General features: G+C 34.9%; 3 protein-coding genes across 3 annotated transcripts; 1 reads left to right on the top strand and 2 right to left on the bottom strand.

The window, feature by feature from the left end:
• Positions 1–31,652: 31,652 nt before the first annotated feature.
• On the top strand, positions 31,653–40,250 carry LOC114259440 (THO complex subunit 4D). Its single transcript, XM_028199457.2, has 7 exons — positions 31,653–31,885; positions 33,256–33,497; positions 34,662–34,805; positions 34,894–34,962; positions 37,867–38,051; positions 38,777–38,824; positions 39,909–40,250. Exons 2-7 carry the CDS (start codon positions 33,297–33,299, stop codon positions 40,075–40,077), a joined length of 816 nt encoding a protein of 271 aa, XP_028055258.2. The 5' UTR covers positions 31,653–31,885; positions 33,256–33,296; the 3' UTR covers positions 40,078–40,250.
• A 3,470-nt stretch (positions 40,251–43,720) lies between these two features.
• On the bottom strand, positions 43,721–49,344 carry LOC114259439 (uncharacterized). The gene is made up of 5 exons (XM_082887828.1): positions 48,307–49,344; positions 48,101–48,159; positions 47,691–47,819; positions 46,196–46,331; positions 43,721–44,586 (listed from the first exon to the last, which is right to left on the bottom strand). The coding sequence occupies exons 1-5, from the start codon at positions 48,982–48,984 to the stop codon at positions 44,299–44,301; spliced, it is 1,290 nt and encodes a 429-aa protein (XP_082743954.1). The 5' UTR covers positions 48,985–49,344; the 3' UTR covers positions 43,721–44,298.
• Positions 49,345–52,804: 3,460 nt separating this feature from the next.
• LOC114259469 (uncharacterized) lies at positions 52,805–61,194 on the bottom strand. Its single transcript, XM_082887826.1, has 5 exons — positions 60,155–61,194; positions 59,820–59,878; positions 59,550–59,678; positions 58,409–58,544; positions 52,805–53,463 (listed from the first exon to the last, which is right to left on the bottom strand). Exons 1-5 carry the CDS (start codon positions 60,851–60,853, stop codon positions 53,107–53,109), a joined length of 1,380 nt encoding a protein of 459 aa, XP_082743952.1. The 5' UTR covers positions 60,854–61,194; the 3' UTR covers positions 52,805–53,106.
• Positions 61,195–71,459: the final 10,265 nt, after the last annotated feature.

Genomic DNA, 71,459 nt, shown 5'->3' with positions numbered 1-71,459 from the left:
AGGAATACGTTTAGGTGGGAGAAGTGGGTATACAATATTGTAGAGTTGTCTTTATTTGGTGGGTAAGTGTTCCTTTAAAGATTGTCCTTTAGTGTAATTTTACTTTAAGGTATAATTATAATAAAAAAATTGGGAATTGGAGGTTCCAAAGAAATTAGGTATGTGCTAATAGCAGCCATCCAACTAATATTACTACACTAATGCACAAACAAACACAATTAATCTTATATTTTCAATCTAATACTACCATACTAATAATTTCCTCAGTCAATCCCATCATAATAATAATCTCATCCAACTTAGTCTGGCAAATAAATAGAGCCCTAGGATTTGAGTGACATAATTTTGAATCCGGTGCCAATTTGAGAAGAAATTCAAAATTCAAGATTCAAGATTTGAGTCTTACTTGTGCAAAGACACCAACAACCTAAGCAATATGAAACCCAAGTCATATACTCGTAATGAAGGACGTGACCTTGCCCATGAGAGTAGTGAAATTATACGCAAGGCTAGCAAATTGAGTGTTAAACTAGCTGTTGCTTGTGAAGTATAGAAGGAGATCAAATTTGAACTCCCAACAATGGATATTTTGTAATTCAACAATTATCGTTCATTCTTTTAATTGATTGAACCAGACAAAACAAGAAACAATGAAACCCTTCTTGCCATTAGATAGTGCCCCTAAATCTCATAATAAGTACCTAAAGATTCATAGTGAACCCTCGATGGGAGCCTCTCTTGAATAAATAACACGTTGATATAGTCGTCATTGGAGCCGCAAAGGGCTATCTAAATTGATTTGTTTCCATTGTACAAAACATTACCATTTCTTTTGTTACTTACAAATTACAAAGACTACCGCAATGTCATATCGGTTCTTCAGAGTGTTTAGTTTGTATTTTGAGATGAATTTTCAAAAAAAAAAAAATTAGAGAGAGAGTTTAGAAATTTTTTTAATTTGTTTGGTCATATATTTTGAAAATAGTTTTGGAGTTTGGAGTTTGGAATGATTTAATATTTTGTTGTAATTGAGTAAATATGTGTGAGAGAAAAAGTGATTGAAAAGGAGAGAGGAGTGAGAAAAAGTGCTTGATTAATGTATAGGAGAGAGAATGTGATTTGGAAAAAAAAAAATTCAAAAAATTTGAACCAAATAAAATTTTGAAATTTTTTCTCAAAAATGATATCTTGAGATATAAACCAAATTATTTGTTTTGGTTTGATATTATTAATAATTTTACAAAAAAAAAAATGTTAATAGAGTATAATTTTAACAAATTATCTTAAAAACAAAATTGTGGGCAAATTCAAGTAATTTGAGCCTAACTTTGATCAAGTTTGAGCAAACAATAGTGGGTTGCAAATCAAACTCGGACAACTCTTAATATAACGTTAACTGAACCTAGAAAACCTCTTAACCTTTTTGAACTCACTCGAGTGACAATCATAAATGTACTCGAGTTTTTGCATAGCACGGGTTGTGTTTTGAATTTCAAATGTTTTAAAAAATATTATTGTTAACGGAAATGAGCCGTAGCTCGAGAGGGTCGAGCTCGAAACGGCTCGAAAATGGAAGAAGAGGGGAGAAAGAGAGGGAAGAGGAGGAGAGAGGGAGAAAGAGAGAGGAGAGGGTCGCGCAGCACCACCGCCGTTGCCTTGCCGCCGATCGTCGCAGCTTCAGACCGTCGCCGCCGTCGTCGCAGCACCTTTGCTCCTCGCCGATCGTCGCAGGTGGAAGCTCCGCCACCGCCTCGCCCCACCTCCTCCTCCAGCAGATTTTTAGGCCCCCTCCCCTCCCTCCTCCTCCTCCTCCTCCTCCTCCTCCTCCCTTCTCTTCTCCCTTCTTCTCCTTCTCTTCTTCTCCCTTCTTCATCTCCTTCTTCTTCTGCAACAAAAAGACGAAAAAAAAAAAAAAAAAAAAAATTGACACCAAAACGACGTCGTTTTGGTGTCGAGCCGGGTTCGAGCCACGGGTTTCGAGCTACGTAGCACTACCGTATTGTTAATACATATGTATAAAATTTATTAAAAGCATATAAAAATATGTTAAATGTCTATTGAATACAATATTAATAAAAAAATATTATAGAAAAAAATTACACATGGAAATGTAGAAGTACTCATAAGTTAAAAATTAGTACAAAATATTTATTTTCAACAATATCAACAAATAAAATTTAGGCAACACTTTAAAGGAGAGTTAATGGAAAGTTCATTTTGAGAAACTTATTTAGTCATAAATCATAAGGAAATACTTAAAATCCGATAGGTCTTATATGTTTGAAATTGTAATATAAAACACCTTATTTTGAAATTAGATGTTTTTTCATGACAATTTTACCCTTGTTTTAGTTATTATGCTTGCATGGCAATTTATTTATTTATTTTTATGTTTCAAAACATTAAAAATTCCATAACTTTCAAAGTACACATGTTTTTTTTGTTATTTTTATATTTTTGAAAATTACTCAGGGAAATCTACCAAATAATATCTCAATTGAATATAAAATTATGTAAAATAAAAAAAAGTAAAAAATTCACTCTTTTTTTTTTTTGGATTTGAAAGTTTGAAAATTGTCCATTTCTAAAATTTCACATTTTTGATAAATATTTTATCATGAGTACTCTCTCCATTATATATATTAGTATGAATTTTCTAATAAGAGTGAAAATTGTAAATATGAATATTTATATTTTTAATTAATAAAATATTACAAATTTTTAAAAAGTACGTCTGTGAATACTCCTTCTTTTTAAAAAAATTATATTATGTAAAATGAAAAGGTAAAAATTAGTGTAAATATTTTGGATTTAGTTTTTTGTACTTTTTTTTAAATTTATTTATGAAAAGTGTGAATATTTATATTTTTAGAGCTCGTATGGGAAGTTAGCTATTTTACTTGACTTTTTGACTATTTTGGCCTAACTAAAAAAATTATATTTGGGAAGATAATTGATTTTTTTTGTAGTTGATTTGATGGTTACGAGAGGAAAAAAAAAGTGAAATGATTATTATTTAAATGTGACATTTTAGCATTTTTTAGGCTAAAATTCACAAAAAAATAAAATAGACTAAAATAACCAATAAGACAAATTGTCACATCTAATCCATAATCATTTCACTTTTTCTCTCACAAACATCATATCCAACTATAAAAAAAATTCAATCATCTTCCCAAATACAAAAACTTTAACTTACTAAAATAGCCAAAAACTAAAATATCCTACAAAAATAACAACTTCCCAAACACCCACTTTATTAAACCAAAACCTACTTCCCAAATATTCACACTTATAACTTTCACATTTATCAAACATTCACACTACTTTATTCAAACTTACACTAATTCACACCATTATATATATATATATATATACATATAATGTGTGTAGAGAGAAAATGAGTCCAAACGAGTAAAAGTTGTAAAAAATGTGAAAGTTCATAATTTTTAATTAAATGATTTTTGTATATTCAAAATAAATAAATAAAAGTACATATTTACACTTTTTACTGGATATTTAATTTTTAGATAAAAAGGTTGAATATTCACAATTTTTTATTGAATATGACTTAAAGATGTAATAGTGTTTAAAAATATGAAATTTTATATTTACAGTTTTTATATCATAATTGAAATGTGAATATTTTCACTTACAACTTTATATTTCTCAAAATTTATATTTTTTATTTGTGAAAAATGTGAAAATTAAATCATTTAATTACAAATAATCTTGGATGCTTCTTCAATGTTGACTCATTTAAATAACATTTTCAAATTTATTTGATATCCCTAAATTAGTGTCTTGCTCTCCAAATCCCTAAATTAATAATTTCTTATCTAAATTATCTCTTAATTTTATTTCATTTATAATTTTTGAATTTTTGAATCTGTTTCAGTAAATATTTTTATGTTTAATTGTATCAATTTATATAACTAGTAGCAATAAAGTGATTTTATATGATATAGGACTTGATGGGATATAAAAATTGGGAAAATTCTATTTCCACGCTATTTACTTTTAGTGCACATCCTTCCTAGTTCACACACTTAAAAAATTATAATTTTCTCACTCTAGACATAAACAAACACAATTATTCCAAGTATACACTTTTATGATGAAAAATCAAAAGTGTACATACGCCCTCACTCAATCATAGAGTTATCCATTCGTAGGAGAAATTCGATCAGACTTCTATTGACCTCCATTGTTGGAACTTCATTTTGTTGGAAAATTTATTTTAAACTTCCATTGACTGTCGTTGTTAAAAGCACCTCCATTATTTAAAAGTAAAATTTTATGATGATTCAATGAAATATACTAATAGCTCATATATTTGTATAGATTTATGTTGATCTTTACATAGATATTGTTGGATGACTTTAATGCAATATTAAAGTGGGTGTCAATCCTCTTTTGAGGTGGATTAAAGTGGATTTAGATTCTTTGTAATGAGATCTTATACCACAAAAAAAATGACAAAAAACCATTAAGATTTGAATGAAAAATTGATTCATTAAGTTGGCCTCATCAAAGAGGTGTTGGGAAAGGTGTGTAACCTTCTATCCCATATTGATTATAAAGGAGAGCATTGATGGGTATTTAAATTCCATTTTTTGCCTAAGGGTGTGAGCCCTTTGGGCATCCAAATTTTCCGAATGAAGCGAGTTATGGATGCTTCAAGGATGGGTTTGGGCCAAAACTATGGTCCTAGTTGTTTATGTAAAAATTGCCACACACGCCGCCCACCCGCCTGCCCGCTCAAGCTGGGTCTGTGGATCTTGGGACTTGGAACTGAGGCTTAAGGCTTGAGAGAATGGGTTAGGTTTGGGCTAGGCCGAGTTGGTGGTCCACCAACCTAATCTTTTTGGGCCAAGCCAGGTTGGTCGCTGTAGATATACACACGTATATATATGAAGTATATTATGATGGATTAAATCCATCAGTTTGCAGATTTATTTCTTGGCAGTTTTGCAAAAATTAAATCCTACATTTATTGTAGGAGAGCTCTTCCTCTCTCCCTCCATGTGTATAAAAGGAGGCCTTTCTCCTTCAGTTTTCCTACACAGAAAAATTCTTTGTGTTCCAAAGTTTCTCCAGTTTTATATTCTTCCTAGTGTAAGAGAGTGCTACCTTAGTTTTGTTCGCTAAGTTACTCAGTCGGTGCCCTGTTGTAACTGGTCCAACCGTCATATTTTGGGAGACAGACGTCGAACAACCTCCAACACCCAACTAGTGAGGCGACGAACCTGTTTTAAGGAAACTGTCTAGTGCAGGTTGCGGTTTGCTTTCTTTTGCTATTTTATTTGATTATGTATTTTTGTTCAATCTACTTATAATTTTTAGCATGTTTTTTGTTGTGAAATTAAAATTGTTAAATATGAATCTATTTGTTTTAGTTACTCACACAACTTTTATAACAATCTTAAAACAGATTTTCTGTTTTCCATCAAATTGAACAAATAGATTCTTGTATAATTTCAATTACTTTTATTCTCTAATTACCGAACCACCTATAGCATTTTTGAAAGCCCACATCCTAGTGACTTTTGGAATATTCTTGTACATTTCTTTAGTTAAAGATATATTTGCATGCTACTGTTTTGTTCATTGGAAAATAAAAGGCCACTATTTGTTATATATATAGAGTGCATGATTAGGAATTTTACCATCATAAGCCCACTGTTTGTTTATAGAAGTCATGATCATGTTTTGACTTTTGTTCATTAGTTTTATTTGTTAAAAACAAAACAGCAAGCTATTGTTTCTGTTGGTGATAATTACAAATAAAACATTAGAAAATAATAAAAATTACAATAATTATTAAAAGGGCTGAGACGCGGGAAATTCGCTCTCTTTAAAGAGATTCAAGCCCTCTGCGGTTAGGCAAAGTCTCACATCAGTGCAGTAGAAAAAACCTTGACTTGTCCCCCCAGGATACAACAGCCCGACTAAGTCGTATGGTTCACCAATACTGCACAATTGGTTGAATCCAAAGCTTTATCACACACACCTTTTTTATTTGCCTGACAATCTTACTCAAGACATAACAACACAATCACAACTTCTTCTCTCGTATGTTCCAAGATAGGAGATAAGCTCAATATATATAGAAAGGAAACTTAATAGGCAAGGTTCTTGGTAGATAAGATAACAAGAGACTTGACCAAGACCTTGGAAGCTTATCTAGGAAGACTTGGAATGGATAAGTCTTGGGAAGACTAGGAGAAGACTTGAATGGATAAGTCTTGACAAACCTTGTCTTGGAAGATTTAAATGGATAGGAATGGGGAGACTAGGAAGACTTGAAAGGATAAGACATGAAGGAAACCAATAACACATTATAATATTAAAATACCTGTTAACAGTTTCAATGATACATGCAATGGGATTTAAATTAAGAAAAAAAAAAAAAAGAGGAAGAAAGATCAGTACTTGATGCTCATGCGGTGTACTGCATGGTAACAACTTTATGCTACTGATGATTAGAAATTCATATGTAGATTAACTTAGGCACTGTTATGTTCTAATTTTTAGTTTTAATTTGTGTACATTTGGCATGCTATTTGGTTCTAGTATAATTTTAATTTTATGGATATGATTCTTAGTTTCCTACCATGTTGTGGATGTTTTTTATTTTATAATTTTATAATGTATTGTGCATGCTCATGAGTGTCTCAAATTGTAATTAACGATACCATGCTAATTATTTTCTAGTTTTCTAATATGATCAACATGTTCAATATCTACTACATTCTAGTTTAACCCACATGTTTATTATTTCTTAAATTTTTAAGATAATTTGCATGTTCTTTAATTTTCTAGATTTAAGTCAAATTACAAGCTTATTATTTTTTAGAGTTCTAGAATTATTTGCATGAGTTTATTTCTAAATATTTAGTTTAATAGAATTATTTACATGTTAATTACTATAGAACTATTTACATGTTAATTACTCTAAAATTATTTGCATGTTAATTGCTATAATTATTTACATGTTTATTGTATAGTAATTGCATATAACTCTTGCCAATTAATTTTAATTTAATTTTGAGAGTTATAAGGTTTTGTAACTTGTGTAGGATTTTAAGTCATTAGTTAATTTTGCTATTAAATTAATTTAGTGCTTTTACAATTTCTTTCAATTGTTTACTTTGTATTTTGTTGTGTTTTTCTGCTAACTTTCTTTACATGTTGAACAGGAATACCTAAGCGTGGAAAGGCTTTTGGACTAAATAGAATCCTTATGGATAAGCTATTTTATTTAGATAATTGAAGCAATTTTTTACTTGAGCTTTCGTTGTGATTATTTACCAATATGTAGAAGCAGGTTTGATTTGCTTGTAATTGTCCTGGCAATGTTTTAATTGCTTGTAATTTGTTTAGCAATTTGTATTTTCTTGTAAGTTGTGGAAATTGGTTTGTTTTAACCTAGTTTATCCCCGTAGAAAACTTAATTCTAAACATTGTTTCTCATGGACTAGGAGTCAACATGCTCTTGAAAGTTTTGTCTAAGCTTAACTGGATTTTAAGTGGGATCGATATGACCCCTCCAATCTTCCTAGAAACATTCCTGACCATGTTCGATTCTACGGAAGTGGTGAGACTAGTTTTGAATTAAATTTCCAACTTTGAGATTTTTTAGTATTAAGTTTAATTTCTAGAAATGCAGAATAATGAAATTCTGTTGTATTTTTCAGAAATGGAAACTGTTACCGATGCTGCTGCTGCTATTAATGTTAGTGGGGATCAGAACCCCACGGTAACTGGCTTGCCAACCCCTACTGCTGTGACCTCTGTGGTCAACCCGGTTGTTGTGACCTCTACGGTCAACCTTGTTGATGCTCTTGTTGTTCCGGGAGGCCCGCTCAACCATCATAAGCGCCTGGAGAAGTTCACATGAGTGAATTTCAAGAGGTGGCAACAGATGTAGTTCTACCTGATTACTCTAAGCCTTGCGAGGCTTTTGAGTGAGGATCCACCAACCGTGAAAGAGAATGAGCAAGACAAGCAGAAACTCATGGCTTTAGATGCTTGGAATTAGCATACTTCCTTTGCCGGAGCTATGTTTTGAATGGCTTGGCAGATCCACTATTCAACGTGTTTATGCCAAGAAGTCAGCAAAGGAGCTGTAGGATGCTTTGGACAAGAAGTACAAGACTGAGGATGTTGGGGCAAAGAAATTTGTTGTTGGCCGATTTTTGGACTTCAAAATGATGGACTCAAAAAACCGTCATTGGTCAAGTCCAAGATTTCCAAGTAATTTTGCACGAGATTCATGTACAAGGAATGTTTCTGAGTGAATCGTTCCAAGCAGCTGCTTTGATTGAAAAGCTATCTAACGGTTGGAAAGACTTCAAGAACTACTTGAAGCACAAGCGAAAAAAGATGACAGTTGAAGAGCTCATTGTTAAGCTCTGTATTGAGGAAGACAACAGGAAGAAAGGGGAGAGTACCTCCACTGTGAAAGCAAACGTGGTTGAGCATGGCCAGTCCTTGGTGGTGAAGAAGAAGCTACCGACAAGCAAAAGCTCGAAGTTGGGGGCTAGAGGTGATGTCTCTAAGAGACCAATCTACAAGCCACAGAAACCTACTTTTAGGTTCAATGGAAAGTGCTTCAACTGAGGAAGCGATGGGCATCAGGCAATTGATTGCCGCAAGAAGAAGAAACCCTACATGAAAAACCCTCCACAAAATAAAAGCTAGTCTCACATGGCTGAGATGGAGGATCTATCAAAAGATGTGGACGACATGCATCTATCAGCTGTCGTCTTTGAAGTGAACATGGGAGGGTCCAACGCGAAGGAATGTTAGGTGGACACTGGTCGCCACAACTGTGCTGAAAAGAAAATGTTCACAACTTTTGAACTAGTTTCAAACGGTGAGAAGTTATTCATGGGAAATTCTGCAATCTCAACTGTTAAGGGTAAAAGCAAGGTGGTCCTAAAGATAACTTCAAGAAAAGAGCTGACCCTGAACGATGTCCTATATGTGCTGAACATTCGTAAGAACCTTGTCTCGGGGTCGCCCTTAAGTAAGCATGGCTTCCGCATGGTGTTTGAGTTTGATAAGATCATGTTGACGAAGGGCGGAGTCTATACAGGGAAGGGTTATATGTCGGGCAGTATGTTTAAACTCAATGTAATGACTATTACCTAAAATTAATGATAAAGCTTCTTCTTCTACTTATATGTTTGAGTCCCCTTTTTTATGGCATGATAGACTGGGTCATGTAAATTTTGACTCTTTACGTAGATTAATCAAATTAGATCACATGCCATCTGTAGCTCGACTTTTTCGCGCCCTCTTTTGGAAGTCGAAATAAGCCCTACAATATCGAACTCTCGCGATTCTGAATCTGATCTCACAAGTGCAATGTGAAATAGATAATCACCAAAGAGTCCAAATTCGGCACTTTTTTTGGAAAATCGATTTTGAATCAAATTGCCAAAAATGAACTGTTTTGCCAGATACAGAGTCGACACCTAAATATTTTGTTTTGGAAAAATTTAGGAAACCCATGACTCGTACCAAAGGCCACGTGTCCGTTATCACCAAGATTGTCTCGGCTCGGGAACTTAAGCACTATAGGGGAAGGTCATGAATGAATTTGAGCACCCCCGCTCGCCCAATCAAAAATCGGCCTCTACTAATCAAGATATAAATCTTATATACATTATATGCTCTTGTTCCGGTTTATTATGCTAGCATTACTATGTGATACGCACATACAAGTATAGACTAACTTTGCAAGAATTGGAACATTTGGTTCATGTTTGTTTTGAAAAATCGTTTCGAAATATATACCACTTGAAAAAAGTGATTGCATATAAACATTACTCAAATTATTCAAATTCAAGCAACTAGCTTTCATCCACAAGCATTCAAATAGTTATAGCACTTAAGCAATTAACCTCATGGCAATCATGCTAAACATGGCAACATCAACACTCATGCGATTATGCTAAAGTGAGTAAAGGCTCACCTAGTACTCTAAGCCAAAAGAGAAATGAGTTAGAAAAATGCATGATTCCTAACCATGCAATATGACTAATGCAACACATACAATATGCAATCTAAATTGGCTCGGCTACTAATATGGCATATGAACCAATAAAATATCATGCAGTCTAAGCACGTATTCAAAGAAGTATTAAACTAACAATGCAGTTAGAATGATGAACCGAGTCTCAGTGCATGCAATACAAGTGAATACAAAACAAGTGAATGCAAACATGAAGTATGCTAAACAAAACACGATGTCCATAAACTAACCATCATAAGCTAGTAAATAAAAGGGAGAAAGACGTGGAGTTGGAAGGCATACACATTATTACATTGCGCTCTCACAAAGGAGAGTCCGAATGAACTAACTAGCTATCTAGCTAAGCTAAGCTAATTAATTAATTATTACAAAATAAACTGAATAAACTAGCTAAGTTAGTTAACTATTTATTACAATAACATATGAATTAATTAACTATTCTAGTTAATTAATGATTACAATATCACAACTAGATAACTACTTTAACTAATTATATAATTACAACACAAGTGTAATTAAAAGAAGTAAGTAAGCTAAACAATTAAGTACTAAGCTAACTACTCTGCCTCGGGAAGCGAGGGATGTTCATGCGCATGCTCGGTTTCCACCCGAAAAGGCCACTGTTTTGCTTTCGGAGAGCCTCTGTTGCATAAAGAACACATACACTGTTGCCCACTTCCAAAATAACTCTGCTTTGACTTAAAAACACACTGCTGAATTTTGCATCAGTGGCTGGCCGGCTAGTGATGAGGGCTTGCCGGCCACCAGTGATAGCCGGCTGGTCATCAATGGTGGTCTGCTGGCCACTACTGGCCAGTTCACCCTGCTATAACAGAGAACAAACAAAGCATGTACAGGGTATTCTCAAGGATTTGTTTGCACAATTCACCCCTCCTTTTCATGAACAAATCAAAGGAATAATAAACTTGGTTCACAAACCAACAACTCAAGCAATTTCATTGCATGATGGCTTATGAACCAAAGTGTGCAATTTCAATAAATGCAATGAAATGAGACTCTAACCTCCTCCCTCTCATGAATTGATCAAGGAAAGTGATGACCTTGGATACTTAAACCATTTCATCACTAATGAGTATGAAACGTCTTAAGCTTCCATGTGTTCAATTAACGTCCGATTGAACACAAACAAATTATTATCTTGCACTTTTTTTAGCCTCAATTTTATTACATCATTTTAGATTACCAACCATTCTTTAATGAATTAAGTCTAAAAGGTGAGTTTAAGTCCTCTAATGGAAAGATAGCTCAAACCAAGAGTTGTCTTGGGTATGAAAGAGACGTCATATCATTGGTAATAAACCCCCTAAGGGATTAAACCATTAAGCATGACACCTCAATCTCATGCTTTAAACAAACAAGTTGTTTGAACCACTTTCAAAGCAAAACAAAAGCCAAGAAAGGAGGAAGGTTGCAGAGATGATTAAGTGTGATCACAAGTATGGAAAGCCATAAATAAATGCGATCAACTCAAAGGAGATATTGTCTAAGGCCTAGAACACCAAACTTATGAAGACAATTACACTATAAGCATTCAAAACAAAGCTCAAATGCAACTATTAGCCCAAAACAGTGCTAAAATAGTCTAAAATAAGTCCTAAAACATGCTGAAATTAAGTTTAAAAAAACTAGATTAATAAGCTAAAACATAGCACAAGCTAGGCTAGTAAGCAAGACACAAGGGGGGGAGGCTAGCCCCTCCAAATTTGGACTTTAAAACATGATTTTAGCTGCTAAAATAACTCTGAAAAACAGTGTTAAAAATCTCAAAAAGAGATAGTGCAAAGATGGGAAATACAAGGGTAAAGGTCTTGGAAGCTGGGTAGAAGGAATGGTGAGCCACCCCTCCACCTTTATTGACCTTAAACCACAAGTTTCAGCCCAAAATTTTAGAATTTAGACAGTCCAAAAACAGTACAAAAATGTGCTGGAATGAAGACAAAAGTAGCTAAAATAATAAGCTAAAACATGAAGTAATTTAAGTAAGTAAACAAGCCAAAGGAGGGATGGCTAACCCCTCCATTTTTGGGATTTCAAAACCACTTTTTTAGCCTCTGAAAATCTCTAAAAATCAATGATAAAAATCTCAAAAGGAGTTGATGAAGAAATGGGAAACACAAGTGTAAAGGCTTAGAGAACAAGATTCAAAGAAGGGTTGTTAACCCTTGTACCTTTAATAGCCTTAAGCCACAAGCTTTAGCCTATAAAAACAGTTAAAAAATACTTCAAAATCAACAAGAAAAGATAGAAAAGAAGTGGTGTAGAGATGATACAAAAGTAAGAAAAGGTATACCTCTTGAAAATGAATGCTTCTTTGAGTTATAAACCACTAATTTCACACTCTCAAGTGTTTCAATAGCTCAAATTCAAGCTCAAATCACCTCAGCAAGAAGCTCCCTAGGTTTGGTTTAGAGTGTTTGGGTAAAGGCTATGCAAATTGCAAGAGAGAGAGAGAGAGAATTGTAGAGAGAGAGGATTTTTCTAAAATTATTTCTTCACTCCTAAATGTTTGTAACCTTGAAAGTAAGAAGATGGGTCCTCTATATATAGAAAAACAGCCCCTTAGTCAAAAATATCTATAAAGGGATAGCTGGAGCTTTGTGGAAACAGCTGGCAAAAATGTCTAGATTTTACATTAGTGGCCGGCTGGCCAGAAGTGTGAATTGTCGGCCACCAATGGTAGCCGGCCGGCCATCTCCAGGCCCGACTTCAAATGGGCATATCTCCTTCATCCAGACTCCGTTTTAGGTCATTCTTGAGTCTAAATTGAATCCTCAAAAATCTATTTTCCAATGGTGGCAGCCTCACATCTAAATTCTAAGTGTGCAAAGAGATATGCCTATTTTAGTGAAGGTTGCTCAGTTTTGTCTTAATCAGATTGATGTCTAATTTCAAACAGCCATATCTCCCTCATCCGGACTCGGCTTTAGGAGATCTTTAGGTCTAAAATGAAGCCCCGGAAGTCCACTTTCCAATGGTGGTGGCCTCATAACTAAATTATAAGTGTAGAAAGAGATAGACCTGATTTAGTGAAGGTTGCTCAGTTCTCTCTTAACGGTTTAATGCCTAACTTCTCTCCCAACTAGGTTTCTTCCTTCTCCTCCAATTTTAATCAACTCCAAACCTATAAACAAGAGGTTTAAAAGATTTTTCAAAGAGTTCACCTCTCTTCCATTTATTTCCACTTTGTCCTTGCTCAGTTTACCGAAAAGTGCAACATTTAACGAAATGCGAGCCTCGGAACATCATAAAAATATTTTCAAAAATATTTTGAAAGAGAGGGTTTTAAGGTCTAAAATAGTTTTGGTCAAAAACAGTTTTGGTCAAAATGGGGGGTAAGGTTAGGGTTTGAAGCTCTTTTTGCTAAAGAAATCGAATGTTTGCACAATGTAACTTTCATCGTCGAGTAATCAATCAGTGGCACCCAAGTCTTAAGGGTGGTCAAAAATGGATTGTTTGCACCATCTTTCAAGATTAATCTAAATTGCAAGTGTGAAACTTGTGTAGAAGCAAAATTGACAAAGACTCATTTTCATTATATTGAAAGAAGTACCAAGCCTATAGCGATCCAAGCTTAGACCGACCCATTTATTGCCTTTGAATCCAAGAACCACATCCATAGTGGTCGTCCTTCCCTCTTCTCTTGTTGGATTTTGGCTTAAGGGTTAACACCATCCTTGGTGGTGTTGACACTGCCTTTGTTCTTGTGTTTTGTTCGGTTCCTAAGGTTGACACCAGCCTTGGTGGTGTCGACACCACCTTCTTGTTGTACCCTTAGGGTGGCTACTGAAATATAAGGTCGACACCTCGAGTTCTTAGGGTCGTTCCTCCCCTTGTTATTTTGTTCTGGGTTACATTCTGAAAAATAAGATTGACACCACTGTCTCCTAGGGTCGACCCTCGTCTGTTACAAAACATTAGTGTCTCAACTTTTCTTCCTGAGGGTCGACACCACTGTCATGAGGGTCGACCTCTGTGAATCTTTTTCCAAATTTTGTTCGGTTTGGGCCCTACTCTTTGGAGATTTTTGACTTGTTCTTTTCATTTGACCTTGGAGATATTATTCTATTAATACCTAGCCACTATAAATAGGTTCCAAAACACCTTCATCTTATGATTTTCCTTCTCTTTTCCTCTCAAACCATGATTTCTCTCTTCTCTCTCTAAACTTAACTTTTTCCTACTTAGATCCCAAGATCTACTCACTTGGAGGTGTCCTTTCACCTTGGTCCTTTGAGATAGATTGTAGATCGTGTCAAGGGCTTCTTTTTTGTCCGAGTTGTTTGTGATTTCATTGACATTGAGTTTTTCCCGAGTTCTTCTCTTCCACCTTTACACTTAAGGTAGGGATTCTCCGCACTTCCTTATGAATTTTAACTTAGTTATTTGTTTTTATAAAACCACTTTGTGAAAGAAATGGATTTTTGAACAATCTCAGTTTTGGTTCGAAAACAAGAGTGGGGTTTTCAAATGGTTTATCGAAAATGATTGTGGATGGATGTTTATTGTTGAGGTATGATGAAATGAAGGGTTTTTACCTTGGGAAATGGTTTTATAAAGGAAAGAGAGTTTTTTCCCTAGAAATCTCAAATGTTGATTTTTCATTGATAAATGGAATTAATATTGAAATGGTAACATTAAGTTGTTATGGATGAGGATAGTGGAGTTGGATATGTATTATCACCCACATCTTGAAATTTAGAAAGTTTATCTTTATTGAAATTATCTATTTGTTTGGAGATATCTGTTTTGGGCTATCAGTGGAGGATAGTTATGATTGTTATAGAAATTGCATGGGAATTAGGAAATTGAAAACTAATTTCTCATCCATTTGCATTGAACATTGTTGTATATTTATTTCGTAGAAATGTATATTGTTTTGAGAAAATGGGTGAATCTGGGAAGAGTTATTGTTACATCAAATAAGTTGGCATGTGTGTCCAGGGTGAAAGTCCTGAAAACCCCATGTATACATTGGGTGCTAATCCCACAGACGAAATATTCGTAACATGGCAATAGTAGTACTTATATAGCCTACGTTTACATGGGTGCCGGTTTACGGTTTTCCGCGGATAAAATTTCTGTGAAATGTGATACTTGTTTTAGAGATTCCCAGAGATATGATTCACTGTCCTGTTTTCTATCGAAAAGAGAACGTTTTATGAATTGTGATATAAACCTGTCATTGCATGGTTTAAAAGAGATATAAAATGTTTTATCATTAACATTGCATATGCATTTCACCCTTATATCTTTGTTAAGATTCATATATTGTGTTGGATTATTTCTACTGGGCTTTGGCTCGCCCTATGTAGGAAAACCATTTTCAGGTGCTGATGATATGTCTCCGTTAAGGCAATAGCTTGGGAGGACTTGGAAGCAAGAGCTTCATTTTGTGTATTTTTGTTGTATTTATTTGTATAAGCCTAGGGTTTAAGTGTATTGGATTTTCTATCCATTTTGTTGTAACCAAGTACTATCTTGGAAATTTATAAGCCTTTATTTTTGCTTGATGTTCATTCAATTGTGTAACATATGCTATAGATTCAGGAATAGGCTTATGAATGTATATCTGTATATGTTACTCTATTGTAAGCTTAATTGAGAATTAATGGAAAATAATTGCCTTCTTATTGTTGTCATTTGTTAATATTGTAGTTGGGTTATTTTGTTTATTTTGGGGCATTTCAAAGCCTTTAGATTTAGTGCATAGTGATGTGTGTGACTTGAAGGTTGTACAATCATGTGATGGCAACAAGTACTTCATCACTTTTGTTGATAATTGCACTAAATACTGTTATGTGTATTTGCTTAAAAGCAAAGATAAGGCAATTGATAAATTTATTCTTTTCAAGAATAAAGTTGAGAATCAACTACGCCATAAGATCAAGGCTTTAAAAAGTGATCGTGGTGGTGAGTATAAATCCCTGTTTGCTGAGACTTGTGCTCAATTTGGGATTATCCACCAAACTACAACATCTTATTCCCCTTAGTCAAATGGTGTTGCTAAACGGAAAAAATATGACGTTAAAAGAAATAATGAATGCGATGTTACTAAGTTCTGGGTTGCCACAAAACTTGTGGGGGGAAGCAATTCTCTTTGTGAATTACATTTGTAATAGAATACCTCGAAAGAATGTAAACAGGACTTCATATGAGTTGTGGAAATGCCACAAGCCTTCATATAAATACCTACGAATATGGGGGTGTCTTGCGAAAGTGGCAATGCCTACACCCAAACGGGTTCGGATAGGCCTGAAGTCAGTGGATTATATATTCATTGGCTATGCACATAATAGCAGTACATATCGATTTCTTGTATATAGGTCTGTTGTTCTAGATATACACAAGAATACTATCACGGAATCAAGAAATGCATCTTTCTTTAAAGATGTATTTTCTTGTCGTCTCCAAGAAGGGGTTTTGAGTTCCATGAAAGAGATTGAAGGTGGCAATGATCACATAGATGATCAAGTAGGTGATCAAGTCGATGATTAAGCCGAGGAAGTAGATGAGCCAAAAAGGAGTAAAAAGGCTAGGACCACAAAGTCCTTTAGTCCGGACTTCTTGACTTAAATGGTAGAGGGAGAATCTCGAACTTTCTATGAAGCTATGACTTCACCTAAGAGTCCCTTGTGGAAAGAAGCAATTAAGAGTGAGATTGAATCCATTTTACAAAACCATACTTGGGAATTGGTAGATCTACCCCCAGGAAGTAAGGCCTTGGGAAGTAAGTAGATTTTTAAAAGAAAGATGAAAGCGAATGGATCAATTGATAAGTATAAAGCTAGGCTAGTTATCAAAGGATACATGCAGCGAAAAGGCCTAGATTACTTTGATACGTATTCACCTGTGACAAGATTTACATCCATTCGCATGGTGATTTCGGTAACAGCTTTACGTGGTCTGGAGATACATTAGATGGATATAAAGACAGCTTTCTTAAATAGAGATTTAGATGAAGAAATTTACATTGAGCAACCCGAGGGATTTTTAGCTCTAGAACAAAATAAGAAAGTCTGTAAGCTTGTCAAATTATTGTATGGTTTGAAACAAGCTCCTAAACAATGGCTTAAGAAGTTTGACAATGCTATGTTGTCAAATGGGTTAAAGATCAATGAGTGTGATAAATGCATATATGTCAAAGACACTGACAGAGGTTATGTCATTTTGTGTCTATACGTTGATGACATACTCATTGTTGATAGTAATGATAAGATGATTAGAACTACCAAGAGATTGTTAAACTCTAGGTTTGACATGAAAGATATGAGCCTTGCAAATGTAATTCTGGGTGTTAAGATTACTAGAACATCTAATGGTATTGTACTTTCTCAATCTCACTATGTTGAGAAAATACTTGAGAAATTTGGTAAATTAGATACAAGTGTGTTTAGGACACCAGTAGACTCGAGTCTACACTTGACCAAGAATAATGGTGAGAGTGTTTCTCAACTAGAATATTCTCGGGTCATTGGGAGTTTGATGTATTTGATTAGTTGTACAAGGTCAAATATAGCCTACTCTATTAGCAGGCTTAGTAGATACACGAGCAATCCTGATACCACTCACTAGAAGGGTATCGTTCGGGTGTTAAGATATCTCCATTTTACCGAGGATTATAGACTGCATTACACCAGATATCCAGCAATAATAGAAGGCTATAGCGATGTGAATTAGATATCTGATGTTCGAAATCCACTAGTGGTTATGCATTCACCCTTGGAGGGGCAACCGTGTCTTTGAGATCTTCCAAGCAGACGCGTATCTCATGATCAACGATGGAATCAGAGTTTATAGTGTTGGATAAAGCAATAGAAGTGGGAGAATGGCTTCACCATTTCATTGAAGATATTCCACGTTGGTCAAAACCTTGCCAGCCATCTGTATTCATTGTGACAGCCAATCGATTATTGGATGGGCACAGAGTAATATGTATAATGGAAAGTCTATACATATCCGTTGTAAACATAATTCCATACGACAACTACTCTCTAACGGAGTTGTCACTTTAGACTATCTGAAGTCTAAAGACAACATTGCATATCCATTAACCAAAGGGTTAAATTGATTGTTAGTAGAGAAGTCGTCAGAAGGAATGGGTTTAAGGCCTTTAGTGTAAGGTGTTACCGGAATGGAAACCCAACCTAGTTGACTGGAGATCCCAAAATCTAGGTTCAATGGGACAAACTAATTGCGTGTAACAGTGGTATGTCACTGAGGAGGTTAAACCTCTAGTCATTCCTTTTATCAGTGATACCTGCAAGTGTAGAGTTTAAGTTGAGCTTTTAATGACTCTAGTGTGTTGAGTTATTGAGTTGAGTATAACTGGATACTCAAGTAGAGTCACCTATGTGAGTGTGAAGTGGGGTCGCTTTCATAAGAATTGACAAGGCCGGATTCTTTAAACCACTCACTGAACCAAGCGAGTGTTCTAGGGCCAAACCGGACATAACTCTGAGAATAGAATGATGGTTGGAGTAATACCCGTGTGAGGTATGTTGTCTTGGTTTACATAAACGGCAGAATAGTTCTAGACTTCGTGTTTACTGAGCAGCCAGTAAATTCGATAGACTTTATTATGAGGGGTTCAAAGCAAAAAACTACCTTTTCTGATACAGGAGTTATTCTGTTGCACTCTCTCTCTAAGTCCTTATTATCAAGCGTTGTCCATTTGTTGTTATTCGGTCAATTTTTATTCATGCGGGGGATTGTTAGAAAATAATGATTTTTTGGTGACTTTAAAGCAATATTAAAGTGGGTGTCAATCCTCTTTTGAGGTGAATTAAAGTAGGTTTAGATTCTTTGTAATAAGATCTTTACACCACAAAAAGAATAACCAAAAACCATTAAGATTTGAATGAGAAATTGACTCGTTAAGTTGGTATCATGAAAGAGGTGTTAGGAAAGGTGTGTAACCTTCTATCCCATATTGATTATAGAGGAGAGTATTGATGGGTATTTAAATCTCATTTTTTGCCTAAGGGTGTGAGCCCTTTGGGACATCCAAATTTTCCGAAGGAAGGGAGTTATGAATGCTTCAAGGATAGGCTTGGGCCAAAACTATGGTACAAGTTGTTTATGCAAAAATTGCCACACTGCCGCCCGCCCACCCAGACCGGACTAGGCAATGTCCGGGTCTGGGTCCATGGGTCGTAAGTCATGGATCTTGAGACTTAGGACTTAGGGCTTGAGGCTTGAGGGAATGGGTTAGGTTTGGGCTGGGCTGAGTTGGTAGTCCACAAACCTAATCTTTTTGGGCCAAGCGAGGTTAGAGCTGCAGATATACACACATGTATATATATGAAGTATATAACTCCTCTATATTATGATGGCCATCAGTTTGCAGATTTATTTCTTGGCACTTTTGCAAAAATTAAATCTTGCATTTGTTGCAGGAGAGCTCTTTCTCTCTCCCTCCATATGTATAAAATGAGGCCCTTCTCCTGCAGTTTTCTTACCTAGAAAAAATCTTTGTGTTCCAAAGTTTCTTCAATTTTATATTCTTCCTAGTGTAAGAGAGTGCTGCCTTAGTTTTGTTCACCGAAGCTACTCAGTCGGTGCCTTATTATAGCTAGTCCAACCATTATATTCTGAGAGACAATCGTTGAACAACGTCCAACACCCAACTGGTAAGGCGACAAATCTATTTTAAGGAAATTGTCTAGTGCAGGTTGCGGTTTGCTTGCTTTTGATTTTATTTGATTATGTATTTTTGTTCAATCTACTTGTAATTTTTAGCATTTTTCTTGTTGTGAAATTCAAATTGTTAAACATGAATCTATTTGTTTTAGTTAATCACACAATTTTTACAACAAATTTGTGTACAGATAATTTTTTTTTTAGATGGTTATGTTTATGTAAATGCAATCTTGTAATATTTACTTTATTAATACAAATTAAGGAACATGTGTGATCATAGTTATGGTTATTCAGTTTTTTATATATATAATTTTTGAAACATTTTTGGTTGTTTGGTAATAGTGTGAAGGCTTCGATATAACATATATTGATTTTTCATATGAGAACCCATGGTTCAGAAGTAGTAAATCGAACTACGTCATTTAGTTCGACATTGATTTACTGAATAAAATAGTGTTAAAAAAATGATTTTAAACATAAAAGCTCACGTTTTCGTTGTCAACTTTGTCGTGAACAATGTCCTTATTAAAATATGAGTTTTTATCTTTCAAATCTTCCATAACAATGCCAAAGAATTCAAATAATAAATTAACGTGAGGTTTGAGTAAGAATAAATTTAAAAGATGAAGACTTTGGTAAGATATAGACTTTGAAAAGTTGGGTGAGAAACAATGGAGAATAAAACTAGATCAATTATTTAGGAATAACCTAATTTAGTAATTTTTTACCTTTTATAAAAAGATATACAATGTGGTAGAGAGTTAATATGACCCAAATAAGAGGTGATGTGACCCAATAGAATAAAAAGACAAAAAAAATATACTTTTTTAGTGTACTAAGATTTTTTAATTCTAAAGATGTGTACTAAGAAAAATTAAATTTGAGGTGGGATGTGTATACTTATGTCTATATTAGTAAATTTATTTAAAGTGCTGCTATTAGCACCTGTCAAAATTCTTTGGACCCCCCATTTTATAATTTTTTTTATTACAAGTATACCCTAAAGTAAAATTATATTAAAAGACATTATTAAATAGAACACCCACCTATCAATAAGAACTAATACTCTATAATATTGGACACCTACCCCCACCCCCACCTCCAACTCCAACTATACGTATTCCATGTTTGTAAACCCTAAACCTATTACTTTTCATAACCAACTAACATAAACCCTAAATCTATTATTTTTCATAATCATTTTAAATCTTGAATGTATCATCTTCATTACCATCATCAATGCTATTGAACTTGAAAGTTTTGCTTCAAGTATAACGTATACTTCATCATCTTATAAGTTTATCTGTCTTGCATTAACATTCTCGGTCGTTTTCGGTCGTTCTTGTTTCGTTCGAGCTGTTCGGTACTGGTTTGCTGACTGTTAGAATTATGTTTGGTAATACAGTACTGAACATAATCCTTTCGTTCAATACATAGGTTCCAAACATTAATGCAGATAGTCAGTTATGTAATTTTCTTTGTTAAACTAACTTAGAATGGAAAAAAGTGAATTGGAATGGATTTAAGTTATGTATTTTGAATGAATTTAATTCATGTTATTTTAAGTTGTGAATTGGAATGGATTCAAGTTACACAGTGATGAACAAATTTTGTTCGGACATACAGTGCTGACAGGATCATTATTGTTCGACAAAACAGTTCTGAACAAAATACATTTTTTCGGCTACACAGTGGTGAACAACTTGTTTTGGGCTACATTCAGAATTCTGATGGCGATTCAGACAATTATTCTGTTTTTCCTCATCTTGCAAACGGTTATACAAATCCCGTAGAATTGGAGTATCTTCGATTGATCTCAGCGATAACGAAGATACAAAAAGCAACGAAGAAGATGATGATGAGAGGATGAGAAAGGTTACTGATTCGGCGATAGGGAGAACGTTCAGAGAAGATGAGAGTCGTCGAAATGCTCTGTTGACGGCCGAGATGGCAACGAGAGTGATGGAGGGTTGGGGTCCAAGAATTCTATACTGGACCAAAGCTCCAAACTCTGAAGATTGAGTGAGTCAGGGAAGCAGAGGGATGAAAAATTAGGTGGGTGTGCATTTCATTGTGAAAATATTATGAATATGGGTAGATTTGGTAATAAGTGGGGTGTCCAAAAAAATATTATTAAAATTTTGAGTTTAGGGTTGGGGTCCAAAGATATGGGGGTCCAAAGAATTTTGATAGGTGCTAATAGCAGTACTCTTTATTTAATGATAAAATTGTAATATAAAACTTATTCATTAAATATATATACATAGAGTAAATAGTGTGTGAAAATAGAACCTCTCTAAGAATTGTCATAAGACTAAATGGGACATAAGTTTTTCACATGAGATTTTCTAATAAATGCCTCAATAAAGTATTACTTAAATATCACCGTTCTCACATTTTTAATTGCAAAAGTACTATTAATGTTGGCATAATTCAACCTAGCAATTATATTATCTTCAATAAATAAAAGTGCTAATTTGTTCAATCTTTTTTGTAACATAATTATTCGAAAATAAGATTTAAACATATTTTTTTTTAAGACCATAAAGAAAATCTTCATTACAAAATCAATAAAATATCAGATCAATTTAGAATAACAGTAACAGAATGTCTCAAAAAGAGATCAAAATCATATCCAAATCGCCACCAAACTCATCCAAAACTCCATTACTCAACAACCTTTAACTTGGAATATGTAGACCCCACATCTACTAGTCAAAATAGAACATTGAGGTTGAGGTGGTCACCTAACTTAAAAATAAATGGGTTATTCAACATCGACTTTTGAATTGTGAGAAGATCTAAAGCCGGATCTTAAAGTTTTAGACTTGAGGATGGAGAAGGAAAGGTAGTGATGATCAGATTGGTGATGCGAATATCATATCAAATTCGTAGGAGGATAGGAGAGAGGGAGAGAAGAGAGAGATCGGAGAAGTAGGGAAACCACCACCAATTCCTTGTTCCCTTGGAGAAAAATCTAAAGAAAAGGAAAGAGAATTTTTTTAAGATTTAATCAACTTTAACTTCGAAAAGCTTGATTCTCAAAATTAGTTGTAACTTGTATAATCAACCATAGTATTCTATACACAATCTATGCATTTAAAAAATAACCATTAATTAATTTCAAATAACACCTCATTAATTGAATTTTTTTTTTATTTATCAATAAAGAACCATTAATTAATTTTCAAAAATTCATCATATTAACCATTTATTATTTTTAAATGGTCATTAAATTTTGTTGAGGCTTATTAAATTCAAATAAGGTTTTTAAATTTTTTTATTTTTTATAGACTAATATAATAACTAATATTTTTTAAGGTTTTTTTTTTTTATCAGGTTTTGGGGCTCAAAGATTTGCCTTGAGTCCACCATAATTTAACGATAATTTAAGTGGTTATAATTATTATACAAAAAAATTATGAATAATACTTATCTAACTAAAATTTTGTCTATTAATTTATTCCATCTAACTAAAATTTTGTCTATTAATTTATTCCATTTCTCACATAAAATATGGGACCTATTTGATATGATAATACAAGTCTCACATCCATTCTATAAAAAAGAGTAAAACAATTAATAAAATTAAAAAAAATAATTTGGTATATAACCTTACCACAAAATTATATAAGTTTTTACGAATTTACATAAGTGATATAAAAAAATTGTATAAGTTGAATATAAATTCGCTTAAGTTCACTTTTATGAATAAACTTACTTAACTTTTTATTCAACTTACGCATTTTTATAAGATCACTTATATGTAAATTTTTTTTAAAACTTATATAATTTTATAATAAAATTACATATGACGTATATTACACATCAAAATATTACCCAAAAAATTTTAGCCTCTCTGACATTACTAAAAAATTGTTACAAACAATCTTAATTGCATTGACTAGGTAAGTTCGAGGGTAGACATTAAAAACAAGGATAAATTACATTGACACCAAGTCGATTACTTTGAATTATCACTATTATTCTTTTTATTCTTAGAAATATCACTGCCCTTCCCTCTATTGCAAAATTTTTTAACACTTTAATTGTTTTGCTAGTCAACTGTTAGTTAACTAAAGAGAATGCGTTAAGATCCTCTAGAGTAATGCCCCTATAATGATCTCCTACAGTGATCCATGGATGGCCGACACATGTTCCACTCACTAAACCAAGGGCTGAGATTTAAACTTACCAAAACGACGTCGTTTTAGTGAGTAATTTGTAAAAAAACAAAACAAAAAAAGAGTGAGATAGAGACAAGAAGAGAGAGAGAGAGAGAGAAGAGGATCCCCAATCTCTGCCATGGCTAGGTTTTCAAATTTCTGAGTTTTACTTCCCTCACCCCTTCTTCTTTTTTCTCATCGTCTTCATTCTCTCTTCAGTTTTTTTTTCTTTTCTCTGATTTGTGCTTGTGTTGGCTTTGTACATGCTTGAATATATATATATATATATATATATCCTATTTAGGAGTTGATTTTGGGGTTATGAATATTTCTTTTTTAAAAAAACACAGAAACATGAAAGGGAAGAGGGATCATGATCAGTTCTATTTTATCGGTGATCGTCACCTACGTTCTTCACCAGCGAGCACCGGCCTCCATCCTCCACCAACATCTGATTTAGATTCACGCATACAATGTTTAGATATTTATCTGATGTAATTAACAGAGTGGTCATATAAGGATTTGAGAAAAGTATATTTTTTTTATAATTTTTGCACTTGATAATGATGCAAATCCCCTCTTTCTTCTTCGTTAAAAACTACAAAGCAATCCTACTTCTTTGATTAAACCCACTTCTCTCTCTAACTTTTAAACCCACGAGACAAACCCACATTAAACCCACTTCTGTGATTTAAAAAAAAAAAATTTGATAAAATCTTTTGTATATTTGTTTGTTTTGATTTATATATATATATATATATATATGTCATCTCTATGTTTTGTCTAGATCTAGAAGGAAAAGAAAGAAAGAAAGGAAGAGGAAAAAGAAGGAAGGGGAGGTGCGGCAGGAGAGGACTGCCGAAAGAGGAGAACAACTAGGGGGAGGGTCGTCGGAGGGATTGAGAGTTGCTGAAGCGCTAGTGAGGAAGGTGGCCAACGATGGGGCTATTTGTTTGGTTATGTTCAATTTCTTGAATCTGAAAACCCAGCCATGGAAGAGATTGGGGATCATCTTCTCTTTCTCTTCTTGTCTCTCTCTCACTCTGTTTTTGTTTTTTTTTTTTTTTTTCAAATTACTCACCAAAATGATATTATTTTGGTGAGTTTGAATCTCAGTCCTTGGTTTTGTAAATAGGACACGAGTCAACCATCCATGGATCACTATAGGAGATCATTGTAGGGGCATTACTTTAGAGGATCTTAACGCGAAAAGAATATGATGATGACATGAAATGCCAACTGTGCCCTGACAACTTTATCTCTCATTTCCTTATCTTCTGCCTTCTACTTCACCAACTTTTCTCACAGTCTAACCATTGTTGAACAACATGAATCTTTTCATTTTGATTTTTAACAACGAATTCATTCTGATTTTCAACAAATAAAACAATACCCAATTCAATTGATTTTCAAAATCTTATACACACACATATTGTAGCTTATTTTTTGTAATCCTTTCAGATACGATTAGCCCTACAATTTGGATTCCCATGGTTCTAAATCTGATTTCATAAGTGCAATGTGAAATAGATAAACACAAATGAGTCCAAATTCGACAAATCTTTTGGAAAATCGAGTTTGAATCAAAATGTCAAAAATAGACTGTTTTGCCAGTCCACTAATGAAGAAAAGTGTCAAACAAGAAGTTGTTTTAGGCATGAGAGAGATGTAATACCCTGGTAATGAACCTCCGAAAAGATTAAACCATTTAGTATAGATGGTCTCTTTCTCATGCTTAAACAACACTCAGTTGAAACAACTCTCAAAGAAAGAGAAAAATCAAGAAATGAGGGAGGTTGCAAAGATGATTAGAACCAGTGTGAGAAAAAAATATGAAAAGCATAAATAAAAGCTATCAATTCAAATAAGTTGGTGTCTAAGGCCTAAATCGCCAAACTTATGAGGACTACAACACTATAAGCATACTATACAAAGCAAGAATGAAGTAAACACACTAAAATAGTCCTAAAACTCACCAAAAACAGTGCTGAAATTTACATGGAAAAGCTAGAAAAGTAAGCTACAATAATGGAGAAATGAAGCTAGTAAGCAAGCCTAAGGAGGGGTGGCTAACCCCTCCACTTTTTGAACCTCAAAACCATTTTTTTAGTCTCTAGAAAACTTTGAAAAATAGTAGGAAAAAGTTTTAAAATAGATGGGAAACACAAGGGCAAAAGCTTGGAAAATAAGGTTTAAGTAAGGGTGGTTAACCCCTCTACCTTTGATAGCTTTAAGTCACAAGTTTCAGCTCATAAAAATAGTTGAAAAACAGTCCAGAAACAACAAATAAAGATAGGAAAGAAGTGGTGTAAAAGAGCTAGGGGGTTATACCTCTTGAAGAGAAGTAACACTTTGAGTTTCAAACCAACAAATTCCCACCCTCAAGAGCTGAAATTCAAGCTCAGTAATCTCAGCAAAGAGCCCTCAAAATTTGGTTTAGGGAGTCTAGGTAAGGTGTATATAGGTTGCAAGATAGAGAGAAATATTTTTCAAGAATTTTGCTTCACAAAATTTTTCTAACCCCATTTTAAAAGGGGTGGTCAAGTATTTATAGAAAAATATGTTACTATCTCGAAAATATCAGTATAGAGACATTGGTGCAATGCATGCACCCGTGGAAACAACTGGCACAGTTGGCAGCAAAATATCTATTCTATCGGAACAACTGGCCAACCAACCACTAGGGGGAGGACCGACCACTCATTTTTGTCCAGCCAGCCACTAGTTGGCCTGCAGGCCTCTGATTGGTTAGGCTTAAAAAAATACTGTTTTGGTCCAAAAGTAGTGCAAGGTTTGTAAGCTTCTGAGACTCAAAACTAAAGCTTCCTACTGAGGAAATCGAGCGTTTGCACAGCGTATAAATTCATCATTGGATGAGTAATCTGAGGCGCCCAAGTCTTATGGGCAGTCAAAAATAGGGTGTTTGCACACACACACACACACACACACACACACACATATATATGAGAAATTTTGATTTTAACGAATTAAACAAAACTCAATTCAATACATATATAAAGGAACTTCTTATTTACAAGCCATGGGAAAAAAATCAATTCAATTAATTTCAACGGAAGGAAAAATTATACTTATGGTAACAATTATTTTTCTATATATATATATATTCAAATTGGACATATTTGAAGTTTTGATTTATAGCGGAGAGTAAAAACCCAATTCAATGGACTTCCAAATCTCATATGCATAAACGTTATATATATACACACACATACACACACACATACACATAAATGGACAAATAAGACTTGCCCATATACATTCACAAGTGCTATAGAGTTGTTAGTGGAGGGCTGCAGATTCAACATAAGTTAAATTTTCATGGCTCCCAAATTTGATAAATTTTAATCTTCATCATGTACCCAGTAACACAATTGCATATTGAAGGGGTTAAGATTTTTGGAGAAAATTGATAGCAAAGTTGATACTCTCCAAACTTAGATGGTGGTGAGAAAAGAGAGATGTATCGACAATAGAAAGATAATCGTTGGTATGAATTGTGTGTGGGGTGATGATGCATCAATCTATCATGGTGGATGAGATTAGGGTTTGCTTTGTTCACAGAAAAAATAGTGAAGAGAGATGAATCAATCATATCTACGTTGTTCACTGTGGCGATGAGGGTGCTGACTTGGTATTGGGTTGTCTATAACAAGGATTTAAGCCATTAATAGAGTTGCAGTGGGGTGATTTCAATGATGAGGTTGGACCAAATGGAAGAGAAAGATGGATGAAGATTATGACATGACGGTGATGGAGACTAGATGGAAGTTGTGGTAAGTAGTAGCCATCGTGGAAGTAATGCTTTAGTGAAGAGAAAAAGATTGTATAACAAAGTAGAAGAGGAGAACTAAATAATATGGGCATTTTAGTAATTTTATAGTTGCACTAGATGGTGTTAACTAACCTGGGGTGTTAGTGGCATTTTGAATAATAATGGAGGTGACAATATGAGTTCAGACAGTATAATTTACTCTAAAAACAAAAGTCTCCACCAAGTTTGCTCAGAAATGACGTGTAGCTACACTTTAAAGTACAATAAAAAAAAGATACAACAATGTAGACACCCCATTTTGACCGTCCTTAAGACTTGGGCGCCTCACTTTGAACACTCAATGATAAATTGTTACGATATGTAAATTGTTCAATTTCTTCAGTAAAAGGGTTCGGTTTCACGCTTTAAAACCTAAACCTTCCACCCCCTTTGAACCAAAACCTGTTTTTTTTCTAGCCTGACCTCTTAGAGATCTGCTGGCCAACAAGTAGCCAGTAGGCCATTTTTGGTTGGCAGGCCGTCCCTCTCCATGGCCAGCGGCCATGTTTCCCGACAAACAGATATTTTTGGCTGCCAATTGTCCCTATGTGCATGTCTTGCACCAGCTGTCTCAATATAGATATTTCCGATGTGAAAATGTATTTTTCTATAAATACATGACCCCCCTCATGGTTTGGGGTTAGAACAATTCTCCAAGTGCCTATAACTTGCTCAACACACTACCTCTCTCTCTTGCAATATACATGTACTATACATACACTTCCTGAGCGTAAACTTGAGGCCTCTTACTGAGATTCTTGAACACAAATTTCAGCTCTTCAGAGTGTTCAACTTGTGATTTGTGAACTAGAAGAGCATCCTCTCTTTAAAGGGTAATCTTTGATCTTTTCTTTGCTTTTTCACACTATTTTTCAAAGTGTTTTTAAATTTGAAAATGTGATTTTAAGTCACAAAAAATAGGAGGGACTAGTCACCCTTCTTTGACTTGCTTACTAAACTTCTTTCCTTCCATTTTTGTTTAAGTTTTCTATCATTTTCAGAATGATTTTCAGTACTGTTTTGTCCTATTTAGGGGCTGTTTAGTGTGTTTATTTAGTTATGCTTTGAATATTATGCTTGTGTTGTTGTAAGTCCTCATGGATTTGGGTGTTTAGGCCATAGCCATCAATCTATTTGAGTTGATAGATTTCTTTACATAGTTTTCACGTAAATATTCACACTTGTAATAATCACCTTTGCATTATCATCTCTGCAATCTCCCTCTTTTCTTTATTTCTTTGATTAAGAGTTCTATTAAATAAAGGATTGTTGCTCAAGGTATAAGAAAGAGACCTTTCATGCTTAATGGTTTAATCTCTTCGGAAGTTCATTACCAAGGCATTACATCTCTCTTATGCTAAGCACAACCTCTTGTTTGATATTTCTCTTTATCACCGGCGTATTTACTTCTAAGGGATTAACTTTCTAGTTTAGACCCTTGGAAATCATAAAGGAAGGTTTCATTATAACTTGTTATCGGGTTTGGATTTAAGATCATTATCACCCCTTTTCGGGTTTGACTCCGAATTCATTATTGCTCATAAATGAGTTTGATTCCTCCTTTATAATTTCCCCTGTAGAAAAGGGCTTGAAAATCTTATTTCTCGAATTAAGCAATGCTTGATACTCTTTATTGCTTTTTGGACTTAGTGGACGTAATCTACATGACAAAAATGAAGAAAAAAAAAATAGAAAAGTAATGAAAAATGACTAATAAAATTGGAGTAAAAAGAGGTAAAAAAGGTAATAAAATTGAGTTAGGTTCAATCGAACGTTATATTGAACCTATTGCGTCTTGACTCATTGCATACTCTTTAGTGATGTTCAATGATTCAAGAAACAATGTACACTTCTTCCCTTGAGGTAACTCTATGATAGGGAGGAAGTGTTGTTGGTCTTTCATTTTCTTTTATTGAGCTTTTGTCCTATCGGTTCTAAGATCATCACGCAACAACTTTGTAACAATTGATGATTTGATAAACAAATCTACTTCTCCTTTGATCATCTTCATGATAAAGAGGGTAGAGAGGACAAACATCTCCTAGAAACACTCTGTTTTTGCTCTGTTTTAGCTCTGTTGCAGCAGGGTAATTCCCAGAAAACAGTGACCGGCCGGCCACCATTCTGTACGACCGACTACTTTTCAAGGCTGGCCAACCACCTACTTTGTACATGCAGTGGCATTTTTGTAGCAGAACATAGCAAAACCTGAGGCCAGAACAGAATAAATTTTTTACTGCAAACAGAGCAGATTCTGGCAACAAAGAGAGAGGTTTCTGGGAGGTTGTTCTCAATTGTGTGCATGTGGCTCCTCATCTCCTGTTCTCATCCTTTAACTTAGTGCTTTAATATTTAATATGTGTAATTAATTAGTTGGCTTCATTTGAATTTGTAATAGCTAGTTAATATAGTTAATTCATTTGGTGTTTGTAATAATTAGTTAATTAGGACATTCATTCAGACTCTCTTCTCCCTTTTATTTATATGCTTATCGTGGTAGCATCATATTTTTGGTTTCATATCATTACCATGACTTGTATCCATTTTTACATACATAGAGTTCAGTTCATCATTCTAATATTATTGTCATTTCCTACTTAATTGAATACATGCGCTACAATATGCCTTAAATTGATCCATATGTCATGGTAAGAAGCTAAATTCGATGGTTTCATTTTGTGTCAGTTGCACTAGTCACCTTGCATATTAAAGCATGCATTTTTTTAATTATTTCCTTTTCTTTGGCTTGTCTTGGTTGAGTACTATGTGAGCATTTCTTACTTTAGCATATTGCATGTGTGTTTGTATTGTCATATCAAGTATACTACCATGAGACTAAGTACTTATTTGGAATAACTCTCTAAATCCCTGTGGATGAAGGCTATTTCTCTTAAATTGGGATGATTTCGATTAATGTACATATAAGCTTACTTTTTCAAAAAGTAAATTCAAAACTCTTTTCAAACAAATATAAAATTAAAGCATTCCAAAGTGGGTGACGTAGTCTATACTTGTGTGTCTCACATAGTAAGTTAGCATTAATAATAAATAAAAAAAAAACATATAATGTACATAAAAATCACATCATGATTAGTAGAAACCAATCTTTGATCAGGTGAGTGGGGCGCTCAATTCATAACAGTCTCCTCTTATACCTAAGTTTCTGAGTCAAAACAATTTGGTTATGATTGACAAGTGGCCTTTGGCACGAGTCACGTGTTTTCTAAATTTTTCAAAAATATTTAGGTGGCGATTCTAAAATCTAGCAATGCAGTTCATTTTTGACATCTCTAATGAGAAATAGATTTTTCAAAGATTTGTCAAATTTGAACTCTCATTTATATTTTTTTCTATTTCACATTATACTTATGAAATCAAATTCAAAATTACGAGAATCCAAACTATAAGACTATAGTATCCGAAAAAAATTAACCCTTTGTTTGGTTGTGATTTCAAAATGTGATTCAACGTGGTAGTTTGAGTATGTTATTTGGATGGAGTTGTGGAATTAATTTTCCACAGCTCTGCAGAACGCTCTGTCTGTTCTATCAAAACCAAGCGCGTGTTTCAATTTTTTTTTTTCAAAACGGGACGTCCAGCCGGTCGGTTGACCGAAATAGTGATTTTTTTTTTTTTTGCAATTGATATATAATCGAAAAAAATATTTTCTGAAATTTTTAAAATTTTTTATGTGCTTTAAAATAATTTTGAGTTGTATGAGTTGTAAATTTTTATATCAAATTTTAAATGTCACATCAATAATTTTCCACTCAAATCAAAACTCTTTATCAAACAAATTTTTTATATTCAAATTATAATTTCACAACACACAAATTTAAAATTCAATTCATATTCTCAAATCACATTTAGAAAACTCTGCCGCACACTACCTAAACGTCTTCGAAAAGGACGAACTCAGCTGCAACCAACTTTACTAACAAATTTTATTAATCAAATAACAAATTAAACTTACGGACGTTGACCAAAAGTTAAATAAACAAAATCAGACCCATAAATAAAAGACAAAAATTCGAGTCATCTCATCAAAAAAAGCATCTTCGTTTTCTCTTCTTCGCAAGCCCCAAAGGAAGTTCCCATTTGAAGCTCCTCTCTCTCCTCTCTCTCCTCCCTTCTTACAGAGAGATCGCAGATTTGTTATTGCATATCGCAGATCATCTCTAGGTACTTTGTTCTCCTTCGCCTCTATATGTATGTACATATAGTTTTTGTATACGTGTTCAAATATTTATCGTCTGTGTGATGTTTCTGTGTTGTAGATTCATTATACAAAATCATCTCTAACCCTTCAACTATTTTTTTGTCTAATTTGATTCCAAATTTGAGTGAACAATTTGATTTGATATGACCTACTCTAATCTTTCATCAAATTTTCCTTAAAATCTTTTTGAAAATTCCCCTCTTATACCAAATTTCCCTTTTCATCAAATTTGATGAAAAAAAATATCATCTTCAATGCTTCATAATCTAAATTTTCATCAAACTCAAATTTGATGAGTTATCAATTTGATAAAATAAAAAATAAAAAAAATAACCCTCTCTTAATTTGATGAAAGGATTGAGATTGTTGTTTTTGTTCTAAGAAATTAATTTGTACAAACCGGTAGCTGCTTATCCTTTTGGAAATATTAAGCAATTTTGTTCAGGGAAATTGTTTTTGATTTCTCAAGATTGGCATGATGTACAAGCTTTCTTTTTCATTTTTCCTCCTTTATTCTGTTTTCCTGAACAAGCAAATTTCTTTTAGAATTGCATGCATAAAAAGTTTTTCATCTGCGTGTGATTGTCAGCTGTTGGCATCATTAAGTTATGCGTTTTTACCTCATGACCTTTATGGATGACATTTTGTCTTGTTAAAAATGGTGTTTTTAATGCATTTTTCTGTCCGATTCGTATATGGGAATATGGGACATAGTCATTAAAGGTTTCTAGGCAATCACTAATCATGCCTATGGTACTAAGGTAGTGTTTGGTTTGGTTCATTGGAATGAATCGGAATGGAATGACCATTCTATCATAATCAAAATATTCATTTATATGTTTGGTTAGACTAAAAATATAATGACAAATGCCTTACAAATAGAATCATCTTTCACTGTGTTCACTTTGTTAAGGGAATAATCCTTTCCTACAAAAGGAATCACCATTCCATTCCATTCCATCTCATTCCAATGAACCAAATAGAGCATAAAGGATTTTTATGGATCAACTATCCATTAAGTTGACTAACATTGTTTGCTTTAAAAAGGGTCTCTTTTTATTTTTTATTTTTAATATCAATATTCCTCCTATACATATATATATATATATATATATAATCATACTGCATTTTACTATGTAAATAAATGTCATCAGTTACGCAGATGCAAAAACACATTAGGTCTTGTGTTGCATTAACTGTTCTGTTTCAATGTTTTTGATGGTATTGAAATTTTGATACATGAGAGAATGGGAGATGTTTTGTTCCTAGCCCTCTCCAAGACAGTATTGCCCATTCATAGGTGTTTACTTACTTCATTTTGGTTATTTGACAGGTCTACTTTCTTTGGAAGAGGTTTGTGTAATCTGCATTTAAATGCCCTCTTCGGATATGTTTCTTGATGACATGATAAATCACATGCGCAATAGCGGGAGAGGTAGAGGACAAGGTAGGGCCCGACATGGTCAAGGACTAGGAGGGTCATTCAAAGGTGGAATGACAGGGGCACCGCACAGAGGACCACACAGAGGTCCACTCAGGGTGAATGCTCAGCCATCATCTAATGCCATTGCCAAGGCAAGCTTGAAACCATGGATGTCTTATTCATTTGCTAGCAAATCTCATATGCTATAGAAACCAAAACACAAGGATCTCTAATACTGTTTTAAAAACCCGAACTTGAGATGATTTGTGACATTATTTTTGGTCACAGGGAAGCTCAGTTTGGCTTGGCCATGAGAAGAGTGCTGTCGTCTTACAGTGTGCGTGTATCATGATATCTTCTCAGTTTGTTTCTAATTGTGGGTTTGCGATGGATCTCATTCATATATGGTGGCATCATTGAGTTATAGTGCTACTTCATAGCATTTTTTTTTGCAAAGAAGCATCAATAATTTAACTTACGAATTTGAGCCCTCGCCAATATAACATTTCCTAACAACTTGTGGGGTTCAAAATTCTATGGTTCTCTAATTAATTTATTTAGAAACCTAAACTTGAGAGCATCTGTGATATTATTTTTTGGTCATGGAGAAGCTCACTTTGGTTCAGTCACAAGAAACACTGTTGTCTTACAGTGTACTTGTACCATGATATCTTCATATGGTTTGTTCGTAATCGTGGGTTTGTGATGGATCTCATTCGTATATGTTGGAAAGTTCAATCCTCATTGAGTTATATTGCTACTTCACAGCATTTTTTCGCAAAGGAGCTTCAATAATTGAGCATTCGAGGTTGAGCTCTCGCCAGTATAACATTCCCAAACTACTAGTGGGGTTCCAATTTCTACACGTTCCCTAATCCTTACTATTTAGTCACAATTACTTTAGTCCGTGATTACTGGTTGTCTAGACTGAGAGTTTATGGTGGATCCTCTTGCTGTATGTGGAATTTCTTTGGAGAAAGATTCTCAGTTACTACCTAAGATCATGGCCTTTTAAGCAAAGGAGCTTCCTTCGCTGAACTTCAGAGCTGGAGCTCACCTGTAGCATAGTGCTTGTTTATATGCAGTGGGTCAAATCCTCTACTCTCATCTAGAATCCGCATTATGTAGCTCAGTTTTTCCTTGATATTAGATTACTTCATTGTTGAGCACTTCAACATGTCTGAAATCTGCTGCCGATGTCATGGAAGTTTTTGCTGATATCTGATTTACTGTTGAAGAATGGTAAATTATTGTACTTTATGGTCCTATGCTGACATTTCCAAATCTGGATTGCTTTTTCTATATGCTTGCATCAGTCTTTCCGTGGAGCGAAGAGTTTTCCATGGCGGCATGATTTGTTCGAAGACAGCCTTAGAGCTGCTGGGTTAACTGGAGTTGAAAATGGCACAAAGTTATTTGTTTCAAACTTGGACATTGGAGTGACCAATGAAGATATAAGGGTACAATTTTGTCCATACATTTTTGGAGTAGATGTGTCTTTGTAATGGATTTCTTAAGTTCTGTTTTGGAAATTGCCTTGCAACTCAGGAACTTTTCTCTGAGATTGGAAAACTGAAACGATATGCAGTTCATTATGACAAAAATGGTCGCTCAAGTGTAAGTGTTCAAGCTTAGTATGTATGCTATTATTCTGTTCTAGTATGACTTGTTAAATGCTTAAGTTTTGGATACTGTTTCTCTTTGTTTGGTCAAAATGCATTTTTCATTTTTCTTCTTGGGTTTTCTTTGGGGGGTGCTGAGGAGAGGATGCAAGCTATTCATGAGTGTACATTATGTATGGTAAATGCTGAGGCGGTTTTGTTGCCCTTTTACGCCTGTTAGCATATCTGCGTGATCAAGTAGGCATGCTATAAAGTGAATGGAGAGATGATCCAATGGAGTTAAGAAAGCATGTCGGCATTTGCTAAGGGACCTGAGAGAAGCTTATGCACATAATAATTTTTGGGGTGAATTCTTATTCCACATGAACTTAAAATGCCATCAAAATACGGAAAAAGTACAAAGTTGTAAAAACATAATTGAGGTAGCAGTAGTAAACGAGAGTGTTTGGGTTGCCATTGGATTCAAACTAATTTCACATACCCAGTTCCCATATATTTGAGTGTTAACGTTTTGCATTGACTGACCTCTCTGTGAACAATTCTCCATCATATAGTTTTTGGATGCATCTTATTTACGTAATACCCACTTTTTTGGTATTTACATTATGGAGAATTGTGTCTTCCATGTTGTCATTTTAATGGAGCTAGGTACCTGTGTCACCGTGTGACACCAGATTCTCCTAGATGTCTTGTCATTATCTAGTTAATGCTTTGGAAACTTATGTATTTGTTTAAATTGAACTTGTTAGACAATGGCTATATGCTTGAACTCAATGTTGACTTGGCGCAAATCTTCTCCCAGGAATTTAAATTTTGCATTGCTACACAACAAAACAAAAAAAATTCATTAGAATGCATCTCCAATCTCAGAATTTACTTTTGGAAGATTATTATGCTGCATTGCATGGAATTTTAGTGGTGTCAGATCTGTCTTAGCTTCATATCTTCACTCACGGGTAGAACTGAGTAAAATATCGCTTATTCTTCTTCTATATCTTGTTGGAAATGAGGATTTAGATCGCCTCTCTCTGTCACTCTTTCTCCTTCTCTCCCTTTGTCCCTTTTTCCCTTTTTCTTTCTATTTCTCTATTACATAGATGCTATGAAGCATGGATACTCCAAAAAAGTTCATGTACGCGTGTCAGATATGTATTAGATACGGATATGCATCCGATATGGCCAAATGCACCTGTAGGGATTAGTGCCTGAGACCACGATCCACAAACTGACGCATGGGACTCCTCACCCTTTACATGGGAATGGATAGGGGAAACATAGCATGTTACAAGAGCAAGGCGAGGTTTGGAACCCTACTGAGGGAGGGATGCCTTGCGAGCTGGGCTTCTAGAGATGAGGCCACGTATTAGATACGACCGAAGAGTATCCTAAAATTATTTTTTTATCTTTTCAATTTTGGATACGTCTTGGATGTGGGAAGGATGCATTGATATGTTCAAGATACGGGAAAGATATGTCCAGGATACAACCGGAGCTAAAACATAATTTTTTAAAGATTTTAATAGGGTTCGAAGTGTAAAATTACAAAATTTAATGCAAGCAAAAAAATACCTAGCATATTTTGCTACATTAATACTTGTAGAATGATCAAATGAAGAAAAAAAGAAGAAACTTTAGCTGCTATGGAGACAAAGATATGAAAAGAAATGAATCAGCACCGTTAGCCTCTGTAGGTCTCTTCGAAGAAGAGAAATAAGCAGGAGTTGACATTGAATATTTTTAGCTTTATACAAATATCTTTAGCTTGCTTTTGGATTTGCCATGCATGGAATTAATATCTGATATTAACTAAATAAATGAACTCTTATTTTGATTTTATTTTTATGCATACTATATTATTAAAAATTATATTCATATATATATATATATTTACAAATGTATCCTTTGTCGTATCCGTATCTTACTTTTATATGTTTTGTCGTATAGTCGTATCCTTATCAGCGCTTCCACTGTGTGTGTGTGTGTGTGTATATAAGAGCATCTTTAGTGGTTGATACCAAAATGGCAAATGTCAACCAAATTTTGGCATGCTACAGTGCCATATAATGCTGTAATAAGGCAATTTTACTCGAATGGTGTAAATGTCATTCCTTCAATTTCTCACAAAATACCAAATGAAATGTTGTTTGTGGGTCCTATCATGAGAGATGGAGAGAAAAAACTTTGCCAAATTTAGGCAATGCTATTATTTGGCAAGAAGAATGGCAGAATACTATTGGAGAGGTTTTTGGAGAAGTCTTACTGCAATTTGGCTTTAGCATATGTTCTAGCACCCCACTTGAGATATTCTAATATACCCAGTGGAATACTTTTGATGATGTGCCCATGGGGGGCACTTGTAACCTGGTGACTCTTCCCTCAATACACCACCTTGAGGTTTAGCCTTGTTGATGTTCTTATCAGTAATAAAGGCATGCCTTTTGGTGACATGATGAACGGTTTGTTTCCCATGACGATGTTGTGAATTGTGGGGTATTATTTGATTTTTTCAACACATTAACAAATTGGTGGGTGGACTACGGAAGATGGGACTTTTTTGGCATGTCTTCTAAATGCATCTCTGATTTTTTGAATGTGCATGCCAAAGTATTGTTTATGAAAAATAGTGCAGACATTAGTGTCTTGCTGTTGCTTTACATTCTTCTTGTTCTTCCTACTGGATTTGGTTTGTTGGTGGGAAATGCTTTGGTTGTCCCTGTTGGGATAGTTACATAGTTGGGCGATCATGGGTTTCTTCTCTCTCTCTCTCTCTCTCTCTCACACACACACACACACACACATCATGTCAGTGTTGCAGTCACATGATTATTTTAGTTTGACTTTGTGGTTTTACAACTATGACTGCTCTGGGTTGCATAGTGCTAACTTCACTTATTTACAGGGTTCAGCTGAAGTAGTATTTGCCCGAAGAAGTGATGCATTTAGAGCTCTAAAGCGATATAACAGTGTACAATTGGACGGAAAACCTATGAAGGTTGAAATAATAGGCACCCACTCAGAGATTCCTGTTTTGGCTCATGTCAATGTAGTTGGAGGTGTAAATAGGAGGAGGAGAGTTGTTATGATGTATGTATTCTCTCTCCCTCTCTCTCTCTCGTTTTTTTCTTTATCATTATCCAGCCTTTTTTTTTTTTTCTTTTGGCAGTCATTTATGTTGGGCTTAAATTTACAAACTAGCAGGTAAATGTAACATCGACAAACAAGGGAAAAAAATTAAGTGGTGCAAGTCAATGACTAGCTCATCCCTCTGATGTTTGAGTAACACTTGTTTGGCTGATGATCAACGGTTCAGAACTTCAGGATATTATCCATGCTGTTGAATATTTTCCTATCTTGCTTGAGGGGAGTTAGGGACTGATTCAAACTCAGTGGTTTACTGTGAACTTTGTTTTAGCACTCTTCAAGCTTAGCTAATAGGTTCATATCTTTGTGGTGTAAGCAACAATTCATGTTCTACTGTAGTTTTAACTTTTAAGTTGCAGGAGACATATTGCAGTTTGTTGTTTCTAACTTCTCAGGTTCAAGTCAGGAAAATTGACATTTATTGTTTAAAGATCAATTTGTATACAGTAGTGGTGATTTTGACAAAAAAAAATTGATACCCCGGTTTCATTTGTGACCATTTTTTTTTACAATGGTCTCTATTCTTGTATAGGGAACAATAAACCGAGTGCTTTGGGATGAATGCCTATTATCTCAAACTGCTATTGTTTATTTGTTAACATTTTTTTTTAATTAATCTGCATTTACTGTTGTAGCAATTGCACTACTGAGACTTTGATGTCTTGCAGGCCAGGAAGTCGTGCTAGAGGCTCTGCTGCAGTCAATCGCGATTATGGGTAAGGCTTCTTTAAGCAAATTCCTTATTTCTGTGCCTTTTATGGAAGAACTCTCTGTATGCATAATATTTCTATGTTCTTTGGAGCTATCTTGGACTGTTGTAAATAAGTTTTTAAATGCTGTAGTACTCTTTTTTCTGCCCTTATAACATTCTATAATATTAATGGAATTGAATGTGAGAAAGAATGTGAACATGAACTACTTTTTTTTTTTGGAAGTATGAGAAGTTCTTTTCTACACATTTTCCATGCAGTGTACCGGCCTGGGTTAAACAAAAATGGGATGATTTAAGTTTAGTTTGGCTTGGGTTTAAATAACTGGTGTTTAAAGCTAAGCTGAGTGTTGGTTTGCTCAATTTGAAACTTGTTCATGGGTGTGTAGCTTGTTGAATTTATTTTTTATATACTCTCCAGCATTGGACTTGTTAATTTTTTTTACTTACAGGTGTCGTTGGTTTGTAGCGTAAGATCCATACTTCTAGGAAGCTGTAAAGTGTAACCCCTTGTGGTATCTTTTTTTTGGTGACTTGATTTTCATGAGCTCAATTTTTCTTGGTAGTCATCTTGCCTAGATATTATAAGTGGAAAAAGTATAAAGTGTAACCCCTTCTAGGAAGTGTCGTTGGTTTGTAGCGTAAGATCCATACTTCTAGGAAGCTGTAAAGTGTAACCCCTTGTGGTATCTTTTTTTTTGGTGACTTAATTTTCATGAGCTCAATTTTTCTTGGTAGTCATCTTGCCTAGATATTATAAGCGGAAAAAGTATAAGTGAAAGTCGGAATTAATTAGTATCTGTAAGAACCTCTATTTGATTAGCATGCTTGCATGTTCATCATTTTTTCCCCTCACTGTAATATCTGTTAAGTGAAGTACACCCAATTTAGTTACCATTGGATGGGGTCTGGCCGGGGTAGATTGGGTATATAACTTTTTAGCATAATTTGCTCCGAATAGCTGCATTTAGGCTCTCGAACTTACAACCAAGTTTTTAATACCTTGTCTACCTACTGGAAATGATTTCTAGTGTATCAATTGTAACTCGTATACATGGCTTTAGTTCACATGTTGCTTTGTCTCTTTGTAGTCAGAGGAACCGTGGAGATTTGATGAATGGCCGTGGCCGTGGCCGTGGCCGTGGCCGTACTGGTGGGCGAGGCCGTGGTGGTGGTGGGAGGAAGAAAGCTGTAGAGAAGACGTATGATGAACTTGACAAGGAACTGGAGAACTATCATGCAGACGCTATGCATACATAAAGAACCTTTTAAGGTCTCTGCAGAAATGCAAATAATGTTGGTTATAGTATTTGCAATGCTGGGCTGTACAAAAATTTCAGATGGTGACTGCTTTCAGTGGTTTGTTTCCCTTGTTGGATGATGGGTGCTTTGCATTTTTTATTTGATATAATAATATACAAATCTTATTATTATGGTGGTATGGTCAAATCTTATTTGTATAAGAACAATACTCACTAGATATTTTCGTGAGGAGACGGATGTTTCTATCCTCTAGGTTTGAAGGGTGGCTCAAAAGGCACCCTTTGAATTGTCTCCCCATGGTGGCTTAGTAGATCATTCTTTTCCCTGTGGCTTCATTCTGTTGGTCATGGTTGTCTGAATAGTACAATTCGCAATATGGTTCGTACGGTTCAATTCGCGATATGGTTCGTACAATTCAATACGATTTTTTTATAGAACGATTCGAATTGAGTACTTGAATCGTAAATTTAATGGAATCATGCAATTCAAAGTAAGAAGATACATACGATACTTAAGATTTAAATTTCATTTTTTTTTTTCCCTGTCCAGATTTGTTAAACCATGTCGTTTAACCTCTTTAATTCATAAAAAATAAAAAAATAAATAGAAAGGAAGGAAAAAAGAAAAAGAAATAATAAATAGAAGAAATCATTCAAAGAACAGATGAAAAACTCAAGCTAGGGCTTGACTGAGAGGGAGATGAATCAAAGAAAGGAGACAAACTTGGTCGAAGAAGAGGATTTTTGAATCTACCAGTGAGAAATCTGGAGGTGTGTAAAGAAATAGCTAGAAATTATCTTCTTCTACTCATTGTCGGTCTCACTACTGTCTTCTCTCTCGGTATTCAAAAAATCAATGTGTGAGTTAGTTTTTTTTTACCATAAAGTCTCCTTGTGGGGGTCTTCTTGAGGGTGAGAAAACATTAAAGTAATGGGTATTTTTTTAATGTTGCTGGAAGGCTCCACACCACTATCCTCCTTTAATATATAATATTATATAGAAATTATATATTTGTTCTTATTTGATTAATTTTGATTCTTTGTTGATTCTTTATTCACTATTAATGGTTCTCACTTGTCATTATTGTCTAGTTGTTTATTATTTTCTTGTGTGTGAAATTTTATTTATTTATTTATTTTAAATTCTGTAGATATTCTTGTGAATCAATAGTGATGAAAAGGTCAAAAAAAAGTGGCTAACCTAATATGGAAACACTGTACAAAAGTTACAGAACAATGATTGTTACTTTTTTTATAAACTTTTGGAGTTTCCTCTTAAATCAATGAAACAATGATGTATGAAATTTATATTCAATTTTTTTTTTTTTTATTTTAAGCATTATATTTGTGATTTTATATGTATATATATTTTTTATAAAAAATATATATATAGTGTTGTGAATCTTACGATTCACGATTTATTTTTTTAAAAATACGATTTACGATTTGATTCGCAATTTGGTAACCCCATGCTTTTAGTATTTAAGGAAAGAATTAGAATAATTATAGTGGTGTTTACGAGAGGTTTGACTTTGGAAAACCTAAATAATTGCGTTTGGAAATGCCAAGATTGGAACTTGGACCATCTTCAACAAGTTTTTTCCTTTAAAAAGCTCAAATTAGGCATTTTAGTTGCAAAAATGTTAGACTTATGTCTCATATGGATGTGATGTCCACATAAGACTCACATTGCGTGGATTCCACACTTATATGAGACATTTGATAGAACTTTTAATAAAATTTTTGAGATCTCTAGTATTACCCTTTTAATTGGCCTTCGTCCTTCAACAGGAAGTCAATTTTTTATTTTATTTTTTGGACTCATCCTTTCAAAGCTTTCTAGCTGTTTAACATTTGAAGTTGAAGTACATTTGAAAAGCATAGAGACTCCACAAACCATGGAGTAAATGCTAGCTAAAGGAAATATTTGTTTTTAGTATTTTAGATAGTTAAAATAGAGAATAGTGTGTATTTTCAACCCACAAGATATATAATGTTCGTTAGTTAAAATGTCTATGGTATGACTTATTTTTTTTAATTCCAATACACTAGGCATATAAGTAGGTATTTTTGTCCAAATTTACATTCACTAGCTAAATGTAACTAATTTCAAAAGTTAAGGTAAAAAATTATTTGACCCTTATGATCTTTTTCCTCTATCTTTGTTACTGTGACATTTTGTAAGTGAGTAATATTTGGATGAATAACACAAATTAAAAAGCAAGATTAGAGTGAAAGCATAAAAAAATAATAGGCAAAATAAAATATATACATTATAATATTTTTTAGATAGGTAAAACACCTAATAGCATTGGAGATGTGCTTAGTGGTGCTCAAGCTCCATCCTAAAGGCACCTAATGATGAAGTTGTCTTTGGGGAATTCACCAATGTTTAAAACCCTTGTAACATCACCTCCAAATTTATTTCTAATGATGAAGTGAATTGTTTAATGTTAGTTGTTAATTTGTTTAAGATTAATTAACTAGAGCATCTCTAATGGTGAAGTTAAAAAAGTTTGTTAAATGTGTTATATGATAAAAAGTAATATCTATTTGTATATATTAAGTGTTTTTTAATTTAGAGAGTAAATGTGTATTTCAATAGTATAGTTAATATATGTATTAAGTGAAATTTATATAACACATTTAACAAACTTTTTTACATGTATATATACTCTATCCGTCCCATTTTATTAGTCTATCTTTTCATTTTAATATGTCCCAAAACGTTTGTCCACTTTCTACTTTGAGATACTAAATTTTGTTAGATTTTCAAAATTACCCCCCTATAAATCATTATAAACACATTTTAAAATTCAAATAAAAGGACAATAGTAAAAAAAATATTTTAAAATTTAAATTAAATATAATAACAATCTTGCTGCAGACCCCCAGTGGGGGTCGCATCCCCACTGAGTTGGCGAGCCCCCACTGGCTGAAACTCAAAAAAAATAAATAAATAAATAAAACAGTTTTTTTTTTATCCAATCACGGCGTGCCACCTCACTGTGGGTCGACCCCCAGTGGGGGTCCGAAGCATTTTTCATATAATAATTACATATCTCCTTTATAAGTTACTATTTTCCATAATGGGCAAACAAATTGAGATGGAAAAAGTAGATGTATAGACGAAATAAAAAGAAATTAAAAAAAATAATTTGGAACTCACTCTCTCTCTTTCTTCTTGTTAATGTTGATGAGAGATCTCTGCCAGGAGACTGGCAACTCCTCCGGCAAGCCATTCTATCTCCCTCCTCCATCTTTCTCTATCCACTGTGTTATCTTGCTCTCTATAATTAGCTTCTATCCTAACATTAGTGTTGGTGGCAACATGAAGCTCTAAACAGAGCTTTATACACTTGACAATAAAAAAATAAATAAAAATATCACATCACATGAAACTTACTATACCTTAGAGCTCCATTAGAGCTTTTATTTTAATGCTCTAAAACATTTTTGACACAAAAATTACACCCAAGTTAATTACCTGTCACATGTCAACTAATACTGACACTACCAATAAGTTTAGCAAATCATTGGAGATGCTGAAGACCCAATACCCTGCCGCACTAGTGTAGATAAATTTACAAGTAATATTTTAAGATGTCTAGTATTACTAAAAATAGCAAATGCAGACAAAATGATGACAGCAAGTAAAATCAAATAATATAATATAAATACAGATCCTTTTTTTTTTTTTGTTGGTAAACTAAATACAGATTCTTTACAAAACAGATCAAAAACATTAGCATCCTGCTGTAGTTCTCTGCAATTTAAAATGTAAAACTACCCCTCATGAGTACGGAACCCAGGGTTGAACATAATTCTGCCAATGTCAATACTTTTTGCAGATAATGTAGAAGCTGTAGGCATGAAAAAATGAAGAAAATTGTTTAAGAGCTCTAAAACAATGAGCTCTAATAGCTCTAAACACACTGTAGCTCCAATTGATTTGATGTTTTGCTCTCTGTTTTTTCTTTTTTTTTTTTATTTCCTGCACTGCCAGCTCATTAAAGCTGGCTTAATGCTCTCTTTTTAGTGGTATGTATCACCACTGAAAAATGAATATATGACAACAAAAGAATCAGGAGCAAAATACTCTTGTAGAAGATCTAACCTCTACTGCATAAATTTTCGATAAACAATAAAGACCTTGAGCGAGAAAAGACTAGTTAATTTGAAGCAACTGTGGATCTGTATCTTTCTTCTTCAGTAGTTCTCAGGATTCATTCTTCTTGAAAAGCTTCTTCTCAACCACCATTTCCCATTTAGTTCTTCCACCACTGGACATCGACTTAGCTTTCATCTCATTCTCCAAAGACTCAGCATCATCCCCATCTCCACCTTCTTTGGATTCCTCTGCATGGGTAGTTGCAGCATGAGGTATGTTCAAACTAACAGCTCTTTCCAAAGCGTCCTTGTGTTCTTTTTCTATCGTCCGCAACCTCTCCATTTTTGGTACTCTTGGAGCTGCTGTCGTCGTCTCATAATGATTCTCCCTCATTCTCTGTGTTAATGTATAAGTTCAACTGGTAAATTTTTCATCAAAACATTTGTAAACACTTTGCTTACCTATAACATCCACGACCAATCACGGTATAAGGTGGCCTTAGATAAAAATTACTTTTACTAATTTGATGATTTATGCATATGCATATGCTTAAAAACAAAAGTCATTCATGCACATCTATGCTACTGTGTAGAATCTTTCAAATGCCAACAGAAATTTGTTAAGAGCCAGATATTTTATAGCTACGAATATGTATCAAAAAAATATATATATTTCATAGCTAAGAATCTTAAAGCAGTCCTTAGCAAATAGCTTTAACTCAAAATCCACTGGAATGCAAATGAACACATTATATTGTTTTATAAAAACAGCTGAAGTGTATTGCGTTGGGGATCTCTAGATTGAACCATTTTCCCTCCCCCGGTGCTGCTTTTCATTTCCCCAACAAAAGGGAAAAACCAAAGAAATAAGAAGCTTGGCCTCCCCCCTTTATTTTCCCCAAGGAGAAAAAAAGAAAGGGAGAAAGAAATAAGAAATCAAAAACAATGCGTGGCTGAGTTTTATGTTTACACCCTTAAAAAAATAGACACAAACATGCACGCAAAGAGAGAGAGAGAGAGAGAGAGAGAGAATAAATATCAAATAAAAGGGCAAAATTTGTTCATTATGGTAGTTTGTTTATTGTCCATGGTAGTTCAAGTAAATAAAAGAGGCCTCACAGGAAAACCAATTTGCCGTCCTATGCTGAAAGCAACAAATATTCCCTCATATGCTAATATTTGTTAGTTTTTCTCTGATACAATAATCACCAAAAAACAAAAACTTGTTTACTATTATTTTTAAATATAACTATTATAAAAAAAGAAAAAAGAAAAAGAGAGAGAGTAATTGATTACATATAACGACATGGACAGATGTACCATAATAAAATGCAGGAAAATTGATTACACATAGGTTTACAGCATGATGCATGAAATTCATATTGCAACCATCAACAGCAAAGCCAGTTAAAATGCTTCCGAAAAACTCTGACAAATATCACAACACTATTCACAAATTTGTTTGACACGACAAACATCCAAGGGAAAAGCACTAAAAAGACCATATCAAAAGGTAATTATGGCCTACCAATTTTTTTTAAAATTTTAATCATAAATGACAACCAGAGGATTTGATTAGCATTACGGAGAAGGCAAAGAGTTCAACACAAGCAGTTCCATTCCAAAGAGGAGAGTGTATCTGCCATGTTTGGGAACCAAACATTTTAGCCAAAAAGCCACTATAAGATGTCAAATTATTCTCTCTACTTTTTTGCACGTCCTTTTGTAAGAAGCCAAAAAGCCACTAAAAAAAGTCAATTCTCAAACGAGCAATTACAAGAGACAGAAATTTGTCAAATTGCTGTCTGTGATAATCTTTGGGATTTTGATTGAGTTCCATTCAGCAATGAGAGTGTCTAAGGTCCATGGTGAGACAAGGGATGCAACCCCCCGCAGCAAAAAAAAAAAAACAGAAACAATCTTTTGTGTGTATAAAAATACACCTTATGTATATGATAAAAAGAATATGGCCAAACAACCAAAGAGTAAAATTGATTTCTACTTACTTCAAGAGCCTTCTCTGCTTCTCTTTCTATCCAAATAATTGCATGATCAGATGCGGCATTGCATGATAAGACAATATGTTCAAATCTTCCATCTACTGGTATGGCAGTTTTAACCTCTGGAGGATATCTCCCACATCTGTGTGCAAGAAGCAACGGAGGTCTTAGTTTCAGAGCAAGCACAACTATTTTTGCTAGCAAATTTCAAACAAACATCTTAAGAAAAAAAAGAAGAAAAAAAAAAAGAGCTTCTTAAGCACTGAAATTACATGACAATTGACTTCGAGTACAGGAAACCTATTTATGATAGAGGATTTTTTCAGTCATTGAACATTCTTAAGCAAATAATAGGAAATTTTCCAAAATACAAAATTAAGGTGTATTGGCCACTACCAGCATTTGATCTGGATTTATATGGCCATACTGAGAAAAGGAATTGCCATGAGGAATTCTTCTACATACTAGGCATAACTCAGATTGTATAATGCTCATTATCACTAACCTAGATAGAAGAAAAATACTTATCACTAATATAAATTCCAAATTTGATCACGTAAAATATTGCCTCTCAAATTCTTGTATGGTAGTTAGAATTTATGAACTTGTTTTTATTTACCATTAGTCATGACATTTGTGATGTTTGATTGCGATTTGCCTTGTTTGCAATTGCTTTGATAGGGCTAAGAACTCTTTTAGTTTTTCATGGCCTTTCCTATCTAAACTCTAATTTGGGGGCACTTTCTTTAATTTTCATGGAAGATCTTGGAAAGTGTCTTAATTTGTTTGGGAAGTTTCTTAAATCAACTTTTTGGAAAGTTACCATTTTTAGAAAGTTTAAATAAGAGAAGTTTCTTAAATTATTTTTGGAAAGTTAAACTATGAAGGTTTCCTAGCCTATCATTGCATGTTTATGATGTGTTGTTTTCCTTTTTGGGCTTATTTTATGCTTATCTTTAGAAACAATAGATACCATACCAAGTAGAGGCCAATATTTGGTTGGGCAAAAACGGGTGCCTAACATCTTCCCGCTTTGTACCTTAGCCCTTGAGTCTACGTGATGATGACGATCAGGCATTATCTCCATTTTTAACCAAGTGGAGACTCTTTTCTGATTTGAATGTCTAGTTCTCTGTGAGTTGCGTTGGTTTGCATAAGATGTCAAGAGAGGGACAATATGAATTAAAATTGGCCTTCTCACAATTTTAAATCAGTATGTCTCTTTCCATAGGATTGAAATAGGGTATGGCTGACAAACTGACACTCTAGAGTGGCAGATCTAGGCAAGTTTTACAGTTGCACTTCAACTGAATTACAAACTGCCAAAAGGAAGCAGCAATAATGTGTCCACTTATAACTGAAATGCAGTTCTGTGCAGAGAAAAAAGGCAGCTGCAATGTGAATCAATTATGAGATTTGTCATTATTTGGGGAGCTAAGCAAGGTAATTTTTGATAAATCCTATAATAATCCTAATAAGATTACCAATGGTTCTGATTTACCTGCAAAATTTCCTTTCAACAATATGATATGTTCTTCCAGGTGCATACAGTCTTGTAGGATCTCTAAACTTCCTACCTGCCGGTATGAAGGTATCCCTCAAGCAAACCGCAAACAATAAGCAGGGCAAGCTGTCCAAAGCATTATTAATGCCCGGTTTAAGAGATAATAACAAACAAGGTAGAAAATCCCAAAAAGTAAACAAAAGATTCAAACAGTCTTACGCTGTGTTTGGTGAGAGATTTAGAAAGGGAAAGGGAAAGGGAAAAGGTGTGTGAAACTAGGTGAAATATAGGCATATTTTATTCACATTTCACCTATCTTTTCCATTTTCCTTTTCAAATCTCTTCTCAAATCCCCCAACCAAACACAGCATTAATGTTATATCATATATAAAAGGAACACAACTCACCATAAGATAAATTTAAAAATATCTTCCAAGGGGTTTGGTGTTCTAGGGAAGAAATCATCCTGGAAAAACATTAAATTGAGGTGGCATGGTTAGTTCACTAAATTGGAACAAAATTTATGGATGACATGCAGGCAGGCAGGCTCCAAAAACATTATATTTAAGATGAAAGTAAACTAACAAGAGTCTCCATCAAGCAAATTCCTGACCTGCAAAATGACAGAATGTATAATATCGGCATACTTGACAGCCAAATTGAGAGACATACACCTTGCAGGAGCTACGGCATAGCAGTGGACGGTATCTCTGGGAATACCACCAAGCTCCTTCCGGTGGTTCACCACGATCACCGTCAACAACGCTGCCACCCCTGCCCCCAATGAGTGTCCCGCAAAAATAATCCTGTATGAGGACCCATTTTCAAGCCACAATCGCTTCAGAGTCTCCGATTCCTTGTTGAGCAACCAAATTGCAGATTTCAAAAGGCCGTGGTGGACGAACCCTCCGTCGAACATCTGCATACCCAAGCCGTTGTCAAGAAGGAGCTTGTAGTCGCTCTCTTTGATCAAATTGAGGCCACGGATGGCGAGAACAATCTCGCGGTGGTGGTGGTCGAGGTAGATGATGTAGGGAGGGGCGTTGCCGTGAGTCTGCTGGTAGGTGAGGCGCTTGATGACACAGTCGGGGTTGAGGCGGTAGCCGCCGGATGGAGGGAATTGGGGGTGGCGGAGGTCGTCCTCGTAGACAGCGAGAATGAGGCGGCAGATGCGGGGGACTGCCTCGAACTCCTCGGCGGTGGCAGGGGGCCAGGTGGCGCTGTCGTAGGACCCGATGTAGGTGCAACGCTTGCACGCCCACTGGAGGCAACCCAGCAGCTGCAGGCACATTGCCTTTTACCCAGTGTTTGCTTGGGAACTTGGGAGGAGATTTGAAACACTGGCAACTTGGGAGGAGATTTGAAAAGCGAATGAAAAACACAGCCGTAGAGAGAGAGAGAGAGAGGGTGGAAGAGTCAAGAAGTTGTTCATTAGGAGGGAGGTGGTTAGCTGTGGCGTGGCGGTGGCGGTGGCGGTGGTGGTGGTGGGGGAAGAGCTTGAAGAGGCTTGTTGGCGTCATGCAGAGGGTATTTGCTGCTAGTACTTTGCTCTGTTAGAGAGAAAGAGAGAGATTCGTGGTTATTTTACTCATTTCGATTCTTCGCTGTGTTGAGGAGTATTTCGGAAAGTGATCCAAAGGTGATTATAGAGCGTAAGGATCCTCTAGAGTTTAATTCTCTAGAGTGATTTTCTAGAGTGGTTAATTCAACGGCTGAGAATTAAACTTACCAAAATGACGTCGTTTTGGTGAGTATTTTGAAAAATAAAATAAAAAAAATTTCAAATTTCTTTCGTTTGTTCTGGATTTCACTTCTATCACCAACCCATTTCCTAAACTTAACCCCACTCCGGCATAGCGTCCCTCGCTGGAGGTCTCCCAGTCGTCGCCCGCCCATTCTCAACGATTCGTTGCCTCCTTCGTCCTCGCCGTCTGCCGCCCACACCGCTTCTCTCTTCCTCCTTTCATTGTCCTCCCCTTAAAGCAATGGGTCTTAAAGCAGAGTGAGAAAAAAATGTTTCTTCTCTTTTTTCAACCACACGCTTCGTGTCCTGTCCCATGGATGTGATGGGCCTTGAAGAAGACCAGTTTTTGTTTCTGGGTTGGTTCTGAGTAATCTTTAAATTCTCTCTTTTTTAGAGTTCTTGACAAGTCTCTCTAATAAGGGTGTGTGAAAATGCCGATGTATCAGCCTTGTAGTCGGAGGAGGGACAGTGGTGGGCTTGTTTTAGATCTGGAAGCCGCCGTGAAAGATGGGATTTTGGGCGGTGGAGCCACCGCCGGAGAGAAATTGGATCTGAAGAAGATGATTGAAGCCAACATTCATTTGCCCTATTTCTTTGGAGCCAACGCTAGATCTTGTGACTCTCTGCACAGGGCAAACCTACGAGAGATCCAACTTCATTTGCCCCACAACGATGCAAGATCTTTGGGACGATTCAGTGACTCCAAACAAGACTCTTCACCATCTAATCCACAGTTGGTTCTCCCAAAAGTACTTGGCGATGAAGAAGAGATCAGGGGATGTGCAGGGGAGAGCTTTGGAGCTTTGGGAGACATTTTTTTTATTTTTTATTTTTCAAAATACTCACCAAAACGACGTCGTTTTCGTTTTGGTGAGTTTGATTCTCAACCGTCGGATTAACCACTCTAGGAGATCACTCTAGAGGATCCTTACGCGATTATAGAGAATAAAAAAGTGTTTGAAAAATATTTTTTGATTCTTATTCTTCTGCTCTGGACATGTAATTGAAAATCGTGGTAATAGATATACCAATTAATTATAAAATTATTATTGATTCCACTCATTAATCATATTATAAATCTCAAAAAAAAATTAAATTATGTCACATTATCAATTGATATACTATTTAATATACCAATTAGTACATATCACATTATTTAATTAAAAATAATTCATAATTTTAAATTTAAAGTTCTAATAATGATTTTAATGATGTGATACGAAGTAAAAAAAGTAAAAAATAAAATATACATCAAATCATTCAAAAATAAAACTAATTGTTACTTAAATAGAATTCTCATTAAACTCTATTTTAATTTTAATGCTCTTAGAGCATTTTTAATGATTCATCAGATTTTTCATTAAATTTGAATAAAAAAAAAACGATTTCTTCTATTTGATATCGTTAAAAACGATTTCTTCTATTTGATATCATTTGCTCGAGTAATTTGACTTTTCATTGAACTACCGATCGACCGGGCAAACGGCTGACGCATGCAAAAAATAAAAATCTAGTTCAATCTTTCCCAATTTTTTTTTAGTGAGAAAACAAGGAAGCGGTCGACCACGACCTCCTAATGCAAAATTTTCACAAAATTTTGCTTCCTGATATCCAGCAATTTTGCACCTGTCATTACGTACATACTTCAACAATTAATGGAGTGTCTGGGCAACAATCAACGTCATTTCACAACACATGTTCATCAACTATCATTTTTTCATTATTTATATTATTTAATATAAATAATTAATATTTTATCTTATTCACTAATCATACTATTATAAAATATCCCATAATTATATTTTTAAATTATCAAATAATCACCCTCATTCAATCATCAATTTTCAAGCTGAGAGAAAGTGTTGGAGATAAAATTATATTTGTTCTCATGATTCATGGCTAAATCAATGAAAGAAGATTCTCTCTAGTCTAACATTTAGATAGAAGGGAGTTGTTGGATCTATTGAGCCCATCACAAGTTTCGATGATCTGAATTGTTTATTTTACTGAATAATTTGTGTATTTTATCCACAAAAAAAAATTAGGTCGATTTATAACTGTAATTTGTTCAATTTATCATTTTTTTATTAAAAAAATGGACACTAATTGTATTTTTAAAAAATAAATTTTTTTTTAATGACAAAAATAATAAATTGAACAAATTACAGTTATCAGATTAACTTAATTTTTTTTTTTGTGAATGAAATACACTAAGTGTCTGATAAAATAAACTGTTCGGATAATCAAAATAAGACTCACGGTGAGCCTTACAGACCCAAATAGGCCCTTTTAAATTTTAAACCGAACAAATCCTCCTCCTAAATGAAATCACTTGATTATGAATGTGATATTTGTGGCATGGTTTAAGTATTTTGATATTTAGGCCAAGTTTGGCATCTTCCAAAAAATCTAAAAAGTCAAAAAGTCACTATCCTATTTAAGTCACATCATCTTACTTAAGTCACATCACTTCTCTAACACATCACTTCAAACCCAACCCAAATCCAACCCATATTTCATAAAAAGTCAAAAAATACACTTATTTAGTCTTCTCAAACTTGGCCTTATTTCAAATCTCATGTGATTGCATTCCACCTATATATGTAGGTAGGTGATTCTCATATATAAAGATTGTCCAACTAGTAAATCAATACAATGTAACTTGGTGCATTTAGGCACAATATGATGAACCACGTGCATTTAGGCAAAAAAAAAAAAAAAAACAAAAACAAAAACGCACATAAACTAGTCACACACATTTGGGAGTCAAGGTCAATTGGGGTCCCAAGCTTTTTCCCAATAAAATTGGCATATGAGGTCTGCCTGCTAGAGGTTTTTGCTGCAGTTAATTGTGGTTATGGGTAAGTCTTCTTTAAGCAAATTCATTGGTCCAGTGCCATTTATGTAACAACTTTCTGTATCTTTGGAACTGGTGTAAACAAATCTATAAATGCTATATTGCTCTTTTTTCTGCCCTTCTAACGTTGAATAATCTTAATGGAATTGGTTTGTGAGAAACGATGTAAACAATGGCTTGTCCGCCAACTGGGAATGAATTTCTACTGTACATGTTGCTTTGTCTCTTTGTAGTCAGGATCTCGAATGCTGTTTACTTCAAATTGCATTTGAAACTTAGGAATCTAACATCTGATTCCTCCCTAAAGGCAACATATTGAAGCTGTTGTCTTTGGCATCCTCACCAAAACCTCTACAGTTTTGTTCATATCAGATTTAAATCATCATCTATGATTGAGGCTCTCAGATTGATTTTTCTATCCTTGGCCTGTCATTTGTTAAACATTCGACATAAAATAGCAAATGCAGCAAAATGACAGCAAATAAAACCAAATAACAAAAGTACAGATTCTTTACAAACAGATTTTAAAAAAAATCAACATTCTTTGTAGCTCTCTGTAGTTTGACATGTAAAAGTACCCCTCATGGGTAGGGAACCAGGGGCTGAACACAATTTCACCAATGCTTTTTTACAGATAATAATGTAGAAGCTGAAGCTCACAGAAAAATGAATATCACAACAAAAGAACCCGACAAGCAAAATAATCAAGAAGATCTAAACTCAGGCAGAACCAGGAGCAAAATACTCATGAAGCGCTAACCTCTAAAGCATACATTTTCTATAAATAATGACACATTGAGAGAGAAGAATTGTTATTTTGAAGCAACTGTATCGTCCTTCTTCAATAGCATTTCTCCCAACGGATATTTCTTGAAAAGCTTCTGAACAACCAAATCCCAGTTAGTTCTTCCACCACGGGACAGCGACTTAGTTTTTGGCTCATTCGTAGAAGACTCAGTATCACCCCCATCCCCACCTTCTACACATTCTTCCTCCTTGCTTGGTGAGGGCTGTTCCTCTTCTTCATCGGCAGTCACAGCATGAGGTATGTTCAAACTAACAGCTCTTTCCAAAGCATCCTTGTGTTCTTTTTCTATTGTCTGCAACCTCTCGATTTTTTGTACTCTTGGGGCTGCTGTTGTGGTCTCCTTGAGATATTCCGGCATTCTCTGTGTTAAGGTATAAGTTTAACGGTTAATTTTTCTTCAGAACAATTGTAAAAACTTAAGACTTTGCTTACCTATAATATCCAAGACCAATCATGGTATAGGTGGCCTTAGATAAGTTGGTTCCAAGAACCAGACATTTCATAGCTAAGAATCTCAAGTCTAGTTTGGTTGGGCAAATTAAAATTTCAAAATCTACAAATTTACAAACAAGTTAATTCAGAATTTGTATAGCATTGAATAGAACAAATTTTGAATCTCCAAATATAAATATATATTTTTTTTTATAAGTTTGAATCTCCTAATGTTAAATTAGGTAACTCCACATTTTTATAGAAATAAACAAATTATGTTTTCACAAAGAACACAAGTTTATAGATTTTAAGTTGTTTTTTACTTTTATTATACACCGATCTAATATCTCTATTTGTAGGTGATGCAATTCTAGAAAAGCCCATGTTACAAATACAACAGTCCTTCGCAAAAGTCTTGGTTAAATCAAAACCAAATGTGAATGCAAATGACTGCATTATACTGTTTAATGTAAGCGGCTGAAGTGCATTGCGATCTCTAGTTTGAACCACAGGGGGGGAAAAATAAATAAGAAACTAGAAACAATGTGTGGGTATAAGTTTTAGGATGGTTGTCTACCTATTAGAACCTTTGAGAAAAAGGCACACCCATGGAGAGAGAGAGAGAGAGAGAGAGAGCATCTGCATTGAAGATTTCAAAATTAGTGTGACATAGGCAAAAGCAGGGCCCAAGTTGACTAACGTGCTGACTACCTAACATATACAAAACTGCTCCGATAGTGATTGCTAAAGCAGCTCATTATCTCGCAAGGCTCATTTCTTTATAAAGAGAGCGGGGAGGCAACGGTCAGCTATTATTTATTATTATTTTTTAAAAATTAGTAGTGGCTCGCGAAGCCAAATGGCTAGCCTCAGTTAGCTAACAATGTAACATCTGTTGATTTTAGGGAGCATTTAGCATCTCCAATGGAGCAACAATAGATAAAAGTAAGTTGCTTGCTAACTAAAAACTGACCCTAGCAGGCACCTTAGCATCCTCAGAGAGTCCAGGTGGTGGTTGTTAGAGCGAGGAACATGCTCTACTCTAACTGTGTTAAATTTATCCACTAACCTCTGTACTATTGTTTTGTATGATGCAAGAGGTGGCTGGTTTATGGCACAATTCTTGTTCGTCTGTTTGACTACAAAAGTCACCTTTGATGCACAGTTATCATCGTGTGAAGTGTTGCTATGAGCTCAAGTACGAGAGCCTCATACTCCACTTCATTATTGGAGTATCCAAATTCTAGCTTATAAAAGAAGTTGACTTGACGCCATCAGGGGAGAGTAGGATGATACCGGTTCCTCCACCTTTAAAAGTGGTTTAGCCTTCAAAGTTGAGGCTCTAGTCTCCCTCTGTTGTTACTTCAGCAGCTTGAAGCTCCTCTCTTGGAAATTCTTTTGAAGGCAGCTCGTGTTCCGCACTAGGAAAGGGAGCCAATATGTCAACCAGAGCTCGACTCTTGATGGCCTTCAGAACCTTGCAAATGACGTCATACTTAGTCAAAGAGTGCAGCTGCTGAGTGAGCTTGCGGAGACAACTGGCCGAGTGAGGAACTGGTCAATTCACTCTTGGTGACAAGATGAATGGTGTGGGCAAGGAGGTAGTGACAAAGCTTAATCTTAGAAAAGACCAAGACGAGACAATGACACTCAATCGGATAGTATCTTACCTCAGCACATTGGATTACTCGCCTTACATAGTACTCAAGGTGCTCGACCCCATCTAACTCTTGGCCAAGTAGGACCCCTGTGAAGCAAAGTCCCACATCACCCGAGTACTAAAGTGATATCAAGCATATAAGCGTGAAGGCACCCTCATCTTAATAGTTAGCTTTTGTGGTTGAGTTCTACCCAAAACCGTGTAACATGGTATTAAAACCGGAGTACGCGAGGATGGATAGGGTGCATGTCCCTAGCTTGCACACCACAGGTGCTACCGAGTGAGCACGTTGGGCTTGAGAGAAGATGCGAAGCAAAGTCCTATATCACCTGAGTACTAAAGTGATGTCAAGCATATAAGTGTGAGGACACCCCCACCTCTTGAGCTAGCTTTTGGGGTTGAGTTCTACCCGAGTCCGTGTAATAGTGTTGATGCCATCCAAATAGAAACTCTTGCAGTGGAAGCCACCTGGGGTGTAGGAACTTGATTCGAAGTTGAGGGCGAGATAACAACAATCCCAACAGGATGGCCTTCCATGAGGGTTGGCTCTTCTTTGTAACACTGCTAGGCATCCATGAGGAACTGTTAATTTTGTAAGGTAACACCTCCAACTAATGAGAGATATTGCTCAGCATTTGCTAGGTTAGTTTATCAGGTGATATGTCAAATGCTCTAACATCGTTGTGACCACTCGGCCACCATGAGAGGTTGTGGGTCCTCCATGTGAGGCGAAAGCTCCAAGTAAAATGAGCACCACTCTTTCCTAGTGGAGTATCTTTGTAGATATTTGGTAAAGAGATAATCATTCCTAAACCTTTGGAAAAATGGTGGGGATTTCAATAATTGAGAGTTATTAGAAGTGGCAGAGAATATAACTAAGGCAGCCTTAGAGTGAGAGATAGAGTGCCATTGCTATACACCCTTGTCAACAGAATAGAGGACGATGATAACTGGAGTTGTGTCTTCTCTGTATGTGGATACTCCCTTATATAGGCTCTAACACTGTTAGAGACCAACTCACCCAACAGGTGGCCAGCTCTTCTTGACCAGCGAAGGTATGAGGTCTACTTCTCTATCCCAGGATTCATACCTTAGAGGTGCAGTCTGCAGAGTTGTATGATACCTTAGAGGGTGTATGATACCTCTTTCAAGGTGTCAAGGTGTTAGGTGTTGGGTCAATGTCCTCTCTCTAAGACCAGCCAAGGAAGAGTTGCTTCTTCCTAATGGGGAGCAAGTCAAGCAACCATGATGAGCCCTTAATCCTAGTTTCCAAGCAACAATCCTCCAACGAACTCGAGTAGTGAATGCATAGGCCTTGCTCTTAGGGGTTGTTTGGGGTGTCCTAAATAAGTGCACTTTTTGTCTTTTTGGACTAAAAAATTGAGGAAGAAAATATAGATTATTGGATTAACTTTTTGACTTTTTTTGGAAAAATGTGTAATAAAAAATTATAAAAATTGATTTGTAGGGAAAAATTAAGATTGGGAGTTGTGCAGCCGTAATTGTTGACTTTTGGTGAATAGTGTTAACTTTTTAACTTTTTGAATAACTTTTTGGCTTTTTGGCAATATGCCAAACTTGGCCTTAGTCTAAGATGGCAAGTGATGGCCATGGTAGTAATGACAAAAATCCTAACTAAGGGATGAGTACATAGGTGAGACATAGCCAAGTTACAAGCCGAGCTATGCTACAACCAAGCGGGAGTGACCAAGCGGTGCTCTTGGTCGCTCCTTGGCACACCGTATGGGAATGAGGTATGCAGGGCTATGGCTAGGCAAATGGGCTTATTCAAGTGAGACGAGGTGCCGAGCAATGGTGTTATCAAATGGTCTATAGCCGAGAAGTATTGTAGGCATGCCTTAAACTTTTCATACTTCGAATCATTTTCTTGGTGCCGAAACTCGCAACTATGGTGCTGAGCGCACTAGTAAGTCAAACAATCATACTTCATGGTCTATATGCCTCCAGCTTAGCCTAGGCACTGAAATTGTTCCTATTGGGTCATGCATGGCAACTGGTATAGATGAATAAAGGTGGGCCGCTTGAACGGGTTCGCTCGTAGACATTGCGGTGGTGAGGTGGTGTCTATAGGGTTCACCACATAACAAGGGTGGTCTAGATAGCTGCAATAGCAAAATAGCTAAAATGCCTCCAAGAAACTTTGGTAAACATCAATTTTAATACTTTAATTATCACAACACTCTTCACTAATATGTTTGATGTGATAGACATCCAAGGAAAAAGTATTAAAAAGCTCCTTTCAAAAGGTTAACACTATGTTACATGAACTCTTCAAACGACATTTGGACAAGGGTGTGGGTAGGGCTGCAAACGAACTGAGCTGTTCATGAATAGCTCAAGCTCGGTTCATTTACTAAATGAACGAGCTTGAGCTCAATTTTTAAGCTCGTTTATTAATCGAGCTAAGCTCGAGTAGCCCCAAGCTCAATTCGATAGGGCTCTTGAACATAAAGAAAATAAATTAATATTTATTTTTAATAATATATCAAATAATTTTTTATTAATTTATTTTATTTTTCTATTTGTGTTTGTGTTTGTGTTTGTGTTTGTGTAAATTTACATATTTGATTGATAAAAATAATATAATCATTCTTTTATATTTTGCTCATAATTATCTATTTTTTATTCTAATAATTAAATTAATTTAAGTTTTTTTTTAAAGCTTGAGCTCGAGTTTATCAAATATTTGACAAGTCGAGCTCAAGCTCCATTATTTAAGCTCAACTTAAGCTCGGCTCAAGCTTGACTAATTCTTAGTAAACACCCTTGAACACTCAAAAGCTCGGCTCGGCACGGCTCAACTTGTTTGCAGCCATAGGTGTGGGATGTGTGTCCAATACTTCCCTTCAAATACATTTTATATATTCGTATTTAACACTGTCATTATATGTATATGTTGTATTATTGCTATAAAATTAGTAAAGTGTATGATCTTTTTTGGTTGAGTTTGCCTACCCTTAAATTTTAGATTTGATGGCCAAGAGTTCAATCCGAGAAGGAGAGAATCTGTCATTGACCTTAATGTGACAAAAGTCCACGTGAACATTGTCAAATTGCTTTATGTGACAATCTTTGGGAAATTTGTTTGAGTTTCTGCTCAAAACAAATAAATAAATAATCCTTTTGTAAGAGTATAAATACACCTCATTATATGATGTCAAACTAGTGAAGTGCAAAGTTGATTTCCACTTACTTCCAAAGCCTTCTCTGCTTCTCTTTCTATCCAAACAATTGCATGATCTTTTGTGGCATTGCACGATAAGACAATATGTTCAAATCTTCCATCTACTGGTATGGCAGTTCTAACCTCTGGAGGATATCTCCCACATCTGTGTGTAAGAACCAACGGAGGACTTAGTTTCTGAGCAAGAATAACTATTTTCAGTGGTAAATTACCAACAAATTTGTTAAGAGAAAAAAGGGGAAAAAGTGCTTCTCAAGGACAGCAATTACATGACAATTGAATTTGAGCACTAGAAACCTATCTATGCTAGAGGATTGTTTTAGCTACTGAACATTCTTAAGCAAATAACAGGAAAACTTTCCTAAATACAAAATTAAGATTTGACGCATTAACCAATACCAGTCTTTGATCTGGATTTGTATAGCAAAATTGAGAAGAGGAAATGCTATGAGCAATTCTTCTACATACTAGGAATTTCATATTGTACAATGCTACTTATCACTAATCTTCACATAACATAAATACTTATCACCAATATAAATTCCAAATTGAAACAAATTCATATGGTATTTTGAAGGTGAAATTATCCAGAAGTGTCTCAATAAAGGATAAAAAGGCATTACATCAGTGTTATAATTATTTTTCTTTTTTTCCCCTATGAATGCATTAACAATGAATGGTTACAAATTCATTAAGTTGGAGTTCTCAATGGAAGAAGCATGAGCAATAATATCACTCAGTTAAATGGTCTATTTTATTGATTGCTTCAGATTCTATGTTGATTATAAAACACAGGCTGCTGGTTAAAATCCTCAGTTTGGTTAAGCCTGAATGAAGAAGTAAGAAAATATCGACATTATTATGAAACTTAAAATATTTAAATAATGGAAATACATAGTAGCTGGTTAGAACAAGAACCCCAAGCAACTGACTGAGAAATTTTAAAATTGCATTAAATAGAAAATTTCATAGGCTTCAAAGTAGTAAGAACCAGCAAGACCAGGAGATATCAATATAGATGGATCAGTTGAGTTTTGCCAATCATGAACACAAATCACTCAGGGGGCTAAGCAAGGTAAATTTTGATAAATCCTAATAAACCTTAGATGAGGCATTAAAATAAAATTGCCAATGGTTCTGATTTACGTACCTGCAAAATTTTCTCTCAACAATATGATACATTCTTCCGGGTGCATACAGTCTTCTAGGATCTTTAAGCTTCCTGCCTTCTGGTATGAAAGTATCCCTCCAGCAAACCGCAAATAATAAGCAGGGCAAGCTGTCCAAAGCATTAATGCCTGGTTTAAGAGATAATAATAACAATTCACACCTCTACAAGGCAGACAACCTAAAAGTAAACAAAAGACTCAAAAGGCTTCATACAGTCTCTGAGTTATCATACAGATGGAACACAACTCACCACAAGAGCGATTTGAATATATCTTCCAACGGGGTCGGTGTTCTTGGTAAGAAATCATCCTGGAAACATTAAATTGAGGTGGCATGGTTAGTTCACTAAATTGGAGCAACTAAGCAAAATGTCATGGATAACAAGCAGGTTTCCAAAAAACATTAAACGATGAAAGTAAACTAAAAGCCTAAACATTTTGTGAGGTGGATTTGAAGGCAAATTAATCCTCCCCTGGTTATCTCAAAGCCATAAAAGTTCCACGTTGCATTAACATTACAATTTACAACAAAAGAACGCACCAACCAACCAACCAACCATTAAAAACTGAAAAGAAATTGGTTTACCTGCAAAACCACAGAATGGATAACATCGGCATACTTGACAGCCAAATTGAGGGACATACACCTAGCAGGAGCTATGGCATAGCAGTGGATTTTATCTCTGGGAATACCACCAAGCGCGTTCCGGTGGTTCACCACGATCACAGTCAACAAAGCTGCGACCCCAGACCCCAACGAGTGTCCAGCAAAAATCATCTTGTACGAGGCCCCATTTTCAAGCCACAATCGCTTCAGAGTATCGGATTCCTCGTTGAGCAACCAAACTGCAGATTTCAAAAGGCCGTGGTGGACGTAGCCTCCATCGAACATCTGCATACCCAATTTGTTGTCAAGAAGGAGCTTGTAGTCGCTCTCTTTGATCAAATTGAGGCCACGGATGGCGAGAACAATCTCGCGGTGGTCGTGGTCGAGGTAGATGATGTAGGGAGGGGCGTTGCCGTGAGTCTGCTCGTAGGTGAGGCGCTTGATGACACAGTCGGGGTTGAGGCGGTAGCCGCCGGATGGAGGGAATTGGGGGTGGCGGAGGTCGTCCTCGTAGACAGCGAGAATGAGGCGGCAGATGCGGGGGACTGCCTCGAACTCCTCGGCAGTGGCAGGAGGCCAGGTGGCGCTGTCGTAGGACCCGATGTAGGTGCAACGCTTCCACCCCCACCGGAGGAAACCCAGCGCCAGCACCCATTCCACCCCGCACGCCACTGACATAACGCTATCACCACCACCACCACCACCACTACCACTCTGCAGCTGATCTAATTACTTTTAGAGAGAGAAAATAAAGGAGTTGGTGAGAGAGAGAGTGGGGAGGGGAAGGTGAAGATGAAGGTGAAGCTTTTTTTGAACAATAAGGTGAAGGATATTACTAGAATTTAATAGGATATATTAGTAAGATGGACCACGTGGAGTAGGGGATTGGCATTGGAGGAGTGGGTGGGGTTAAGAGAGAGAGGCTAGGGGAGGCGCTGAGCTGTGGGTGCGCTGGTTCTGGAGAAATTATTCATTGTCTAAGCAGCATTGCTTCATTCTATTTGTGTTTAAAATAATCTGATTTTTTAATTTTTTTTTTTTTGATTATTTTAACTTAATTTTTTTAGCCTTTTTTTTTTTTTTTTTTGAGTTTTGTGAAAAAAAGAGCGTAATGATTATAATTTGAATGTGATATTTTGTCTTATTAATTTATGTAATAAATTTTATATTTTGTGTTTTTTTTAAAGTCAAAAATCAAAATCAAACATAGCTTCAGTAATAAATAGTGGAATCCATTGTTTTCACCGATAATAGCTAGGTAGGAGCACTACCTAGGTTTGCTCATGAAGCAATGAATAATTCCTCCTGATTTTCCTAACGTACTTTAAAAAAAAAAAGAAAAAAAAAAAAAAAAAAGAGGGTGTGTGCCTGTCTGTACAGTACAATACTGTTTGCTGAGTTTTTAGCGAGAGAAAATCGAGATTATGAAGGAAGGAAACGGGAGATCTGGAAGATTGGACTGGTTTTGCTGCTGTCGGGCTTGCGGACCTCACCTCACCTCCGAGTGCTACGTCAGTGGTTCGAGCGGTTAGATTTGTGGGCTCCTCGAACAGATAATTATTATAAACAATTAATTTGATTGAAAATTGATAATTGTCAATTTAAATCATGTTTATTTTGAAAAATATAGATGGTTGTTCATCTTGTCTAAAAAAATGATCATTTATATTTTTTTTAAGACAATTATTATTTGAATAGATAATTATTAATTAATATTTAATGAAATTAACGTTTTACAAGAATAATTTATTTAAAAAATTCTACAATCTCAACTGCTCGGATCATTGACGTGAAAGAATGAAGTCCACAAGCCTAACAGCGCGGTGCTGCTGGACTTGGCCAACAGCAGCCAAACCAGTCCCCAGGCGGACAGCCATGTGTACGTTGTTTAGGGACAATTGTATGATAGATTGTGACTGTAAGAAGTAATTTGAAATTTTTTTTTTTTTTTTTTTTTAAATGGGGCAAATAATTTGACGTTAGTTTCTTACTTTGTTTCTTCTAATTTAACCTAATTTGAATCTTAAAATGAGTTTGAGAATTGATTATTTTAATTAATTTTTTAATTTTTTATAAAAAAGATATATAAAAAAAAATAGAGAGAGTGTGTAATGTGATAATTTATAGTGATTTTTTTGTCTATTTTCAAATTTTTTATAATTTTATTTGAAAGGAAAATTATTATTCTGAGTAGTTTTTAAAAAATTATTACATATTAGTGAAAAAGTATATAATATTAATTTTTAAAATTTATAATATTTTAAATTTTTTTATTGACACCATATCAATATAATTCCTCCTTACTAGAATGGGATCTTTTTTGTCACTTTTTTATGCCTTGACTAAATTAGTAACAAGCTAAATTAGTATTAAAAAAGAAAAAAAAGAAACATCAAAAAGTTAATACAGCATTTTTTTTAGTTTTTTGTAGAAGGTAAAATCACTGAAAAAGTTAATTCTCAAATGAATCTTAATTATTATAATTTTAAACATAAAAAAGATCATATGCATAATTAGAATAACTAAAATGGAATTCAATTTCTTATATAAAAAAAAAAAAAATTAATTTCACTTTGATCCTTTCAATTTCACACATTTTTTTTTCTATAAAATATTAACGACGCATGATAGAGAAATAATATTATAACAAAATTTAAAGTGTATGATTCAAATTGCTCAAACTATAGTTAGGTGAACTGAAGTGACATTTTTTAATTTAATTACATGGACTAGCAGTTAATTTATCCAAAATAAAAACCAGCTTGTTTGGTTCCAGTTTTCAGAAAATAATGTTCAAAAAATTCTAGTTTTTTATTTTTCGTATTTTAATATTTTCAATGAATTTTTTTAATATTTTAAGCAATTTTTTTTTTAATTTTTAGGCACACATAACATAAATATACTTAAAAAGTATAATATTTGTGAAAAAATATTTTAAAAATACACTAAATACCAAAAAATATATTAAAAAAATGAAAATTCAGTACATTTTCGTATTTTTGTCTATTTATTAATATATTTTTTCACAAATATTTTACTATTTAGATACATCTAAGTAAGGTGCATTTAAAAAAGTAAAAAAATTACTTAAAATTTAAAAAATATTAACTAAAAACTAAAAAATATGAAAAATAAAAAACTCAGTTTTCAGAAAACTGAAACCAAACACACTGAATAATTTTTTTTGAACAATCCACTTTAATTATTTATATTGGGCTTATTTGGTATAACTTATATAAATTGCTTATAATTTCTTCTTTTTTTATTTTAAGTATGACTATTTGGTGTAACTGTTGCTTATAATTTATCATGCAGACATAATTTAAATGAGCTAAAAAAAATTATTCTTTAAAAACTGTGTGAGGAGTGTTTTTAACTTTTACTTTATGATTATCCGTTTTAAACTTGTAAGACCTATTATTTACTGAGAAATACTTAAAAGTTTTAAAACATTACTTCTTAAATTTATCTCTAATAACATAAATTATGGCATGTTAATTGTTAAATTATTTATAAACCACTAGGTTTAACCTCTTGCGACGTTAATCTAAGTAAACTTTATTTTTTCTGAATTTTCATTTTTTTAATATATTATTGACTAGACGGCCAGCGACAGCGACAATCCTCGGCGGCGGCGGTGGTGCTGGCTCTTCTCCTCTTTCTCTTCTCCTCTCTTCTCCCTCTCTTCTCTCCCTTTTTCTCCTCTGTCACTTCTTCCTCTCTTCTCTCCCTCTTTCGAGCCAATTCGAGCCAACCAATTCGAGCTACGGCTCATTTCCGTTTTTTATTTTCATTCATAGATGATGTTCTTTGTCTAGTCAAAAAAGGTGTTTTTTTTCAAAATTTTGATTGATAGATGATATTACAATATCGGTCAATCAATTATAAACAATGATAAAAATCAACTTTTTATTTTGATTCATAGATGATATTCCTCATCTAGTCAACATAGGAATTTTTTTTAATTTTGATTGGTAAATGATATTACAATACTGGTCAATCAATTATAAATAATGATAAAAATCAAATATTTTTATTGTGATTCATAGATGATATTCCTCGTCTAGTCAATATGGGTATACACGGGAGATAAGATTTTTAAAATTTCAAACTATTAAGTTCCTACTGAGGTACAAAAATTCAGAATAATATAAATAAATTTAGGAGTCATGTTTAGCACTTTTCATGTTTATATGTCTTTTAAAATAAGATATGATTCTCTTCAATTGGAGAAGCCAATAGATCACATTCTTAGGGCTCGGTAGACCCACACACTGATGTTCAAATTTGTTTAGAAAATGTTTAAAATGATCTAAATAAGTATATTTTTTAACTTTTTATAAAAAATGTGTAAAAAAATAGAGAGATAATATAATATAAAAAAGATAAAACGATAAATAAAAAAACGTACTTTTGTAGGGGATGTGAAATAGTACCTTAATTTGTAAGGCCTTTGCACAGATCATTCATGAAAAAAATTTATTATTCAAACAAACATAGTCATATGATGAAATACATTTGTTATATTAAATATTTTTTTAAAAAGGACAAGTATGGTTTCAAGAAAATCCACCCATTATTTTTTAAGACTATTGTATTATTATCATGTGTTTAAATTAATTTAATTTTTTTGCGTAGATAATCTATTTAAAAGAACTTATAAGATGAATGATTTAAATTAATGAGATAATTTGTTTGTTGGATCCACAAAAACCCAATAGTATACTTCAATTGAATAAAAAGTTGCTAAAAGGAACACTTACGCCTCGTTTGGAAGCGACCGATTTAGCCAAAAAGTCAAAAAGTTATTAAAAAAATCAAAAAGCCAACAATCCATACTAAAAAGTCAAAGATTCTCTTTTCTCTCTACTTTTTGCACATCTTTTCGTAAAAAGTCAAAAAGTCATTCCAAACATATTAATTTTTTTTAACTCATATTTTAGCTAAATAGTCAAAAAATTATTAAATTAGTATATTCTCAAACGATTGTTTGAATCAACAATTATCAAATTGAAGCACCAAATAGAATTGTTCTAATAACGTTAAATAATTTATCAATCGCAAGAGTTCTTTTGGTTTGAGTGAATTGATGGAAATATTTATTAAAAAAAATAATGAGGGAACTTTTTTCATGTTTAATATATAAATTAACACTTCATTTATTTTAGCAGAATTTTTTTCCCTATGGAATGTTTTTCTATATTTAGTTGTAACCTTAATACATATGGCAATTATCAAGTGATGGTGGAGAGACGGTAGTGTAGTAGCATTGTTAATACTTTAATATTCAAAACATTTTTCATCTTTCAAAAGTAAAAATATTTTTCGACCAAATAAACTTATTTTCCATTGCCTTCTAATTCTCCTCATACCAAATGTCAAAAATATGGCAAATGTTTTATGCCAAAATAAATAAAGTGTTAGTGAAAAATGGTGAGAAACAATAAAAAGAAAAAAAGAAAAAAATCTTTTCTTTTGCAAGTTTTATTTTTAACAAATATAATGAGATTAGGTAAGAAATAAAAATGATTGATTATATACTTTTTCATATCAAGATTGTTCATCAAAATACAAAAATACAAAAAAAAAATAAAAAAAATAAAGAAAAGAAATGTCACTCGTATTTCTATCTCATATACTTTACTTTCTTATTCATTCAAACTAATATGATAAATTGTATATTTTTATAATATCAAGTGTAGACGTCCCCGAACGTCCCGAGAGGGAAATCCTGTTTTGTTCGTTTGGGTTTACTACAGTTCAGGACTCAAATGTCACGGTCCTGTATCTGATCTCGCAGAGTGCAATGCAAGACCGATAAATCATCAAAGAGTCCAAATCCGGCAAATCGTTTTTGAAAACAAATTTTTTTGAAAGAAGTGCTAAACATGGACTGCTTTGCCAGATACAAAGTCGTCACCTAAATATTTTATTTTGAGAAATTTAGGAAACCCTGACTCGTTTGCCTAAGGCCATGCGTCCGTCATCACCAAAGTTGCCTCGGCTCAGGAACTTGGGTACGATTGGAGAAGGTCACTTCGTGAGCACCCCCGCTCGCCCGATCAAAGATCGGCCTCTACTAACCATGATATCGAGTTTCGAAAACATTATGTGGTTTTATATCGGTTATTAGCCTAGAATTACTATGTGATGCGCACAGCATACAAGTATAAACTGGGTCGCCTGAATTGGAACAAAACATCTCATGTTCGTTTTGAAAAACGGTTTGAAGGTGCTACTCGCAAGTAGGCTAAGACGTGGATTTTGCCACCATCAGGTAGGCTTATAAAACATGATTTTGCCACTCTTGAGTGGGCTTAAAACTCTCATTCAATGCATCATTCCAATTCAAATAATCCAACCTCCACCCACAGGCATTCAGGCAGTTATATCACATAAGCACATAGCCTCATGGTAAGCATGCTATCATGGCAGTCACTCACACGCATGCAAGGATGCTAAAGCATAAACACTTACCGAGTACTCCGAGCCAAAGAAAGAAGCTAATTAGAAAACATGCATGAACCCTAACTATGCTGAAATGCCTAATGCAACACATGCAAGAATGCAACTAAGATAGGCTCGGCTATTCTAAACATGGCATATGAAATGCAATGGACGACATGTATTCAACTTGGAATTAAAATACAATGCAGTTAGTATGATGCGCCGAGCCCGGTGCATGCAAAACAGATGAATGGATGCAAACATACGAGCATAAGGATGCTAATTTAAACGTACCCTAAACTAACCATCATAAGCTAGTAAATAAAAAGGAGAAAGACGTAGGGTTGGAAGACATACATCACATGCACGCACACTTATTACAATTGTGTCCTCGCTCGGAGGGTCCGAATAAATAATACAGTCCAAATAAACAATTAACTACTCTAGCTAATTAAATATTACAAAGCCCTAATTGATTAACAAATTAACTAGGAAAGCAAAATAAACTAGTATGCAAATCCATGGATCGCCTCAGCTCTGTTCCGAATGATGAAAGATGCATGTATGCTCGCGTCGCCTCGTCGGAAAATTCCTCGTGATGCCCCGATTTGCCTCTGTTTGCAATTAATCCCGGAATGCTGTGCAAAGCTCTAGAAGGCTGCTTTCTGGTTTGCTGCAACAAAGAGCAAGAAAGGGACATGGCAAAGTATTTTCACATATGTATGCACACCTCGATCCTCGTGCCACTAATCACGCATCTCGATGCATGGTGGTCGAAGAGTCGAATTGCACGACTCAATGTGAAATGAATGCACATAAAAACACAACAAGACCTAAACTCCATCATTGGTAATCCGGAGTGTCGGCGACCGGGAATTGAGACACGTTTCGTCACTTTGAGTATGAAACGTCCCTCGTTTCCCGTGTTTGGGCTAACTCCTATCCCAAACACAATGCAATGAGATGGTATACACAATGCGACTAACATGTAACCTAGCATACGCAATGCAATGGACTAAAATGGCATACACAATGCACGATGGACTTACACCAATATGAGTGGACCTCAGCCACACTCAAATCAGTGGCCATACGATGAAAATGAGACAACCGAAATACATGCAAGCATGCACGAATGCAATGGACTGATCCTAAGGCACAACATACAACTCTAACTAAGCATGGCAAATGATGAAATATGGCATACGAGCACACATTTTCCAGCTCTGAAACATAATGTACAATGGTTCCGAATCATGCAAATATGTTACCCAATGCATGCTAGATGGCCCGAATACTGAAGCTAGTGAAGTGCGTTACACTAGAGGTACACAAAGCGATGCACGAATGGTAAAATCAACCCCAAACAGACCCTAGGCAGGTCTAAAACAGTGGGGAAATGGCCTAAAATGATGGCTCGGAATGCAAAGAAATGGAGCTCATTCAATGGTCTGAAAACAAGGCATTCATGCACAACTCTCAAGCACACTTAAAGAGAATAAAACATGAGGATATGGCATTCACATAAGCTTTGAAATATGATGTATAATGGCCTCAAAACAAGAAAACATCTCAGTATAAGCATGTAGTGGACCTCAAACTCAAAGCTAAGCATGGACATTGAACTACAAGTATGCAAAACAAGCATCATTCGACCATGAGACCCAAAAACAAAGCTAAGGCAGTCCAAAATATGCACAAAATCAGTTTAAGACATGGCCAAAAAGTGCTAAAATCAAGGGTCAACAAAGCATGCAAAGAAAGTTAGTGAACCATGAGTTGTACTACAACTATATGAAGCATATGAGAGCTCACCAAACCAGCCAAAAACAGAAGTATGCCATGCCAAAATATGCCCAAAAACCCACTGAAACTCAGTCAATGCATGCAAGAATGATAGGCTCATTTGGAAGGCCATGCAAGAGGTTATTCTACACATGTATGATGGACACACAAAATGGCAAAACTGCCTCTAGAAAGAGGTTATGAGGGTCCTAAAACCCACCAAAAAGGTCCTGAAATTAGTCTAGGAAGCATGCAAGTGAAAGCCCCTTTGAAAGGCCTTGAATAGGATTGTTCTACACATGCATAATAGACACTTTATATAGAAAAATGGGCTCTGGAAAGAGCCTATGAAGACCTCAAAACTCACCATATAGGGCCTAAAATATGGCTTTGAAACATGCAAGTAGGAGCCCCTTTGGAAGGCCAACAAAGCTAGTAAACAAATCAAGGGGTGAGAGGGTCACCCCTCTCTGATTTTGAAGCTCAAAGACACATGTTAGCCACTGAAAATCCACTACATTTCAGTGGCTAAAAGGCCAAACCAAGGCCAACACAAATGCTCTAATGCATAGCTCAAAACATAAGGAAATGAAACATGCAAGGGGGTAGATGACCCCCAACAGAAAAAAGGTCTTTAACAAACATGTTTAGAAGGTCAAAAAAAGACTTTTTTCAGTTTATGACGAAGCCCAAAAATGCTTGCAAATAGAGCTAAGATATGAAGCAAAATAATGTCAAAAAGAGGGAAATACAGTGTTACCCTTGTAGAGAAGAGGGCCAGCAGCTTCTGCACCAATGTAGCAAGCTTTCAACCTCTGAAAATCAGCTCCAAGGTGTTTAGAGTGGTAATGGAGGTGTTGTGCTTGGAGATGTAGGGCAATGGGGCCAAGAACTTCAACCTTTGAAGCTAAATAAGAGAGATACAAAGAGATGTGTATGCATGAGCCTTAAACAAAATTCTCAACCCCAGCAATGGAAGAGGGCCCTTCCCTTTATAGAGGAGAAGGTCTAAAGCTTCTCCAAGAAGCTTATGGAGGATGCATTTTGAGGATTCCAGCTGGCACAACTGGCTTCAACTCAATGAGACAAAAAAGCAGAAAGCTGGCCGACCACTCCCCCTGGTCTGCCGACCAGGGGTCAAAAGGGTCAAGAAGAAAAGGTGGTCGGCCTACCCATATTGGTGGCCTCCCAAGTGAATGCAATACAGTGGTGGTATGGGAGACCAGAAATTATGGCTCAAAAGTGAGGAAGTCCAAGGCGTCAAAAGGGTCAAGAAGAAAAGGTGGTCGGCCTACCCATATTGGTGGCCTCCCAGGTGAATGCAACACAGTGGTGGTATGGGGACCAGAAATTGTGGCCCAAAAGTGAGGGAGACCAGCTCTCTAACAAGAAAAACCGAGCGACCAGGGAAAGGTGGTCTCCAAGAAGAAAAGGTGGTCTCCCACCCTATTACCACCTTCCTAACCATGAAACTAGGGTCCATGCCGAAAATGAACCCTAACCGATGCAAAACGAGGGTTCGAGGGCCAAAACGCGTAGCTGGGGGCCCCGAAAACTGACTGTTAAGCGCCGGAAGTGGCGTGCAACCCCGAAGGTGGTCTCCCGGGCCACAATGTCCCTCTAAAGAGAGGAAACAAGGTGTGTGCCAAAAACCGGAGCAAACGGAGGTAGTTAAGTGGTCTCGAACCAAGGCACACGACCGACGGCTCTGAAAACCGGAAACTGGTCTCCAAATGGGAACAGTGGCCTACGACCACGAAACGTAACCTACGGCCACTGAAAGATGGTCTACGAGACCTCTCCCTCCCTTCGGGAAGAGAAAACAGAACCTGATTCGCAAACCGAGGCAAATCACAGAAGAGTTCTGAAGTCCGGGGGTAATACTCTCAGCCGAAACTCCGAAACCTCAGAATGAGCACAACATGCACCATTACCGAGGGCTCAATTGATGACGTCTGAGTCTTAAGGTCGGTCAAAAATGGGGTGTCTATAGAGATTCTCAATTTTTGTTTATTTTTCACTTGGATGAAAGATCATATTTATTTTTAAAAAAATTCCCACCTAATATACTAATGGATTGTAAGGAAGAAAAGGGAACAGACAGTAGTTTACTTTGTAATTCTTGTAGCTTAAAAATGTAATTAAAAAGTTAATCATAAAATTATGAATCAAATTGTTTCTTAATATGTGATTCATATTATATTAAATTTTAATTTCTATATTTAATTTTTTTTTACCACTTTTAAATTTATTAATTTTTTGGAATCCATAATTTTCTTTTTTCTTGAATTATTTAATTCTAGTTCTTGACTTAAGCCTTTAACCATGTGGAGTAGTTTGCATACTCTTTTTTGGGTTAACAAAAGTACAGAATAATTGAACGCATGGCTGAAATGTTTGCTTTGTTGAATTTGTCCAAAGGGAGGGGAACCAACCCACGTGGCAATCGGCAGGGAATGGATCGAAGCAAAGTGAAAAGCCAGCTCTCATGTCATTCTTATGATGCTAAAGAATAAGTCCAGAAATCCCACTTAATTATTTTAAATTTATTTCGAATAAAAATATGTGATTAAAATTAAATTTGTGTAATATAGTGTAAGATCTATGTATAAAATAAATTTACTTTATAAGATGATATTTTTAAATAATTTTTGAATATTTAAATCTGAATTTGTAATATTACTATATATTAACAATGTCAAAAGTGAAATCTCATATATTATAAGAAAAATGGTTGAGATATTAGGTTTAAAAGTTGTTTTGTTTTAGTTGTAAAGACAATTATTTAGTAAAAATAATAAATTATTATTTAATTGTTCTTAGTTTAACTCATTGTCATTGAACTGTCGCTAATTGTCACTGAAACGCTGGTCGCCAAAGATAGCTGGTGGCAACGATAAGTGGTGATAATATATACAGATAGGTAGATTAGGTATATAAGTAGATGACACTAGACAAACAAATAGATAAATAGAGAGATGTAATATGACCTTTTAAATTATTATTATCTTTATAGTCTCAAAAGATTAGAATTTGAAGCTATTATCTCAAA

Source organism: Camellia sinensis, chromosome 1, assembly GCF_055761805.1.
Source record: "Camellia sinensis isolate YWXY chromosome 1, ASM5576180v1, whole genome shotgun sequence".
NCBI classification, from domain to species: Eukaryota; Viridiplantae; Streptophyta; class Magnoliopsida; order Ericales; family Theaceae; genus Camellia; species Camellia sinensis.
Note: the sequence above shows the minus strand (reverse complement) of the source record. Positions and strands in the feature narration are given on the sequence as shown.

What these genes read in the sequence shown, in the direction of transcription:
- LOC114259469 (XM_082887826.1), bottom strand. Translation starts at nt 60,853, where the DNA reads ATGTCAGTGGCGTGCGGGGTGGAATGGGTGCTGGCGCTGGGTTTCCTC. An exon ending in TCCATTCTGTGGTTTTGCAG is followed by an intron (nt 59,879 to 60,154) that starts GTAAACCAATTT and finishes TAATGTTTCCAG; the next exon opens with GATGATTTCTTACCAAGAAC. An exon ending in AAGCAGAGAAGGCTTTGGAA is followed by an intron (nt 53,464 to 58,408) that starts GTAAGTGGAAAT and finishes ACCTTAACACAG; the next exon opens with AGAATGCCGGAATATCTCAA.
- LOC114259439 (XM_082887828.1), bottom strand. Translation starts at nt 48,984, where the DNA reads ATGTGCCTGCAGCTGCTGGGTTGCCTCCAGTGGGCGTGCAAGCGTTGC. An exon ending in TACATTCTGTCATTTTGCAG is followed by an intron (nt 48,160 to 48,306) that starts GTCAGGAATTTG and finishes ATGTTTTTCCAG; the next exon opens with GATGATTTCTTCCCTAGAAC. An exon ending in AAGCAGAGAAGGCTCTTGAA is followed by an intron (nt 44,587 to 46,195) that starts GTAAGTAGAAAT and finishes ACATTAACACAG; the next exon opens with AGAATGAGGGAGAATCATTA.
- LOC114259440 (XM_028199457.2), top strand. Translation starts at nt 33,297, where the DNA reads ATGCCCTCTTCGGATATGTTTCTTGATGACATGATAAATCACATGCGC. An exon ending in TGACCAATGAAGATATAAGG is followed by an intron (nt 34,806 to 34,893) that starts GTACAATTTTGT and finishes CTTGCAACTCAG; the next exon opens with GAACTTTTCTCTGAGATTGG. An exon ending in AGGAGGAGAGTTGTTATGAT is followed by an intron (nt 38,052 to 38,776) that starts GTATGTATTCTC and finishes GATGTCTTGCAG; the next exon opens with GCCAGGAAGTCGTGCTAGAG.